This window comes from Rattus rattus, chromosome 11 (assembly GCF_011064425.1).
Source record: "Rattus rattus isolate New Zealand chromosome 11, Rrattus_CSIRO_v1, whole genome shotgun sequence".
Lineage (NCBI taxonomy): Eukaryota > Metazoa > Chordata > Mammalia > Rodentia > Muridae > Rattus > Rattus rattus.
This window is the reverse complement of record NC_046164.1, coordinates 83,224,152-83,296,240: the sequence shown is the minus strand read 5'-3', so window position 1 is coordinate 83,296,240 and position 72,089 is coordinate 83,224,152. Positions and strand designations below refer to the sequence as shown.

The 72,089-nt window shown below is 36.4% G+C and overlaps 1 pseudogene; it reads right to left on the bottom strand.

Annotated features, from left to right (window-relative positions):
* Window positions 1-34,658: 34,658 nt before the first annotated feature.
* Window positions 34,659-42,625, bottom strand: LOC116912043 (annotated as a pseudogene).
* Window positions 42,626-72,089: the final 29,464 nt, after the last annotated feature.

Genomic DNA, 72,089 nt, shown 5'->3' with positions numbered 1-72,089 from the left:
AACAGTTCTCAAAAACAAAGCACAAGTAGTTAAATGTAACCAGTCCAAGGCTAACTCGCCTAGGGCTGGGAGCACCCACAGTGACATAGACCCTTTCAGATAAAATGTTAGTCAAGAAAATGACATGTAGTTATAAAAAGAAAACAATAAAATACACATAATTCTTTAATTGTTTTTCATTTTCAGAAATCTGCCCAGATGACAATGACAATTAGGCATCCTAACAGTTAACACATGTCCATACTAGATTTTATTTAGAAATGTAAAATGTTGTTCACAGAGAGTTCATAAAAATTAAACTGTCTAAGGGAAAAAAGATGCCTAATGTGATCAGGTAGAGTGGGAAAGATACTATTGAGATGGCCACATAAAATAACACACAATATATTTTAGTGTAAAAGTACCCTTTTATAGCATAGAACCATATACCACAAATATATCCAAATGATAATTAAAATAAATAGATAAATGTCATATAGAAAGATAAGATTTGTAAGAGTAAAATTTGCGTGATGAAAATTAGACATGATTTTCAGTGGTTCCTTACCCATCATAGGTCTGAAGTGCAAGGCATTGAGAAATTTCTGTGGAGCCCAGGGTACTTGTGAACCTTTGCAGTTCTGCTCAGGATCACATTCCTGCTTCTGAATATTGCTACATTGCCCCCTGCTTGCTGCTACCATTGTTAGTCAGGGCCTTCTGGTGTGTATGGTCTATTGATCTGGAAGATGTATGTGGTCCATCTTGCTGATAGCCACAAAATGTCAGCCTCCACAAGTGTTTCAAAAACAAATATAGTGTATGACATAGAGTTTTATGTTTTACTTTTTTTCTTATAAATGTTTTTTACTTCATTTTATGAAGGTTTAGATTCATTTTTTTCCCTCCCAAACACATGCAGCTGTTCCACCTCCATTTTCAGTTCATACAATTTTTATGTGTTTAATTGCCTTCACCACTTTTTCAAATGTTGGTTGGACATATTCCCTTGGATCTTTCTCTCAGGTGTCTATTATGTTCAATTTATTAGCTCACCACTGATGTCACTCTGTCTCGATCACCATAGCTATATAGTACCGTGTGGTGTTGTACAATTTCACTCTTCGGATTCAAAAGATTCGAATGGAGGGTCTTATAAATGTTAGAACCTCTCCTTATAAATGTTAGAACCCATTGCTCATTAATCATAAAATAACTTAATGTAATCTTATTGAATCTATAGACAAAATGAGGTAAAACCGTATTTAGCAATATTAAATATCCTACCAATAAACATGAAGAATTCCTTCATTTCTTTACTTCTATTTTCTTTTCTGCTTATATTTTCTTACAGATTTTGCCATGTAAATCTTGAACATGTTTTACTGGGTTCTTTACTAAGTATTTTATGTTTTGTATTAATGTAACTGATTTTGTGTTTTTAATTTCAGTTTCACTTGTTTTTTGCTGCTGTATATAAAAGCAATCAACTTGAGCAGATTATGTTAACTTGTTTTCTGTAACCTTGCTATAATTGCTTATTAGTTCCAGAAGGTGGTTTGTTGATTCATGTTCTGTGCATACACAATTATGCTCTCTACTAACAATGTAGTTTTAGTTCTTTCTTTCCAATTTACACACTTGTGTTTAATTCTCTTTCCTATTGACTTAAGTATAATTTCAATACTAACTAGGAAGTTAGAGACTAGGAAGCTAGCACAGCTTTCTGTTCTTCCTATTCTTAGTTGAAAAGACTAAATTTCTTCTCTTCAAGTATATTTGATGTAGATTTTTCATAGCGCTTTGAACTATTGTGAAGAAATTCTACTTTACTTCAGAATTAATGATACAGCAATCATCTTCTTAAATTTCCTAGTAATGCTGTTCTTGTCTTTTTTTTTGCAGAAAAATGTATATTGTTCTTTTCAGAATGATATAAGCTGTTTGTTTCATAGTAAGTTCTCTTCATCAGATTTAGCTGTTTTTAATGACCTTTTCACTAATAGCTATTCTTTAAGTCACTCGGTTATTGAATATTATGAAAAGTATTTTGCTTCATCAGTAATTTCCATATTTCTCCTCTTAGCTAGTCATTAAATTATGTTAATTTTATTTTAAATATTAAACTACTCTTGAAATTCTGCTTAACTGTTCACTTTTTTTTTACAGTATATTTTCTTTTCTTTTTTTTTTTTTTTTTTTTGGGAGCTGGGGACCCGAACCCAGAACCTTTGCTAGGCAAGCTCTACCACTGAGCTAAATCCCCCAACCTTTACAGTATATTTTATTTATGCATTGTGGCATTCAAATTTTAAGTTTGCAGATTTCTTTCTTTATTGTAATATTCTCACTAGATTTTGCTGTCAAATAAATGGTTGACCAATTAAATGAGTTGCAGAACCTTTTTATTTGTATAAAACTTTTTGTAGTATTTATTATTTACCTTCCAAAGTTTTAGATGATAATATTAAGGAGTTTAGTTTTAGAAGATTTCTAAGGGACTGAGTTTCTAAATTTTATCTCTTTCTTTTATTGTTTAATAAGTTGCTTTTGAAAAAGAAATTCATCAACTACATCCTCTATGTCAATTTATTCAATACAAACTCCTAGTGTTGAATTAGTAGCAGTGTAGCTCTTATAATTGCAGATACTAGAATCACAATGTATTCTCCTTTGATTGATATATAGACTTTAGAGTTTTCTTAAAAGAAACCAAAATTGTACTCCTTGGGATATTTGCTAATACTTGATATTTCAGTTTAGCACTATATTTTAAAGATTTTGTGCTTTAGGATTTCACAAAATAGTCCTGCATTTACATCACTTCCCTAACTATTGTTATCATACCTATACGTACATTTGTAGATATTGTCTGCTGAGATCATTTATGCTCAGATGCAGGTTTTTAGGGTTGACGACTTGAGATTGTGTCATCTAAGACGGAATGTTTTTCTCTGTCTATTAATTGCCTATTGCTCCTCTATTGTTTGAACCTTTTAAGATGACCTACCTCCCTTTTGGGGTGTCAGATCAGTGTTATTCTCTGTTATGGCCCTGTTTAAGCATCCATACATATTAGTCAAATGACTGATTAGTTTTCTGGTTTGTAGAATCTTTCAGCATCATCCTTTCGGTTGTACACTGAGAATTCAATTTAAGGATTCTATGGTAGATATGTAAGCCATTGTTGGGCACTCCACCATCCATTGCCTACATTTTGACCAGTTGTATCTTTCTGTAATAGTCTCCATCTGAAAAAAAAAAAGAAAAAAGAAATCATTTTGATGAAGGGTAAGAGCTACATTTATCTAGGAAAAATATATAGAACATGATTACAAAGTTAGAATGCTTTAGAACAGTTTTAAATGTTTTTGTTTAAAATCTGTGGACTTTTTTTGTTATTCATTGTGCAGATGATACCAATCTGGGTGTTTTATGAAAATAATACTTTGTTTTTCCATTATGATCATCATTTATTTCTAGAAACATAACCAAGAGCACAAGTTAATTTCAAAGAAATGGAATTAACTTCATTAACATGAATATTCAACTTCAAAGGAAATTTAGATTTAAATATAAAGTTACCTTGGAATCAGGAGTAAAACTAAGGTAATATAAATTTTTAAAATGAGGAGATGCCTCATTTTAATTCTCAAAGTACACATATATGACTTTCTCTTGGAAACAATTGAACAAATGATTTGAACTGATAAACGAGCCAGCCTTCAGCACACCTAATCAAACTTATATCCTTAATGACTGCATTTTATAATCTCATTTTAATTCTGCCAGGGTTTTACTTTTCTGGCTTTTATTTGTGTCCTTGTAAGTTCTCTTTTGAACCAAGTGAACCTTATTTTTTTCTTATAATTAGAAAAGTTTCCACTGTGTATAGGTACCATATATTTATTTTCTATTCACCAGTTGATCCATATGTAGGCTGTTTTTGTACCCTGGCTAGTGTCAGTAGAGCAGTAAGGGACATGAATGAACTTGTATCTTTATTGAAAGATGTATTCCTCTGGGTTTATGTCTAGGAGTGGTATGGCTAGGTCATACAGTAGACCTATTTCTAGTTCTTAGAAATGCACAGAGTCTTCACTAATTTTACTCTTCTTGATAGTGTATGAGCATTCTCTTTTCTCAAAACTCAGAGTATCATAACTGATAAGGACATAAAAAGTTCTATTTAAAACATGAGTACAAAACTCTGTATTTAGCATTGAAATGTATCACACAGGACACAAATTCTTCACAAAATGTGTCACTTTATTTCTTAATTTCTGAGACAAATGTTAACATGTTTTATTAAAAGAATACTTTTAGTTTCCAAGTTAATTAAGATTACACATTGAACTTCACTGAAAGTAGTGAAGCTATTAACATTTGTGGAGAATTATTAAACTTATGGCCAACACCTGAGAGGTCTTGAAGCCACCAGCTTTTTTTAAAGTGCAAAATTTTCCAAAGAAGTGTCTGTTGACTTTAAAATTCAGAAAGCTAAGATTATTATGCTTGTACGATTCTTCTGGAGGTCATGAAAGAGGAGAGTCCTTGAGGTTCTAAGGGAAAGAATGTCATAGAAATTCAAAGTAATACAGTTTCATTATGAGCCAAATGCCAACATCATTAATCACTGAAAATGAAATAATCATACTGACAGAATATTTTTTGAATCAAAGATCTTTTATTATCCAAACTACTCCAGTGCTACATTTTAATGAATCCAGAGCTCATAGAAATTATTGTTTATGAAAAGTAGCATATTATATTAACAATGAAAGTAAGTAATCAGCACATTAAAACCTGATTATAGAAAATATATTAACTGCTTATTCTTTTAATTAACTGATTATTTCTACTTACACTGCATGAAGCCATTTCTTTAAAGCATGAGAAGCATAGAACACTGCTCTAACTCATATTTCAATATATTTTGTATTTTAGTTAGTGATGAATAAGAAAGTACTGTTCCTTCTGAGACACTTTCAAATGACATCACAAGTATAGTAATTCATAACTTTAAAAATAATTGTATTTTCCCCTACACTGGGGTATTGAGCTTGCACAGGACAAAGGGCCTCCACTCCCATTGTTCCCAGATAAGGCAATCTTCTGCTACATATTCAGCTGGAGTCATGGATCCCTCCATGTGTGGTGAATTAGTCCTTGAGAGCTCTGAAGGGTCTGATTGGTTGATACTGTTGTTCTCCCTATGGGGTTAAAAACCCCATAAGCTCCCTCAGTAGTTTCCCTAACTCCTGATGGTGGACTGTGAGCTTCCACATTTATATTGGTCAGGCTCTGGAAGAGCCTGCATTATATTTCTCTTCTCAGCAGTGTTCGTGACTCTCCCTATCATTGTTTTCTTTTCACTAATGCTGCTACTCCTTCTTCATTGCTTATCTGCTTCTAATTACTTCCATTTTTTTCCTAATATTTTATGTAAATTATGTATTAGATATATTTCAAAAAACATATTTGTTGTGCTTATTAAAAATATTAGAAAAATTTTGAAATCAAAAGGGATGTAATCACGAAGCAGTGGAAAGTTCTGAATGATGTGCTGTCCCCACCATCATAGCCATAAAAGGAAAACTCTCAGAACATGACCAGCTGATGCCAGGACACCAGCCATACTGAGCCTGATGGAATCACATTTGCCGAATGCCTGCTTCCGGTGTGACCCTGAAATCTCAAATACACTTCTGGGAATACCTCTCTTCAGTCTTCTTTCAGCTACCATTAAAATGTCCATATATTCCTTACCAATTTCTAAATGGCCATGGAGACATGGTGAAATTACCATTTTTATTCACTTGAGCTGTCTTTAAAATATCATTTACTTCATCACAGGAAATATTATACTACTGGTAAAAATCTGTAGGAGCATCTGGGACACAGGGTGCATCTAAGATCTGCAACACTTCACCAAGATTGATTTCCACAGAGTCCAATTACATACACATTTGAAATATGTTAATAATTAAAGAAGAATCAAAACCTTTCTTAACTAATAATTCTGCATTTTTTTTGCTCCTGATATTCTTTCTCATATATGTGCCTTGATGCTTTTAAACACAGAATCTAAATAAAAGCCTTAGAACAATATGCTGTCTTGAATGAGAACCTTTTTCATGCCTCAAAAGTTGCTTGGCTGTTGACCAAAGAAGGAACCATCAAAGAGAAAATTTGGAAATCTGAGACAGAGCTTCTTGAGTTGATTTTTAAAAATTCAATGTAATTTTATTTGATGTGCATGAGTGTTTTGCCTGTAACTACGTTGGAGCATTGCATGTGTGGCTGGTGTCAATAGAGGCCAAAACACTGTATTAGTTTCCATGGAACTGGAGTTATTGATGGTTGTGAACAACATGTGGGCACTGAGATTTGAAAAACAGCCAGTGCTTATATTCACTTAACAATCTCTCCAGTCCTTGAAAACATTTTAAAATAATTTCAATCATGATAATTATCATTTTCAATATAGCCACCATTCTTTCCTGATCTAACTTCTAAGTATCTTCTCATAGTCTTTCTTTTTCTTACTTCTCTTGAGACCATTTTACCATCTAGCTGCACTGACCTGCTTTCTCCCTTCAATGGAACAAGGTGTTGATTTTCTTCAGGTTAAATATTCAACAAATTACTGTCTACTTTTCATATCTACAGCACAGTTCCTTAGTTCTATATCAAGCTACTCTATTACTCTGAATTTACATCTGAACCTACATTTCTTATATACCTTAACCTCCATTGTAACTGTAAGGTGTGCAAACATCTACAAAGGTATTTTTGTGTTTTCTCCTTGCCCTCTCTTCATCCTCTCCTTAGCCAGAAACAATGGACCACTGAGCAACCTTGTTTGCCTTTTTTCTTTCTAAAATGTATCTTCTCTTTTATGTTTTAGAAAGCCATCTTTATAGTACAAATAAAGTGAAAAAGGAAGATAAATACATTGTATTGAAATAGCATTAGGTCATGTGAGGTCTGGGGAGAGGCCTCAATGAATTGGCTTTCACACAAGCGTGACTGAGTGCATATTCACTGTACCCATAGAAAAAACACAATTTTGCACATCTGTAACTCTAGTCCTGTATGGGGAACACATTGGTCAGCCCACATAACTAAACTTATGAGAACCAGGTTCAATGAAACAGTCTGTTTCCAACAATGAGATGACGTTGGATTAAAGAAAATACTTTACATTTACCTATAACTTCCAAGTACCTGCAGATTTGTGCACATTAACATAAAATGTATGTTCACACCCCTCATAATATACAAACCTTAAGATATTTTAAAATCAAAATAAACAAAACATAAATGAACTTTTAAAAAATGAAATAGAATTACATTACTTTGCTATTCCTTTATTCCTCTAATACCTCTAATACCTACCCTACCTTGAATCCCTCACCTGTGTTCCTCCTCATATATTTATAGATTCTTTGACTTAAAACCATGTGCATAACAAAAATTAAACAGACTCAGCATGTGCATGTATGAGCATGTGCAAACTCATAAACATACTGACATAATATATTATAATAATCAATAAATGAGCATTTTATAATTTTTTGCTAATAGCAAAAAAAGCATTGGGAAATCAAGTCTTTCAAAACATAGATAATAATTGTATGACTATTAAAAGTTTTTTTTTCCTTTTTACATGACTCATGAACCTTACTGGTTAAACTCTCATAAGCAACCAGATATTTTAAAGTAAGAATTTATTATCCAGGAAGGAACAATAAGCAAACATTCTTTTTAATTATGCCAACTCTATAGAGAAATTCTTTTATTTCTTTGAGATTGCATTATAAATTCATTATCTTCAATGAAAAATATTCCTAATATTTTGGGTAAAATTGTAGAGTTTAAAAAGTTACTTTCAAAAATGGCTGCTAGGAGCCTGTGAAAAGTCTGATATGCCACCTAAAGAATTCTAAACACTCATTATTCAGGATAAAAACTGTGTATTGTGACATTTAAAGAGAGCTTTGTTATAGTGTGAGAAGAAGAAGCAAAGAAATAGAAATAATTCATGAACTCTAGTAATAATAAAAATATATAGAAGAGATCAGGTAATAAAATGTTCTTTTCTTTTCCATGATTAGGCTCACAGCAGAGATTGACACACATCTACAGATTTATGTGGTCCTAGGTTTAGATGATATGAAAAATTTTAGAGATTTAAAGACATAAGTATATTGTGTATTTTCATGAGAACGTTTAATAAGGACCAGGCTAAAATCCATCCTTATCATGTTCACTGGGCCAGCAATCATGTAACAGCATCTATACCTTCTTATATGAAAGTCAGATCCACGGTCGTGATGACCTTAATTCTTTCTCCTGCACAAGATGTCCTATTCTATTCATAGGTCCTGACACTGGGAAACATGAACATTCTTGAGGAAACTGTGCTCACAGTATTAGACTTAACTGTTCTTAATTTGCCTTATAGGCTAAGAGCATTCTGTGATTATGAAAACTCATTTTTTAAGACAACTCTTCTCATTGTTCTTCAGGCTCCCATTTACAAGGGGAGAATATTAACACTGGAACTGATAAGAATATCTCATGAGTCTCCTTATAAATATCCTTAGGTTTGACTTCCAATGTGAAAAGCAAGAGGCCTGGGATGGCCAGAAGGGAGAAAGCACTTTACAGAACTCTGATTCTCACTCTAACAGCATTCACAGGACTCCTTCTTGTAGAACAGAGGATCTACGAAGCTAACAGCCCAACCCATTCCATTCCTTTAAACTTACACAAGATAATTTGCCATAGCTGTAGAGATGGTGGAAGCTGGGAGGGTGAAGCCAATAAACGAGGAAGACCTAACTGTCGCAAAACAAAACTGTATTTAGGGTCTTCGACAATTTCTCTGAGAGTTAAGATCACGTAAGTTCTCATGAGTTCAAGCAATATACAATCACAAGGACAAGCCACATTACACATATGGCAAAAACATGGTTTTCCCCCCATAGAGGCATGTAAAGAATAGCTTAAACACATAATTGAATAACAACAATTAGCAATAATGAGCTAACTGAAGTAAACTCCTATCTGTTATAACTGGGAGGAGAAGAAACTACATTTCAAGACCAATACCCAATATTAAAGAAACTGAGATCACATGACTCTGATGTTCTCACATACATAGAGAATTCTCCCAGCTTTCTCCCTCAACTGTGTTCTGACAATAAGTAGTGTTTCAGTTTAAATGGAAGTTGTCTGAGGTCCACTTTCTATTCAGGAGATAAAAGAAAGCGAACACATGCAACAGCTCCTGAGCAATGTGCAGTAGGTTCATATGTCTGATACAAGTGCTGGAGAGCATCTGTATTTCTTCAGTTGTTAAAATCCTGTTCCTGAGTGGAGACACATGGTCTGATTCATGACTCACCCTGCTTACTACAGAGAACAAAGTAGAGTACTTGGCATAGGAGCTGGTCTGCCTCCCACTGCACATTCTGCTTCTGGACTTCCTGTCCCTCTCCTGCAGTTATGAGCTGCAGTCTGAGTTCTCATAGTTCATGGGATTTATTTTCCTTGAATCGTAAAGTGTGATCTGGATTAGAGACACTACAATTTCTATCAACTCTCCCAAGGTTTTAGCCAGAAGAGAGTCCTCTTAACAAAAGATATATGAACATGAGCAAATTTAACAACAGGCAAAAGACCTGCCAGCGGGGGACATGTTCTGCTCTCCCATGTAACTCCCTCCAAAGCAGGAACTACAACTCTGTACTTAACAACATGGAAATCAATGTGGAGTGACAGGCCAAGTTCAAGTAGCCCTGGGCCTTGAGGGTGGCAAGCCTGTATAGAGACAGAAAAGTTGGATTCTAGACACTTCTGATATCTGTTGGTGGCATCTCTGAGCTGGCAGTTGTCAAGATTCACATTACTACTGGCTTTAGGTGGAATATACTTCAAATTTCTCTGAACTTCAGGCCAATCAGGGGAAAGGTAGTGAGCCCCTTTCTTGCACCTCTTTTTAGGCAAGCATCCCCCACTAATGCAATGAGTGGTATTTCAGTTCCCTTTGGTCTTCCTTAAACCTTTCCTATGCACGGTCTGCAATTGTGGTTGTAAAAGACTTCTTTACTTCCAAATGCCTCTCTACTACCCAAGATGAAAGTTCCACAAACCATCAGGAGAAGATGGAATGAATTTAGGTCTTTCAAGTTATACATAGACTAGAAACAGTTTATTATGAAGAAATTGGGCTGGTGAGCTAAGGAAAAGGGAACCCAAAGCACTAAATGATTAAGGCCCATTTGCCACCACCAACTTAAATAAAATTGATCTCAGGAGACAAAAGGGAGAATGGGAGAATGGAGATGATCGGGTCCAGTCCCTTTTCTGGAGAAAAGAACCTATTATACTATCTTACAATTAAGTACACATGTGCCCTAGAATTTTAATTTGCTTTATGTTTTAAGTAGCATATATAGAAACAGTATTTCCTAAGACCTTTCCTGTCTTGTTTGCTTTAATTGATTCTTCTCTCCCATTCCTTCCTACTTCCTCTGTCTTATCTCCCTTGTTCCCCACTTTGTTCCTATGTTCTTCTCTCTTTCACATCCATCACCTCTGTTCTGCTCACCTCCTGTAATCATCACTTAGAAGGTTTAATCCACCCACTATCATGGTCCTTTTCCAGCTTCATGATTTTTGCCCACATTCACTTGCATAAATATCAAAGTTATTGAAAAATTAGTACCTAGAATGCACGTATAAGAGAGAAAAAGCATTTGCTTTTTAAGCCCGGGATACATCATGCAATATACTGTTTTCCAGTACAACTCAATTTCTTGCAAATTTTTAAAATTTACATTTATTTCTGGTTGAATGAAATTCTGCTGTGTATATGTTTCCTGTTTAGATAATGATCCATTCACTCATCTGTTCGTGAACATCTATTTTGCTTCCCATTTCCTGGCTTCTGTAAATAAATCACAATAATATGGATGAGCAACTGTCTATGTGGCAAGATGTGGAGTCCTTTGATAAAAACGGTACAGCTGGGTTATATGATACTTTTAGTTTTAATTTTTTGAGAAACCTCCATAAATAGTCTACAGTAACTCTGAATTGTACGTGACCACAGGCACAATGGGGAAAAACTTAGATACAGCCATGGCTTTGTTCCTTCATCAACATCTATTTCTTAATTTTGTTTAAATTCCAGTGAAGCTATGTTGTGAGTTTAATTACTAAGTGGCTGGAACAACAGCTGCCTTTATAAGGTAAGTAAAGAGACACTGGATTGCTCCTGTATTTAGGACCTCTTTTGGGACATATGGATTCTAGTATAGTATTTGTGTCCTCTGACAGAAATGATATGATTGATAGATAGTAAGCTCCTTTTCAAATGGCTAGACCTATAGTGACTAATCACTTTTTGATGTAAACTATAGAAACTTTACATGCCCAGATAAAGCCAGAGATAAGGAAAGAGTCTTGATTTACAACTTAAAGCCAAATAACTGAATTTGTGATAAGAAAGTAAGAAAACAAATATGTTCTTAGTTCGATATGGCTTCCAAACCCCAAGAATCCACACTACCACTGCACCTACCTGCTTTCTTGGCTTCCAGAACAGACATTGCAATTGTTTTTCTTTTTCCCATGAGCATCTTCCAAGCATCTTTGTTGTGGTTTGCCCTGAAGTTATCTGTATTTTGATGCTAATTCCACTGCCCCAAGGACTGCTGCCTAGAACTCAGGTGACTTCACCAGAACAACCTCCCTATTGAAATGTAAAGTAGAGGTGAGGGGCAGGTACAGGATAGAAGGAGGCCTGTCATTGGAGGAGAGGGAAGGATGGGCGGGAGAGAAGTTTGAAGGAAGAGGAGGAGACTAGGAGAGAAAGGTGGAGAGAGGAGACAGAGAGAGGGGAGAAGCCATGGCAGGTGATGTTAAGATTCTTCTCTGTGTATTTACAGGTTGCTATCAATGTTCCTAAGGGATGGATGGTACTGGGCTTTGTATGTTTAAGTGGGCAATTACATCTTATCAATTGGTTCAAAGATTATTGTGTTGTGTGTTCATTTATGTGAGGGTTTGAGTGTAGGAAAGTGTGTAGCAGCAAGAGACACTGGGTCACCTAGGAGTGAGGATGTGTTTCCACCAAGATACCTAGCAGATATCTTGGGCACCGCTGTGAGGACCTAGCAGGATAAAAGACAACTATACACTTTTTTATTTTTATATTTTTATAACAACACATCTGCTTAGTCACCAGGTTTCCTACTTATTGTTTGTTCAAGCTAAAGATAACCTTGAGGTTCCTCCTAAGACCAGTTTTTGTTTTTGTTTTTGTTTTTTAAACTATGGACTCAAGAACCTGCATCCGGATGCTAGTTCTCCTATGAAAACACCTGCATTGGTTTCCATCACAACACATGACCCTTTTGTCTCCCCAGCTCTCTTTACAGGACCAGTGTGTCTACTTTGGGAGAATTTGGGTCTCTGCATTGGCCTCTCTCAGGTTGTCCCTGTGTGTGGTCCTGCCATAGTCATTTAACTTTTTTATTCACCTGCATCTCACACAGGTTTCAGACTTCTGACTTATGAGCACTTCCTGGAAACTTCTGACTACGGGGAAATTCCAGAACTCCCTAATGTTCCCTTTAAGAACATATCCCATAGAAATTAGTCTATGATGCTATTGGTGATGTATCACATTTCTTCTGTGGAGAACAGAGAACACAGACCATTAGACACTGTATTCTTGCAAGATATTTCAGTGAGAAATTCAGGACTGTGATTTCCACAACAAGCTTTGCTTAGTCACCTACCCCAAATAAGCCAAGTAGAGAAATATGTAATATGGGAAAGCAGAGAGGAGATTTATTCAGTGTATATACATTACTTAAAGGAACTGTCAAAAGGAATCCTGTAGTCTTATGTCCATTCAGGGTAATGGACACGAAGTTTAGACTGAAATCTAGAAAGAACTGAAGAAGGGCAAGAGGTATGCACATTCTGTGGTTATTACCTAGTTCACAATATCTAAGCTCTGGTTCTGCAAGGTGATTTGGAGGTGCCCTTAACTGGATGGATGTTATGCCAGTAGTATCATTACTTCTGCTCCAGTGTGCAGTCCTATAGTTCCAGAGATGAGAACTGTTTGTCTGGAAAGGTTTTGCTTTTATGTCTCTGCTTTCAGGAAAAGTAAAAGAGACAGAAAATGAAACAGAGGTGTCTGCCTTCTTCTTCTGTTTACTTATTCTGTAGGCCTAGTGAAGTGTCAGTGCTTTCCAGGGCAGTACCTTTTATTTTTCATTTCCGGTGTGTTGCCTGGATACTTACCTAAAGCCACAGAAATAACTGCAGACATCCAGATAGGTTAACATTCAAAAGGGCTGCTTGAACAAGGAAAACAGGGCTTCAGGTGTGAAAAAGAGCTTCTACAGGAGAAATAACCAGCATGTATCACACAGTGGAGGACCTGAGGAAACAGCCTCTGAATTCCCAGAATTAAGTTGTTTATAACTCATAAGGATTTTTGAAAAGGACAGGAAGTTCCTCATCATGTGACATTCCCTGCCCTACCATATATGAGCCTAAAACTTATATTGGAAAATGTTTCAAAATACCACGTTCTCCAAAGTTCTGTGGTCTCTGTTAAAACTCAGACCTCATCTTCACAACTTCATGAGGCTTCATTTAGAGGCCAGCCCTATCCAACAATATTAGCTTCAGTCAGTTTGTGGAAACACAGTGAAAAAGATACACTTAGTCTTGTATATTTCATCTCTATAACACTTCCACCAACTGCACAATACTTCAAAAGTCTTCGGACAACTTGGAATGGAGCCAGGACCCATTGGCCTTTGTCTGATGACACGAGGAAACACTTTCCTGGGTGGCTGTTTTGAGCAAGAAGCTCCTTCAGAAGCATGCTTAGCTTAGACTCTCTTCTTTCAAACTGACATATTTTTAGAAAATGGAGCATTCATTCTATAGGGTCTTGTGAAACATTTCATGTTGTGGTAATATACAGTAGAAAGTTTCCCTCCACTGACCCTGACCTCTTTAATCAGTAGTGTTTTGTGGTCTGTACCCTTTTCATCTGAATCTCTAAACCTCCACACAACACCTCACCCTGGATTACTTCAAACATTTCTCCGTTAAACCAACTCTAACCACCTGAACTTCATTAGACCTATCACAACAATGGTTCCACCTTTCATTTAGTACTAGGACTAAGCTGTCTACACTGTCAGATAAACAAACACTTCCAGGACTATAGATAGTTTAAAAATTGCAGATCGGATGCATTAATTGAAAATTTTTGGGCTATCTTTACCTCCTAAAGAACTATTTTTTGCCCACATATACATCAGATCTACCATTCATTCTTAGTGCTAAATTGATGTATGCACATGTGTATTTTTAAATGTGGTTGATTATGACCCCAATCTGTTCCTTTACTATAAAAACACCTAGAAACTGTTTTCAAACATGGAAACTGGGTTGTCATAGTTTCATGTTATATGTGCCATGGTTGCTTATACTTGACTTCAGTGTAAATTATCTGTTTCCTTTTTGGTGAGGTATGCATTTTCTTGTGTTTGTTGACAGTTATGTTTTTCTCTTTGTTGCTCTTCCTGCTAGTATGATAAAATACTCTGAAAAAGTACATTAATGAGAGAAAGGGTTGATTTTTCACTCCTAGTTTATGAGTCTAGTTCATCTTGATAGTGATGTCCGGATAGTGATGACAGGAGCTTAAAGGAGCTCATACAGCAGCAGCCAGGGACCATACAGCCATTACTGCTGACACTCAGGCTACTTTCTGCTTTGTGTTCGACCTAGTAACCCAGCCCATGTAACAGTAACACTTACTGTTAAGGTGGGTCTTCCCTCTCAGTTAACCCAATCTAGACAATTTCTCATGAATATGCCCTGAGGTTTTTCTACTAGGTGCTTCTAGATCCTGCCAAGAGGACACACTGACATAGCAGGATTCTTTGACATTTGACAGTTTTGCTAAGACTGGGTGTTATATGCAGTATACATGTCACCTGAATGAAAGTCCAATAGCCTAAAAAGCACTTGATCAAACAAAAACATTGTGTTAGTCATTGAACTTGAAAAAGTTTCAAGTTATAATACTTTCAAGTTACAAAGTCTTGTCAGATTTTTAGCGGTTTGCTGGAAAAGGGAGAGATGAATGGAGCAAAGAATCTGTCAAACTACTAATGATCTTGTAATTCCATTTTCCATTACCATTTTAAAAAGTCAGAAAATAAATAAGCCATTTCTTTTACAGTCTCCTCACTTCTGCTTTAAAAGCTTTCTGGTTTTAAGAGTTCTGCATTCATTGAACATCACTCACGTTCTGGCTGGGAGTTACATATTCATAACATGTGGCTTATCTCTGATCACCACAAGAGGCTTTAGTTCGCATAAGAAAACTGCAACAGCCTTCCTGCAGTGCAGAATAATAGCTGATTAAAATACCAAAAGGCACAAATAAAAGAGAGGAAACGAAAACATTCCATGAAGTATATTGAAGACAAAAGCTTAGACCCAACAAAGCTTTACACTGAATTACAGCATCATCCTGACAGGATCAAAGGGCAACTCTTAGAAAAGTAAATAGCAGAGAAAATCTATTTCACATTCAATAAAAGAAAATGAAATTATAATCCTAGAGTTGAGAGGGATATTTTGGTTACTGAAATAATCAATCATCTTACATTTCCATTAAAGGATCTCATGTCCAAAATTGCCCTCACCTCTGAAATAATCCGCTTTGACTTATGAACTCATAATAAATTCTCTCCTTTGTATTTTGTGTGAAGTGTTGATTCAAATCAAACTCACTAAAACAGTAGTGGGTTCTAAAAATAGTAGGCATGTAAAATCTTCCCCCACTTTCATCTGCATTGCCTGACAACAAGCGATTTAGGCGAGAAAGTATTTAATTTAGCTGATAATTCCAGAATACCATCCATTATTGTGGAGAAGTCACGATGGCAGGACAGCTGGCCATATCACATCTACAGTCCAGAGCAAAGAAAATGAACGACATGCTGACTTCTGCTCAGTTCCCTCTCTTCCTTTGTAGACAAATATCCCTGACTTGGAAACCGTGTAGTGCGTAGACATTTGTGTCTCCCCACATCAATTAATGACTGATAAAGATTATCCCCCTAAACATATCCACAAGTCAATCTGATCAAAACAATTTCTCATTGACACGCTCATCACAGGTGAGTCTAGGTTGAGTCAATTTCATAATAAAACTAATGATCACATATCTCATATATTATTTGAGGACCTACATGCCTGGGTACATCACAACTGTTCCTTGGAAGGATTGTGGGTTGAATGTGACTGTCTGAAGGCTTGATAGGGTAAGAATACAGCTTCTGGTAGCTCTGAAGGTCACGTGGCTTACAGAAGGTCATAATAGTCACTCTTCATAAAGACCATATCACTGGCTTACTTCAGGGTGAGTTATCCAAAAAAGAGTAAAATAAACTTTGTATCTGGTCTTAAGAGTTGTACATAATCATTTCCATAATATTCTTTGGTGATACACATCCTCCCTATCCATATTGGAAAGAGGCATGTGCACCGCCAGATTCAAATCAAGGGACTCACAGTCTGAGTCATGTCCAGCTATTTTTTTTTCCTTCCGTGATATGTCTCTTTTTTTTCCTCATACCTTCCTTGTCCATTGTAACTTTCTCAAACTGCAGATCTCCCTGCCACACATTCTGCTGTGATAAATCAGCAATTTAGGGAATTAATAAAGGAAACAACCTGAAATGGTATTACTGAAAATATCCACATTATCACTGTGTGTCTCAGGAAAAATCAGTCAAGTGCTGAGGAACCTGTCAATTACTCCAAGGTTAAATGTGAGCCCATGGCCGAGAAGCTTTTAGCAGGCCCTGAACTAAGAGGAGAACTTACAGTATTCATGTTGTTACCTGTACCTTAATCTTTAGCACACATACTGTACTTAGGACCACAAAGAGAAAGTTTTCCATGACTACAGTTAAACCTTTTCTACAGAAGGTAGATCTCTTACATCAAAAATGAGATTATTTTGACCCAGGAAAAGTGACCATGACCCAGAAACACAGATTCAGACTTTGGGTATCTCAAATTCCATACTCCCCTGTAGCAGCAGTTACAATGAAGTTCAAAGTAGCAAAGTGTAAAATGGGGTAAATCAAGGCACTTGTCAAATATATTAGAAGAAACATCAGTTGAGTTGCCACAAGCGAGGAAAATATCCATTACAGTTTCAGATGCTACCCAAAGGCAATCTTTATCTTTGTGTTAGTAGAAACCAATGATCTGCTAAACAATCATTTCAAATTTAACAAAACAAACAAAAAGAAAAGAGTCCAATAGAAGGAATAATATTCAGACCCCTTTGAGCACTCAAGAGATTCATGAAAATACTATACAAGCATCCATATGTGCACAAAATACATGGGGGAGACCCATGTAGGCTCTATTCATGTAGCTTCAGTTTCTGTAAGTTCATGTGAACTTGGTTCATGGTAATTCTTGTTTTCTCCATGTCCTTCATCTGTTCGGGCTGTTACTGTTTCTTGCTCATTTTCCTTGTGTTCCCTGATCCATGAGGGGAAGGATTTAATGGAGACATCACACTGAGGGTTGAGTATTCTGAGTACATTCACTCTCAATACTGTCTGGTCTATCCATGTATTTGCATCTCCATCAGGAGGAAGCTTCTCTGATGATGGCCGAACAAGGTAGTGATTTATAAATATAGCAGAATATCATTAGGAATCATTTTATTGCTACATTTTTTAAAAGAACACTAGGAATTTGGTTTCCCATAAGTTCCTGAGCTATTTATTCTCAAGCTTTTATATATTCAAGTAGTGTTAGGTATGAGTACCATCTAATGGATTAGGCCTTAAGTCAAATCACGTTTTGATTGGTTACTTCCACCAGTGTTGTACAATTACTTTTCAAGCATACTTGCAGACAGGACACCATTGTGGATCAGAGAGTTTGTGGCTTGGTGTGTGTTTACATTTCCCTTTTAGTACTATGCAGACTACCTTCCTATACCAAATATTGTTAGAATGTAGATGCAAAAGCTGTATGTAGGTACCAGCTCAACTGTTCCATGTTTAATGAGTTATGTAGGTCTTGCTCTCATCAATAGTACATTGCTCTCAGTTTTTTAAAAGCAACCAATTATCTTGACAGAATGGATTGGTTAGGATTCCCATGGCATGTAACCTAATCTTTTTGTTGGAAGCTTCTTTGGTGATAAGAAATAACTAGTTGCCACCCCACCACCTTCCCTCATTATTTGGCAACCTCATTTAGATTGGCTTCATATATGTATCTATTTTAGGAAGCTTCTAATGTATCGGATGTATTTTCATACTACCCCTCAAATAACTTTTAAATTTAGCCATCTCTACCCTTCCCACCTTCTTCATCCTTCTTCTCCCTACCTCTTCCCATTTGTTCTTTCCACTTGAGTCACCTTGACCATCCATAATTTTCTATTCTCTTTCCCTTTCCTAAGAAAACACACCTACCCCATATGCTTATTCTATGCTTAACTTTTGTGGTTCTGTGGATTCTACCTTGGTTATCATTGTATTAACAGCTAATAACCGCATATAAGTAACCATCTACTCTATTTGTTTTTTGAGGTCTGGGATACCTCACTCAGGATGATTTATTTTTAGTTACCTATAAAATTCTTGATTTCATTTTATTTTGTTGTTGTTGACCAATGTTTTATTTTCTAAATATACTATCTTTTCTTTATTGACTCTTCTGCTGAGAGATGTCTAGGTTATTTCTAGTTTCTTTTTTTTTTTTCCTTTTCTTTTTTTCAGAGCTGGGGACTGAACCCAGGGCCTTGCGCTTGCTAGGCAAGTGCTCTACCACTGAGCCAAATCCCCAACCCCTATTTTTAGTTTCTGACAGTTATGAATAGAGCACTAATGGATTTGGTTGAGTGCATATTCCTGGGGAAGGATGAAGCATCTTTTGGGGTTATAATTAATAATGGTATAGCTCAATCTTGAAGTAAATCTATTCCTAGCATTCTGATTTCCTTAGTGGCAATATATGTTTGCACTCCCACCAGCAATGGACAAATTTTTCCTTTATTCCACATTCTCATCAGCACAAGCTGTCACTTGATTTTAGCCTTTCTGATAGCTGTAAGATAAAACTTCAAAGTTGTTTGATTTGCATTTCCCTGATAGCTAAAGATGCTAAATATTTGTCTAAATGGTTCTCAGACATTTGAGATTCCTCTGTTGAGAATTCTTAGTTTAAAATGTAAGTACTTTTTAATTAAGTTATTACTTTTCTTAATATCAAGGTTTTTTTTGAGTTCCTAATACATTTTGGATATTTTCTCTGTATCATATGTGTAGTTGGTAAACAGTTCTCTCCAATCTGTAGGCTGCCACTGCCTCTAAATGACAGAATCCTTTGTCATTTAACCATTTTGGCATTTTATGAGGTCTCATTTATTCATTTTAAGCTTAGTGACAATACTAATTTCAATTCAGTTCAGAGTCTTTTCCAGTCCGAATGAATTCAAGGTTACTCTTCATTTTTTCTTCTACAGGTTCTTTGTATTTGATTTTATGTTGATTTTCTTAATGCATTGGATTTAAAAACTTTGTGCGTGGTGATAAGTATGGATCTATTTGCATTTATTTATTTATTTTTGTGGAGATATCAAGTTTGACCAGCACCATTTGTTGAAAAAGCAGGGATCCATAAGTATGTATATTTATGTCTAGTTCTTCACTTCTATTTAATTGATCAACATGTCTGTTTTGGAGCCAATGCCATGTTGGTTTTATTATATCAAATAGAGTATATAACTTGAAATCAGATGTGATACCTCCAGCAAGTTCTTTATTATTCTGACTCATTTTAGCTATCCTGAGTATTTGTGTTTCCATAGGAAGCTGAAAAATGTCCTTTAAAAATGTGAAAAATTTTAATTGGAATTGCATTGAATCTGTAGATTGCTTTTGATAGGATGGCTATATGTACTATACTATTCCTACGAATCCATGAACACAGGGGATCTTTCCATTTTCTGATATCTTTTTCAGTTTCTTTCCTTTAAAACTTGAAGTTCTTCATCATATAAATCATCCCCTTGCTTTGTTAGAGTTACCCCAAGACAGCTTACATTTTTTCGATGATATGGCGAGGTATGTGTTTCCCTAATTTCTTGCTCTGTCCACTTGTCATTGATATGTAAGGTGACAAGAAATTGGTAAGTTAATTTTGTATACAGCTACTTTGATTCAAGTATTTATTAACTGTAAGAATTTCCAGATTGAATTTTAGTCATTTATTTCTGTCCATTTGTATTGAAGTTTGCCATGGGTTTACTGTAACCTGCCTGAATTTTTATATAGGGTTAATTTTATTTATTAATCTCTGTATGTTGGACTATTCCTGCATCTCTGGGTGAAGCCTATTTAATCATGGTGAGTGAGGTTTTTTATTATTATTATATTTTAATGTGTTCTGTTGTTCAGTTGGCAAGTATTTATTGAAAGGTTTTATAATCTATGTTCATAATTAGATTGGTCTAATTCTTTTCTTTGTTTGGTCTTATTGTGATTTGAATATCAGGGTACCTGAGGACTCAAAAACAGGCTGGGTTCATTCTGCTTTTGTTTTATAAAAGAATTTGAAAAATAATACCAATAACTCTTCTTTTAAAGTTACATAGAATTCTATGCTAAAATCATCTGGCCTTGGTCTATTTTGGGTTGAGAAACTTTTAATTAGTGTTTCTATTGGGGTTATAGGCCTGTTTAAATTGCTTATCTAATCTTGATTTGAGTTTGGTAAGTGGTATATAACAAGGAAATATACTTTTTAAAGACTTTCCAGTTTGGGTGGAATAGGATTTCAAATTTTGACCTTATAATAACTTTGGGTTTCCCGGATGTCCAATGTTGTATCCTCTTTTCATTATCTAATTTTGCTGATTTGGGTATTTTCTTCTTTTAATAGTTTAGTAAATTTAGATAAAGAGTTGTCAATCATTCTGATTTTTACCCACTCTATTTTATTGATTCTTTGTTTGTTTGTTTCTATTTTGTTGATTTCACCCCTGAGTTTGAATATTCTTGCCATCTGTGCCTTTTGACTGTGATTTCTTCTTTTTGTTTTAGAACTTTTAGGTATGCTGTGAAGTTATTAGCATGAGATTTTTAGAATTTTATGTAGGTACTTAGTGCTGTGAACTTGCCTCATAGAACTACTTACACTGTGTCCAAGGAGTTTCAGTTTCTTTGTGTATTCATTTTTATTCAATTGTAGGAAGTTTTTATTTCATTCTTAATTTCTGTCTAGTTCTGTTTTTCATTCAGTAGTGAGTTGTTCAATTTGTCCCTGTTGTTGATATCCAGCTTTATTCCATGGTAGTCAGATAGAATCCTGATTGTATCTGTTGATACTGACATTTTGTCCAATTATGTGGTTAATTTAAAGCCCACTATTCATGGGCCAAGGTCGTTTCCCAGTTCTCCTGCTACAATCCATTTTTTTCGCCTGATTTTATTTGTTTCAATCTATTATGTTTCAGAAATTGAAACATTTTTTAAACTAGCTTAAAAAGAATGTGCTTTCCTTGTGAAATTTTTCAAGCAAAGAAGTTACTTTTCTGTTTCTATATCACATGTGCCATTCTTGTTCTGACTGAGTCTTATTTTCCTCTCATGGTCTCCAGTCGAGTTTAATTATACATATCCACTCACATGCTTGCTTACTTATACACATACAAGCATTTACTAAATTTCTGTCAATTTTCTGGGAATAGTGAAGAGTTGAATTTCATACAATAATGGTTGAAAATACTAGGGCCATATGTAAAGTTTTCTGTTTGACATGGAGAAACCTACTGGTTATCTGATCAGTGTTCTACCCAAGTCCCTGCTTAGTATGATTGACAGAAATGTAATATAAATAGATTGTCTTGATACATTTATCTGCTATGAATTACAGCCATTTCCTAAATGTATGAAGAGATATATTTACGTCTGATTTTGGCAAGATCAATTTTTAGAAATCTTTATATGGAAATGAATTAGCTGCCACCTATAAAACAAGTAGAACATCTGTTATATAAGTTTTAGTGTTTAAACATATGGTGCTTCCCTCATGGAGAAAATACTGCAATAGCAAGGTAGAATTGTACTTAGGATTGCAAGACAAAAATCAAAATGTCACATACGAACTTTAAGTCAGGATTTAAACAGCAAAACACAGTCATAATGTTCACACTGTTAAGAATTATGTACTGGAAGTAAAACAAACACGGAATTACGGCTTAGAAGATGGTTGTTATTGTAATTGGCATGAGACTGAAAAGATCTGTACTGTGTTTTGACCATTTCCCGTATGCATAAGAAGGAAACAACAATCCCATGATATTTTCTGAGGTGGGATTCAAGCTGACTGTCTGATAAAAGTATGCCTTAGGAGAAATTGATTATATGAAAGCAGACTAGAGTGTTTCTGCTCAACAGAATCCAAGAATAAAATGAATTAGGAAATAAAATGATTGATTTTTGATTTCAAATTATCTGTCATGATTTGAATCTGAAAAGTCCTGCCACAGCCTCATGTACTTTGTTTGAACTCTTGCTTTGTTGAATTTCTGAGGGAAGTTAAAGTGACAGTAGGCAGAAAAATACCAGTGTGGACTCAGCCAATGGTTCTACTTATTACAAATGGGGAGGGTCAAACACAGCAGGAAAGGGGTATCTGCAAAAAGAAAGGGGATATTTGTGGCTTATATAGGGGAGTTATCAAAGGGAAATGTAATATATTTTCTGGGGCTCTGCACAAACTTGCAGTTTCTCCTTTCTTTACTTATTTGTCCAGGCAAGACTGTTCTATCCTTAGAAACTGCCTTTTTCTGGCTATTAAGGCGGGGTGATAATGGACAACTGAAAATGGCAAGGATGGTGATAGGGAAGAGGCTAGATTTCCAATATGGAGTCTTCATCACCATCTGGACGAATTTGTTCAAGATTTATTCTAACAAGCTTGTGATCCTATTTTGAGAGGCTATGTACATTTTAGGATATGGAGTCAAGCTAGAGGAAGTAATTCACCCAGCTCTTTGGGGTTACGCTATATCTGATGTGCTCCTGTCTTATTTAACTTCCCGAATAGATGTGAACTGAAGCACTCCCCTTTAGCACCTATTCCTTTTATTGTGGCCTTCAACTCAAGTATGTAGGATCAGGTAGCTATGGATTAAACCATCTGATATAATGAGGCAACAGAAAGTTCTTCCTTTGAAGTTGTTCTAGTATGTATTTTGTCACAGTGATTTGGAATGTAAGAGAGTGGAAAGAGTCTAAGAGCCAAATGCAATGAATATCTTCTATGGAACAGAATTTGGAAACATTATAGGTTGTTGTACTTATGATCTCACACCAGTGTGGATGAATGAGTATCTCATAAATTTCCGCCATTACATGAGGAGTTAGTGGCAATTGATAGATGGGAAGGGAAAATTAGTTTTCTTCAGAAATTCCACTCCTGGGAGAATACCCATGCTCCAACCAATTACTCTACAAGTATGTACATTAGGTAGCCTTCGTAGGTTTGGGAACAACAAACAATCTAGTAAGGCTCCTGAAGTTGAAAGGGAGGTATTTATGCTAATACTGAAGAAATTGAAAAGGGGAAAGAATTTAGTTGATGAATATGGAGTGTAGACATATATCAAATTCTCAAACTAAAATGTCACTTACTACAGTTGTATGTTAGTAAAAATATAAAACAAAAATATAGGAAATTGGTGGATCTTAGTTTAAGTTTACTAAAAGAAATAACTTAAACAAAATTCAAGCATCACATCATATCAGACTTTCTATGTCATTCTTTTTAATGAGTGACCCTGGTCTTTGGAGGACATAGTTCCTTGATAGCAGAGACTAGTAGATTTTACAAACAAAGGCCAAAAGCGTAATCTCTCTTGCAGTCTCTAATCTTGATATTTTCCTCAAAATGCAGCATAACATGGAAACAAATATAATATGTTCACAGCTATCATTATAAGCTTTATTCTTATGGAATTTCATTTACAAAAGTGTGTTAGATTTGCCAGTGGGCAAGTTTGTTGGTTTACAATTTGTGAGAAGACATTTTAGGGTATTGAATTGATAATGGAATTAAATTGAATCCAAACATTAATAAGCAGATTAACACTTATATTGAGTTTTGTATTCATTTTCAAAAGCTGCAACATTCCACAGTATTTTACAAGATGATGAACTGAGTTTTAAGTGAAATTCATAGAGTAATTGGTATAATTATCCCTGTGTGCCCTTCAGTTCCTTGTCATTTCCTCTGGATCTCCAGGGAGATAATCCTATTAGCTAACTGAATTATATTTTAATATCCTCCACCCACAGGTTCACAGTGTGTTGTTTAAATTGATCTCTTTGTATTAACAAGAATGTTCAGGTAGAATTCTTCTAGTGTGCTAAATAAACATTTAGTTTTATAATTTATGTTAAAATGTAAAATTATCTAAAATCCATATCTGAATGTAGTTGTTACTCTTAATTGGCTTCTCTTATTTTCTTTATTTTTAACTAACTCACTAGCTAACTAACTAAATCATTGACTCTTTTCTTTGAGACACAGTATAGCTCTGTAGCCCCATTTTTTCCTGGAACTCTCTATGTACCACATTAAAGTTACCTCTTCCTCCTGGGATCTGGTTCTAGATCCGGTCAACTCTGGAGTATTGAATTTTGTCACACACCTTTCCATATCTATGAAAAAGAAAATAGGGGGTTGGGAATTTAGCTCAGCGGTAGAGCGCTTGCCTAGTGAGCACAAGGCCCTGGGTTCGGTCCCCACCTCCGAAAAAAAGAAAAAATAAAAAAAGAAAAAGAAAATAATTTTATATTTCTTCTTTAACTTATTAGCAAAAATATTGACATAACTTTGTTGAGACGTTAGGCAAGACCAGGCATTATATTTTCCAAATAGCTGTTAAATATTATTTAATATTTATATTATATTATTCATTAGGAAACCTATCTTTTTGATCTTGTGGATGATTATTGTATGTTGTGGAAGATAAGTTAGCATCTTTTTTGTTTATATTAAGATCCTTTTCTCTTATTCCTTGAAAGAGTTTAATTGATCTGCACAAATAGCATATATTTTGATAATATAGGTTGATCACTATAGGTCAGATGTGAACATTTATAAATATTAACAGCCTATAACAGTTGCTGTTCCACAGCCCAATGGAGAATATGATGATAGCCTAACCATCCGTGTATTTAATTCTATTTTAAAGGAGGTATGTTGTGAAAAAAATTGACATACGAGTATAATTATGATTATGAGTTCACAGAAGTTGTATCAGTATATAGAAGGTTACATAGAAATTGGAGAACTTAATTGATACTGGGAGAAATATACAAATACTGAAGAGGAATTACCAAAGATGAATAGGTCTACATTGACCCTGACAGTTAGCATATACACTAAAAGTAGGGCTTCATAGACATGAAGACATTATAGATATTAAATTTCTTTTTTTCTCTTGATAACTCATTAATATCATAAAGGTTTTGTACATCTTTCATGTAGTTGGTTATATTTGTATGAATATAGTATATCCACACATATATATGTAACATTTGCTTATATATGTGTATACATTTGTGTGAGAGTGTGTGTGTGTGTGTATGTGTGTGTGTGTATGTGTGTGTGTGTGTGTGTGTGTGTGTGTGTGTGTGTGTGTGTGTATGTGCATGTGCATTTAATTTGTGAGCTGTAGGAATTTTCTGGTAGATTCTTTAGGGTCTTTTATACTTAGAATAGTGTAATTTACAAACATGAATACTTTGAACTTATCTTTTCCTGTTTGTTTTGCATTTCTTTTCTTTACCATTTTTAGTGCTCTAGCTAAAACTTCAAGTACAGTATTGAAAAGAATGGGAGAGAGAGAACATCCTTATCATGTCTTGATTTTAGTGAAAATATTTTTTGTTTATTCATTTGTTTTGTTTTGTTTTCCATTTAACATGATGTTTTGTGTAGGATTGTTGAATAAATTCTTGTATTATTTTAATGTATTTCTACCTTGCCCATAGATTCTTCAATACTTTTATTACAAGGATACAGTTTTCTGTCAAATGCTTTTTTTTTCATCTAATGAGAGGATCATGTGATTTTGTCCTTTGGTCTGTGTATATGGTAGATTTTATCTATTGATTTACTTATGTAAAACCAACTATGCATCTTTGGAGTGAAACTTACTAGGCCATAGTGTGCAAAATCATTTTTAAGTGTTCATAAGTTGTTTGCTAGTATTTTATTGAGAATATTTGCATCTATATACATCAGAGATATTTGCTCTGAAGTTTATTTGTTGAATCCTTGTTTGATTTTTATATTAAAGTAATATTACTTATTCCATCCTTTTCCACTTTATAAAATATCCTGAGAAATTTTAGTATTATACTCTTCTTGGAAGTCTTCATGGAAGAGTGGCAGAAACTATGTAAAATCCCCAGGTAGTAGATAAGTTCTTGGAAACAGTGTTTTATGGACACAACAAAGTATCTAAACATATGAATTCAGAAACTGTCACAATATGAATAATACTTAATATCAAGATAGACAGCATAACAGCATGGGGGAATACCATGCACTCCTTTGGCTAGTTGAGAATCTATGGTACTTAATAGCCTCTAGGACAAGGAGATCCGATTTTCTCTAAGGATTCTGATAGGTAAGCCACACACTAGCCATACATCTGTGAGTATATATGGACAGCAGAAACCATTAAAGGATACAGATCTGAATAGGTAAGGACGAAAAAGTAACCTAGATTGAATTGAAGGGTGAATGTGATCAAAAGGAGTTAATTGGCCTGCGCCAGGCTGATTCCATTATAGGTTACAAACTAGCAATTCAAGAGACCAGGCCTGAGATGCTACTTTCCATATCTGAGCAAGGCAGTTATTAGAACAACTGCAGGCATAGGCCAAGAGGTAGAGCTACTTGTCCTTGGCACATAGCTAGAATAGTCTGAATCACAATATCACTCTGACCCCAGAGATAGAACCCATCAATCAAGGTATAGATCACCTAACATTTCCTCAAGTTACTCCTTTTGGCTTTAAAACTAAATCTGCATATTCAGGTGGGGTCCTTCTATCCTGATAAATTTGGGCCCCTGCATGCAGGAATAAATGCTCTTTGCTTTTATATGCTATTTGAGTTTGAGATATCATTCTTCATAGATTCACGGACCCTAAGCGTGATAAAAAAAACAAACTAAAATGTATCTCAGGACTCATCAAAATAAAATTTACAAAAAGACAAAAAGCAAATTTGCATACTAAGAATTTATGCTGCATAGTTCTTGGTTGCTAATGACTAAAACAGTAACACAGAATCCGAACATAAGAGCTGGTCATTGTATTTGTGGTTGCCAAAAGTTAATTTAAATCGTGGGAGTGTGAAGAATTAGTTGAAAGATCAAACCACACAAAGATCTGTGGGAACAATAAAAGGCACCAAGGAAAACTGTGAGCGATTTAAATAGTAGCCAAGAAACAGAACTTTTTCCCTCATCACTGCTCAATATCTCTGCCACAGTTACTCAGTGTGCCCATACTGATAAGTAATGATTGCTGATGGGTACTTAATAAATTGACCCATCTATCATTTACTCTTGCTCAATTCAGAACGTGTTCCTAGGCTGTCAAATGCAATGGATGTTTTATAAACCTCGCCCCTACTGAAATATCTGCCATGACCAAGAACTCTATTTTTGGCTTTGCTTTGTTACTGTTTTTCCTTGTTAGTTTTGAGATAGTGACTTATTCTGTAACACAGGATGCTTTTGTGATCCTAGTTTTCTCACCATAGCTGCCACAGCACTGGGGTTACAGTGTGCCATACATATCCACTTGAAGACTTTCTTCATTTAAATTTGACTTAAAATTCATTTAGACCCTTGTAATTTATTTTATGATCATGCTTGTTATGAATACAATAATTTTCCTTTAACCTTGAGGTTATTATCACACGTATCTACAATGACACATTGTAAGGTGTCTGGGCAAACATCAACTAGTGTAAAGGAATTTCAATCAAGCAACATGACTGCTCTGGAAAGGTGTCACATCCAAAATATGGTCCAACATGAATGCAGTCAAACCATAAACCTTTATTTTCTCTGGCTGAAATCCAAACCTTTGTTCCATCTGACTGGAATACAGACACATCTTTAGTACATACCTTTAATCTCAAACATGCTATCTATATGAGCAACAGGTAGAGTGATGAATCAGAGAAATATTTGACAGAATTACTCAAAGATAAGATGTGCTCAACTCTCACAAAGACAGGAAGGAGAGGGAGAGAGTAGAAGTTGTTCAGATTTCAGTTCAGTTTGGAATGGTTGAGTTTGGAGCAGCTCAGTTCAGTTCAGAGTTTAGTTAGGTTGAAGCAGTTCCATTCTGTGCTGTTCAGTTCAGAGAAGAGCAGTTGAATTTGAAGAAGTTCAGTTCATGGAGTTCAGTGGTAGTCTCTCCCAACAGAGCAAGTAAGTCAGAAGCTGAGAAAAGCCTATTTGAATCAGGCTGTTTGGAGATGACTTTGAATCAGAACAGTTGAGTTGAACCAGTGAGTCAGAATTCAGAAAGAGCTAGAAAGTGTGAGTTTATTCAGTAGTAAATCTTGGAGGCTAAAACATTCTAGCCCCAGCTTAGCAGAAGAAAGCTGGAAGCTGAGTCCTCAAAGGTCCAGGCTTGCAGATTAGACTGTAGGGAGCTATAAGATTCTAGGCCTAGGCTTAGACCTAGGGATCATTAGATAGAAATGCTAAGTCTAGGGCTGGAGAGATGGCTCAGTGGTTAAGAGCACCCGACTGCTCTTCCAGAGGTCATGAGTTCAATTCCCAGCAACCACATGGTGGCTCACAACCATCTGTAAAGAGATCCCATGCCCTCTTCTGGTGTATCTGAAGACAGCTACAGTATATATAATAAATAAATAAATCTTTAAAAAAAAAAAAAGAAAAAAAGAAATGCTATGTCTAGCCTAAGCTATACATTTGGAAAGCTTTGGTACAACGCTCATATGTGTGTCTGTGTGTGTTTGTGTATGCATATATATGTATAATATAGATATATATAGAGATATGCACATAAGTAAACATTTGAGGAAGTTTTTGTATATTTCTTGATTATTCTTTCCTCTCCCTTTCAAATCCTACCATTTTCTATATACATACCTATATCATTGCTTCTCCATATACTTATTGTCAACTGCACACGTCTTCTCTTTTTTTGGACTAACTCTAATCTCCTTAACAATGTCACAGGAGCCAGAAGAAACATCACAACATAAGTTCACTTGCAACATTTCTCTATTCAGAAAATCATTTGAAATAATAATTATAAAATAACTGTCACTTCCTCCCTTTCAGTTATCTGTGTACATAAGCATTTCCCAGACAAACTTTTTGAGTCAAGAAACTAGCTCATTATCTATACCCCACTTCTACCTTGACATGTTTTGTCTTCAGAGTTAGCAGAATATTTTTACTTCAAAGTTCTTATCACTAACTGACAGCCTATGTATTTTATTTATTTTCTTGCTTATTGCCTGTCAACTTCAAACAGATGATAAACTCTGTGAACAGAGATTTTAATTCTTTTTATTTGCAGTGTAACTACTTCTCTATCACTGACCATCTCTCCTACATGAAGACACAGTTAACCTAACTGCAATGCTCACAGACCAAAAGTACATGATTTAAACTTCACATAAATGAGGATTCATTAAATGCATACACCGTGGAATCTGACTCCATTTGTATAAAATTATTTGGTGAAATGTTTTCAGGCTGCTGTATATAACTGAGCTCTTTGTCAGTTCTGCATGCTGTTCAAATATAATTGTATCACATTTCACATATCTTTCTCTTCCTTTGGTGACAGTCTAGGGGTTGATTCTGCTTTTTGATTGTATCAGTTATTGTGTGATAATTATTTTCCATATACTATATTTCTCTGAACAGTGTATATAAAGAGATATTCTAAGGATATTTAAACATGATTGTGGCATGCTCATTCTACTTTTTCTCAATAATGTCTACATCTGTGCTTGTGAAAAGAGTGACCTGAAATTTTCTCCCTAAAACACATTCGTGAAGTACAAGTACCAAATTCAAGTAATGCTCATAAAAGAAGTTGAAGAAAAACTTTTCATTTTCTGAAAACTTTAATGTTCTGTGACATTTTATACTTAAATATTTTCACTATTACAATTAAAGCAGTATAGCCATAAATGATAATTAAGTAGAAAATTTTGGTAGTGTTAGACATATCTTCCTAATAAGTTCTCCTTTTCTCTTGTGATCCAACATCATTGCTGGTCTTGGGAAATCATGTACACACAGAGGATTAATATCTCCTTAACACCATCACAGAGAACAAAGAATGGTAGTAGGTGTCAGAGTATGCTGAGTTGCTAGATATTGAACACTGTGAAAGCTGAATGGAATTCTGGCAGTGACTGATGAGGTTCACAGAATAGTGTCTCAATCAGGGATTACATTTTAAGAGCTAGGGGCCTTCATCCCCCCACTTCTAACAAACATCATCTTTCCTCATAACCTTATACATGGTGCTTCATTTTAATCTTCTCTTTTCATATGGAGCTCATCCTATTAGTTACTGACCATCATGATACAGGTATCTCTCTTTAACAAGTACATGGGAAGTCAGGGTCCTGAGCAGAGAGCAGCAAGTGGATTTACTTTTCTATCTTGAAAGGATAAAGTACATTAGCCTTATCTACATGTACTAGACTTCCAAAAAGAAAGAAGAGTAGGTTAAAGCTAATTGAATAAAAAAAAAAAAGCCAGTGAACATTGAAATCTGCAATTCTTACCAAAGGAGGCACAGTTCTCCAGGTTAAATGGATTTTCCTAATTACCTGCATGGACATCATTTATGCTATTATTGGAAAGGAAAGTAGTCTTAAACATGATGACCTCTTCTCTCTTTCCTAATGCTATTGATTTGTGATAGATTTTCACAGGAGAGAGAAGACAGGAGAAAAATACAGAAGAGTTAAATTCTGAATCCTGGAGATGGGAAAATAAGAGATATGAAAATAAAATGGATAAAAGCTGTCTTCTAATTATGATTCCCTCATATCTTTGTCATATGCAAATTGATATCCCGTGATGATAAAGATATGTTAGAAATAAGAATTGTTCCAAGAGTCTTGTCCAGTAACAGGGACATGTACTGTTGACAGTGTAGGTCTACTGTCAGGTACCCACAACAAGAAGCTAATAATTAGTAGGTGATCTTCCTGAGATGGGTCTGTCTTGGATTAAAATCTAAATTGTATTTGTTCCAGTGGACAAGCCCAGCAGAAATCCTCTTTAGGCAAGATTCCTGCTATTAATATGCTTTTCCTGTTATTATTAAATATATATATAATAATCACTAAGTATTGGCCTACTCTTTTGAATAGTACTCTGCAGACAACAAAGATGTACATTCTTATAGTTATGCTATGCAATGTAGACAAATAGATTATTTCTTACATTTAATGATGATTCTATAAAATTCCTAATATTACAATAATGACTAAACTCTTTTAAAATACACTGCTATTAAATCATTTCTGATAGACAAACCTTCAGTGAGAATCCTGCCAGTCTTTAGTGTCATGAATTAATTGCCTCTGAGAAAGCAAGCAGGCATTTTCAATCCAGAGCACATTCCAAGAGGTTGTAAAACCATTACCCAAAGGTTGTAAATAAGGAACTATCAACTTACCATAGGTGCTAGGACAAAAGATAGAATATTAACTGGGTTTATTTACATTAAAACTCATTGATGGTCACAAAAAGTTATGATTTTTAACCCTCCATGAGCCCATAAAGCTGTAACAGATAATGAGTTTTTAGATAGATAATCACTCCTAATGGATATGTAGGTAAACATTCCGCTTTGTAAAATTCTTATTTAATTTATGATTCAAACTTATGTGTAAACTTGTGATGAACATTTTACCATATGATCATGCATTCTGAAAGATGTATAAGTGCTGAAGTCAGAGAAGAGGGCATTCTGCTTATCCCCCATCCCCCCCCTGCCTTTTTCTTACACCCCTGATTCCATTTTCTTACAAGTCCTTTTCCCTGTTTTTCTTAGAGAGCTTTCATAAGAAACCATTTGGAACTTGGAAGAAATTGTTAAAGTCACTTTTCAAAATGTTCCTTTCTCTTCCTGTGACTTCAACTTGCATGCTGGAAAGTAAGAACCACACAGGCAGTTCCTACAGAAATAGAAGAAAGGCTACTTTACTTAATCACCTGCCCTTTTAGGATGAGGTGGTAAACAGTTTCTCACCTCAAAGCAACTCAGACGGCAGGTCAGCTACTAAAGCAAAGTGACTTAGACTTAAGACAGGTGAAGATTTTGTTTGTATATGACAACTCTAACTATCTCATAAGACCAAGTCTTATCTGCATAGATGCTCTTCCCCTCTGCTGCCTGAAAAAGAACCAAGAACAAGAAAGAAGATCCACTGAGGCTGGCCGCCGAAGTCTAGTTTGAGAGGGGAAGGAAGCAAAGATAAAGGATTCCATGAGGTAAATTTTAGGAATTATACAAAGGAGGGGAAAAATATCCAGAACAGTCTCAATTTGTGCATTTAAAGATGTAGGTTAATGGCAACTGAAGAGATGCCTCAGCTATAAGAGTTGCTGCTCTTGTAGAGAACTGATGATTAATTCTCAGCAGTTGCATGACAGTACATAACCTCTGTAATTCCAGTTTCAGCGGGTCTGACGCACACTCCTGGCTTATAGGAATAATGATTACATGTTGCCCATATATATGCAAGAATAGATTCATATATGTAAAAGAAAAAAAAAGAATCTTTGATGTACAAGAAGATTTGGCTTAAGGTTTTTCTTCTACACATGGCATAGCCTGTCAATGTACATTTAACTAATACATAAGAGATGGTAATTATTCCTGCTCTTGAGATAATAAAGAAAATAAGCCACTTAAATATTTTCATGTATTCTCAAGTTCAGGTTAGGTGAGGAAAACATTTGGAAACTGGTAATATTTGGAAAAACTGGAAAATATTTGGGATGGATTGATGAATAATAAATCCAGGGAGTTGAAGCAGGGAATAGGCAAATGGGGAAATGTATATAAACAAAGACAGGATTTTTGTTTGGGATTTGTAATTTCACAAAGGTACTAGGTAAGAGATTAGACCCAACCTAAAAAAGATTACATTTTATTAGTTTCCTTACGTGTTGGTGTGTAGTATATCATGTGTGTATGTGGTCATGTAGGTGAGCTCACTTTCCCATCTTACTCTTCTTTTTAGTCTGTAGAGGGTACTGTTCTAATTATTATCTAAAAAGTAAAGCCACACAACTTTCTCAAGGTAATTAGATAAATGGCTACTGGAAAATTAGCTTGACTAAATAGAGGCAAGGAGATTTTGAAAAATCCACTGAAACAGAACAATAAAACGACTCATAATGATTTGAACTGGAGCAGAGTTCCGTCAGTCCTGGAACCATCTGCGCCTCAGATGCTGATTCTTGTCCCGTTGTCCCAGGCATCATAAAGGAGCATTCTCATAGAATTAAATGATCATTCCTATTTGGATAGGATTAAAAATCTTATTCTGGTAGCTATAAGGTGTTATTGTAAAAATCAAAAAAAGAATGTTCTTGAGTGCGGGATCCTCTTGCTTTGGCTGCTACCCTGCCATGTGGTACATAAGCCGCCCTCTCCTGGCTGTCTCCTTTTTTAGCTACGAGGTCCCCTAGAAAGTAGTTACCATGCCTGGTACACACACACACACACAGACACACACACACACACACACACACACACACACACACACACACACACACACACACACACACGTTGGTAGCCACTCGTACCGCGCCCAAAGATGGTGCCGATTTCCTGTGAGTGAGTCAACAGGGCACCCGGAAGGACGCAGTGCGCATGAGCCAAGCATGTCACAGTCCGCTCTTAGGGCATGCAAATTGGGCATTGGGATTTGCACCAATCGGGTAGCGACACGAGTCTCCTAAGCGTATATAAGCAGTGCCTTTTTCTCTCTGGGGTCCCCTGTCCCTGTTCAAGAGAGCAGTACAATAAAGGCTTGTTCGCAGAAGAATCCTGTTGCTGCGCGTCGTTCTTGCTGGTGAGACACTGGGCGCGCGACACACGCATCCCTTGTTCTTCAGGCCCTTGCACATTCTCTGTGTGGGCAGCAGAACCAGATCCACATGCCCCAACTGCCTCTCAGCCATTTCTTTAACATGCTGTTTCCTTTAGCCTGGTAAATTAAAGTTCCAGAAACTAGTAATTTAGCAACTAGATTTACATGTAAAATTCTCAATTCATAATTCATCCACTCAATAAATTCACTGGCAATTGATAAAGATCTAAACCACCCACCTATACAAGATAAAATCGATCTAGTTCACCTAATTCTGAACCATCCTCCTCTGTGGACTCCATCTTCATCTCTTTCCTTCCTCCTCTCTTGCACCTTACAAAACTTTGTCCCCGCCTTACTCTCTACTGCCCAATTATGTATCGCCTTGACATCAAGCTACAATAAGGATCTTGAACAAATGCCAGACTTTTCATTTTACCATCCATGGGTTTCTTCATACATGTGACTACCAGTTCTTCATATATCTTACAAGCACCATAGGCATCATGAACAGCAATCCCAATGTGACCGAACCCCTGAGGGTCTGAGTAGCCACTGTGGTAACTCTGAGTCTCATCATCCTCAGAGCTCCGGTTGTGTGTCAACTCAAGTGTAGCTTTTCTGTAGAATATCCATGCTATCCTTTCATTCTTATCTTTGGGGATGTCATTCTTATATTGATAAATTAAGAAATAAGAGTAAAAACTTCACAGTAGGAAAATCAAACTTCTGGAGTCAAGTCAGTCCCAGAATCCTCCTATGAAAACTCAGGGGCTCCAGATCATTGACTCTTGCCATCGTTTGTTGCAGTAGAAAATCCTTGGTGTTGGAGACCCAATCAGAGCAGCAACTGAGGGTCTCTTCATCTGTGAGGCTGCTGGATGAAAGTTGTGGCTCTGTGTTGGCAGCCCTTTAGGATCACAGATCAGCTCTGCTAGCAAAGAGAGCCACACCTGCATCTTACTTTGTAAGACAGAATCTCTTCACCGAACGTGGGTATGCTCTTTCCACTCTAGTGGCTGGCCAAGGAGCCACTAGGACTCTCTTGTCTCTCCCCATTTGCAGACCATCACAGTCATTACAGACATGGATGACACTGTCTGACTTCTACAAGTGTCTGGGGATCTTAAATAAAATCCTCAAGTTTGAAAAAGAAACACTATAGTCACTAAACCATCTCATCAGCCTCACCCTACTTATTCATTTTATTTATTTATTCATTTATTTTTGTACAATTGTTTTAAAGTTTAGAGTCATGGCTGAGGTCACAAAGGGATGAAAGAAAGAGACTGAGGCCAAAGAGAGATGAGAAAGAGGAAAAAATTGAAGAAATGAAGGAATGCATACCAAATATGAGGTGTATTGGCTAGTTTTGTGTGTCAACTTGACACAAGCTGAAGTTATCACAGAGAAAGGAGCCTCCCTTGAGGGAATGCCTGCATGAGATCTCAATTAGTGACCAAATGTGGGAGGGCCCATTGTGAGTGGTGCCATCCTTGGGCTGTTAATCTTAGGTTCCATAAAAAAGCAAAGCTGAGCAAGTCAGTGGGAGCAAGCCAGTAAGTAACATCTCTCCATCAGCCCCTGCTTCCTGACCTGCTTGAGTTCCAGTCATGACTTCCTTTGGTGATAAACAGTAATGTGGAAGTGTAAGCTGAATAAACCCTTACCTTGCCAACTTGCTTCTTGGTCATGATGTTTGTGCAGGAGTAGAAACCCTGACTAATACAGCTGGATAAAACCAAATTATTTGAAGTTCAAGAGCTTTGCAATTTGCATACAAGTGCAAAGTCAACCTTGAAGGCAAGTGGATATTAATAATTCAGCATTGTGAAGAATTATTAAAGATAAAGGTAACTCACTAATGCTTAGTAGAATGCTAGCCATTGAGGAGAATATGTGTGTCTACACAACATTGCTTAATTCATACTCTTAGAATCAAAGTCCAATAAAATGAAAATTATGTCCTCGTGTATATATTTGGAAACTTTAAACATTGTTACCAAAAACACCCAAAAGAATAAACAAAACCAAACAAAACCAAAAACAAACATCAACGAAAACAGAGTTTCAAATGAAATGAGCTAAATAAAAAATAAACATGGATTTTCATGTCATTTTCCTTTGTTCTATTCATCATGTCATTTTCCTTTGTTCTTTTTGTTCTTTTCATTATAAGACATTGAAAAGTAATGTAAGAACTCACGGAAATTCCATAATTACATGAGTCTTTCTATACCCAACTTTGTTCTCTCAAACCACAAAACTCTGAGAAAGCAAATGATGTGACACTGGCCATCTCACTTCACATAAAATTATTTATCCAAAAAGAGGAATAGATTTTTTTACCCAGCTCTTAGGCAAGCATTCCTGAGGGAACTGAGTTTGGCTCCCTATTGATGAGCCTAGACACCTCTGGCACTGTCACTCATACTGATATAAGTAGATACCATTATTTTCTTTTCTTCTATAGAGTCAATATATAAAGGAAAGAGAAACAAATTAAACAAGAAGATTCATGCATCAGTTCAGGATGCATGAATTAAGTTGAAAACATAACTCCTTTAATACCCCATTGGTTAAGGCTAAAGCTGGGGGAGGGGCTGCCAGGTCTCATGGCTAATAGCCTATGTCTAAATGTCAAACACGGAAGATATTTAGAATACTAATTGGATAATTTCCACACAGTATAGAGGCAAAGTATACAAGAAGAAATAAAATCTGGGAAGAAATGTCTACATCACGTGTAGATTGCTTCATCTGGTCCTCGTTCATGTACTGATATCATTCTTCACATAATTCAATGTGTTCCAAACATCAGACATTACTATTTCCGTGTGACTATTGGTATACAATTATTTTGGTACTCCATTAGTCCTTTATACCTATAAATACACTTTTTAGTCTTCTGACATTTTCCTCTGAACATTTTTGTCAAAGGCCCTGTTGCCTTGATATTTAACTGGACATAGATGATACTCTATTTTTAATCCACCAAACACAAGCACATATCTATGTACACATATATTAAACAAAGCTGACTCTATAACACAAAGCAGTTGTGGGCTTACTTCCCAGGATGTCAAGAAGTTAAAAACAATGTATACATATATGTAATATATATTGGATTTCTCACAATAAAGTGCTTTAAATGTAACAACTAAGTCATTTCCTACTTCTTTTTCTTCTTGCTCATATATCCTTTGGATTCTGAAGTTTTTTGATTACTCACTTGCCATGCAGTTACTTAGAGCTAATTATAAATACTATGTAAAGTGATTATAAATCTTCCTCCTATTTCAAGCTTTCTTTCTAATCTCATTCAAATGTATCCTCATGGGTCAATTAAGATAAATTGTTTATTTGTACAGTGATAAAGTACATTTAGTTTATCAAGTAGTGGGGGGAGGGGAAATGGAAAAGCTCAGCTGATAGAAATGGTTTCTGTGTACAATAAGTTAAATATTATGGAAATAGTGCTGATGATTTGTAATGATGTAACCGTAATCAATACCACTGAATTGCCTATTGCAAAAAGAAAACATATTTATTTATATTTTTGTTTATATAGCCTATAAATTAGTAAGTTCCATGAAAGGAAAAGTACAGAAAATTCCTCTGCTTAGGTTTGTGTGAGGTTGATAGACATAAAGATTCATCCCATGTAACTGTGCCCCAGGATTATGTTATAGGATGAAAATTTTTTCCCTCCTCCTCCAAATAGTGTTAAGGTCTCCCACCTTTTCTTTCTCTAGGAGCACAGTGCCCTTTGTCTCTAAAACACCCTCTAGGTATCCACATCCATGTCTCCTAGATGGACAATGAGAGAGAGAGAGAGAGAGAGAGAGAGAGAGAGAGAGAGAGAGAGAGAGAGAGAGAGAGAGAGAGACTTTGCTTTAGAATGAAAGCTCAGGCTTCATGTAACCTCTGTGAGTGACATAAGGACAACCCGAACAGCTCTGGGACCTGTGTAGAATCTGATTCAGTAAACATTACGTCTGCATATATGTCCATGGGTTTCTCTACATAAATATGGGGTTCAATCTGGGTGTCCTCTAAAATAACACGTAAACTATATCCTTTTCTAGACACGGTTCTACATTTTCAAGTGATGTTTATAGGAAACATGGAGTGACTTAGTTACCAATTAACAGTATCCAAATTAAAAAGAGTAACCTGTAATGATAAAATTGAGGAAGGATTAAAATCTAATTCACCCATAGGTGTGTGGGAGCCAAAACCATCAAATGGAAAAAAGATAGCATTTTCAGCAAATGGTGCTGGTTCAACTGTAGGTCAACATGTAGAAGAATGCAGATCTATCCATGCTTATCACCCTGTACAAAGCTTAAGTCCAAGTGGATCAAGGACCTCCTCATCAAACCAGATACACTCAAACTAATAGAAGAAAAACTAGGGAAGCATCTGGAACACATGGCACTGGAGAAAATTTCCTGAACAAAACACCAATGGCTTATGCACTAAGATCAAGAATCGACAAATGGGATCTCATAAAACTGCAAAGCTTCTGTAAGGCAAAGGACACTGTGGTTAGGACAAAATGGCAACCAACAGATTGGGAAAAGATCTTTACCAATCCTACAACAGATAGAGGCCTTATATCCAAAATATACAAAAAAACTCAAGAAGTTAGACCAGGGGAGACAAATAACCCTATTAAAAATGGGGTTCAGAGCTAAACAAAGAATTCACAGCTGAGGAATGCCGAATGGCTGAGAAACACCTAAAGAAATGTTCAACATCTTTAGTCATAAGGAAATGCAAATCAAAACAACCCTGAGATTTCACCTCACACCAGTGAGAATGGCTAAGATCAAAAACTCAGGTGACAGCAAATGCTGGCGAGGATGCAGAGAAAGAGGAACACTCCTCCATTGTTGGTGGGATTGCAGACTGGTGCAACCATTCTAGAAATCAGTCTGGAGATTCCTCAGAAAATTGGACATTGAACTGCCCAAGGATCCAGCTATACCTCTCTTGGGCATATACCCAAAAGATGCCCCAACATATAAAAAAGACACGTGCTCCACTATGTTCATAGCAGCCTTATTTATAATAGCTAGAACCTGGAAAGAACCCAGATGCCCTTCAACAGAGGAATGGATACAGAAAATGTGGTACATCTACACAATGGAATATTACTCAGCTATCAAAAACAATGACTTTATGAAATTCGTAGGCAAATGGTTGGAACTAGAAAATATCATCCTGAGTAAGGTAACCCAATCACAGAAAAACACACATGGCATGCACTCATTGATAAGTGGCTATTAGCCCAAATGCTTGAATTACCCTAGATGCCTAGAACAAATGAAACTCAAGATGGATGATCAAAATGTGAATGCTTCACTCCTTCTTTAAAAGGGGAACAAGAATACCCTTGGCAGGGAATAGAGAGGCAAAGATTAAAACAGACACAGAAGGAGCACCCATTCAGAGCCTGCCCCACATGTGGCCCATACATATACAGCCATCCAATTAGACAAGATGGATGAAGCAAAGAAGTGCAGGCCGACAGGAGCCGGATGTAGATCGCTCCTGAGAGACACAGCCAGAATACAGCAAATACAGAGGCGAATGCCAGCAGCAAACCACTGAACTGAGAATAGGACCCCGTTGAAGGAATCAGAGAAAGAACTGGGAGAGCTTGAAGGGGCTTGAGACCCCATATGTGCAACAATGCCAAGCAACCAGAGCTTCCAGGGACTAAGCCACTACCTAAAGACTATACATGGACTGACCCTGGACTCTGACCTCATAGGTAGCAATGAATATTCTAGTAAGATCACCAGTGGAAGGGAAGCCCTTGGTCCTGCTAAGACTGAACCCCAGTGAATGTGATTGTTGGGGGAGGGCTGCAATGTGGGGAGGATGGGGAGGATTAGGGGATGTTTACCCGAAACCGGGGAAAGGGAATAACACTCGAAATGTAAATAAGAAATACTCAAGTTAATATAATAATAAAAAAAAAAAAAAAAAAAAAAAACTAAGTCACCCGCCCATGAGAAGAGACTGGATTTTCTGGTTACTGACATTTCTTTAAAATTTTCTATCAGCATGATTCCAAATTGGATTCCAAAATATCCGTGCAAAGAAACTTGAAGGAGATATGATGGCACATTCTCTCTTAAAGTGTATGTTTCTATTTGATATTTTATTTTTATCTTCTGTTGTGCTACAAAGAAAAACCTAGGTTTCAGATAAAGAAATACACAAAGTGAAAGTAATTCAGCAAGCCAATTCTGGTTTTGTAAATTTTGAGCCAAGACCAAAACTTGTCTAGCACGCACTCTTGACCAATATAGTAGTCATCTTTTCTTACTGTTCTAGATGGGGACTGAGTTTCATCTTTTGATGGGCATTTGTCTTCAAACCCTGATGCTATATAACTTGGGTTATGTATCAATATATAACTTGGGTCAGTATATAACTTGTGTCAGATCAGGAAATAGGAGTTCTTGCTGGCCTTTCCACCTTAGAAGAAAAAAATTTAGGTACCTTTGATAGGAAAACAAACAACAAACAAGCAAAATTTCTCTGTGTGAAACAGTTAGTGAGATTAGATTCTATTTATATCAAATCAAATAGAGCAAACGTAAAAAACAATTTACCATTTATAATAAATTGATCTTTGCTGTTTTTAAGAAAATATTTTAGGAGGAAACCTATTATACATTTTAGGTCACAAGTGCCTTCTAATGGGAATTCACTCTCAGTATTATTAATGTTTGGCATTTAGGGAAAATGAAGTTAAAGTATTAGAAACACAAACAGCAACTCTTGTGAGATGAGATGAAAATCAAGCCCATTCTCTCTCCAATCAGAACATGGAGTGACTTAATTAGAAATTGATAGTATTCAATCTACATTAAGTTACTGTGAAGTGGATTAACCTGTAATGATAAAATGGAGGCAACGATTAAAAGTCTAAATGATGTGGTAGAACTCACTGAATAACATATGCATCTTTCACATAGGAGTTTAATAAAAAGGTCACTGAGAGAGCCAAGAATTTTTCTAATTCTCTACCTTTACAGAAATTAAGGATTCTGCATTTTGAGCTTTAATTTCTTTCTTTCTCTCTTTCTTTCTTTCTTTCTTTCTTTCTTTCTTTCTTTCTTTCTTTCTTTCTTTCTTTCTTTCTTTCTTTTTCTTCCTTCCTTCCTTTCTTTCTTTCTTTCTTTCTTTCTTTCTTTCTTTCTTTCTTTCTTTCTCCCTTTCTTCCTTCATTTATTTCGTTCTTTTTAAATAAAAAGAAATACTTCACAGTTGTAGAGATTGTAGAAACTATGTTCTTCACAAACCAGCATACAAACACTGTGTGAAGACACCATTCTGCTGTTCCGTGACATGTCACATGAGATTAAATGTGCCATTTTCCACTTATGATGTCTTATTGGTGAGGGGATAGGAGGAGATTCCTTGACAGAAGCCAGACAGCCAGACAGAATGGCCATTATTGGTTAATAAAGATGGTAAGCTTCCAAGTTTGCGGGCTCATTTCTTCCCTCTGGACAAAAGCCTGGCATCTTAAGACAAGTGCCTTGTGGTCTGTCCTCCCAACAGACCTCGTGGTGATGGATTGGCTCAATAATTCAAGGCCATTTCAGTAAATGTTTATTAAACAGTTGTGGGGCAATCATCCATCCTGTCTTTCTTCAAACTGACCTTCCCTATATAAGGGAAGTAAGTCCATTCAACCCTCAAGAGGAGAATAGAGTTTTGCTTCCCAATTGCCCCCTCTGTCTTTGCAGAGGGTCTTTTTTACCTTGTATCTGTAGCAAGTCTTTGTTTCCTCACCCTAATACATTCCTGTTTTCAACTGCTGATTCTGCCTGGTCCTATTAGTAGTGTTCAAAAATTCTCTCCTGATTCTCTAGTACAAGATTTTTTTTCCCGCTTTTAGCTTTTCAACTGTCAGAGAAAACAAACCTTATCAGACACCTAGTTAATATTGGCAGGTAGAAAGTCGGATATTTGAAGCCTTTCTGACTTCATGTATTTCAATAATTCAGTCTGAAGTTCTAATACACACCTTCCTAAGTAAACTTCGTGGCTTATGTCCTTTATAGTCCTCTCATATCCATATTGCATGCTACCTTCCCACTCTAAAAAAAAATTGATTGTTTTTGATATCTAATTTTTAGGTGGTCTTTTCACTTTTGTGTGATTTCTTTTAGTGGTGCTAATGGTCTAAGCCTTAACGTTATACCATCTAGAAAATGCCCTAACAGTGAGTTGCGTCTCCAGCCCTTAGGTGATGGTTGTAGTTTGTAGTATCTTACCTTCGGTTGGTTCTTCTGTCCATTTCTGTGTTTCCTTCCTACACTGTTCATTTGTTTTCTGTTTTGTTATTTCTTTCATGCTATTTAAAACCCAATATCCAAATGCATTGACACCTTTCTTCTTCTGTCCGCTGTGCTTGTTCCTGTTCTACCTTGAGGAAGCTGACCCATGACATCTATCTTTTTTTTCTGTGCTTATCTCACGTCCTCTCCTCTTCAAGATCCTTGTAATTACCAAAGTACTTCCTTTGGAAGACCACCTTCTGCAAGCTAAAAATTCACCAATGGATAGCATAAACCAGGAAGTCGTTGCTGATCATTTCAGGAAAACAGATGGCTGCCAGGAAATAGCACAGCTGCTCCTCAGTAGAAAGAAAACAATTAAAAAAAAAAAAAGTTTTTTTACTTTGCAATTCACAGTCCATGGATGCCCCAAAGGCATAGACTCTTAGACACTAGTGGCACTGGGTCACCGAAAGTTGGCTTTGTTTGAAATGTTACTTTAGTGAGCTGTTTCTTCTGAGAAAAGGCCAGTTCCTTCAGTCTTAGATTTCCTTTTATAAATAATTCATGAGCTTTTTTTGAAGAGCGTCCGCCTTCCTCCAATTTCCCCTGTTCTCAATATGCTGTGTTAGTTTGCTGTGTTTGCTACAGTTGAAGTTTTAGATTTTCATGTCAACCTGTCTTTGACTCAGTGGGTCTATGAGCAGCAGTTTACAAGTTTGAGTGGCCAGTACTTATTTTGGAGGTTGAGGCTGTCCCAAAATCTAAAGGTAACGGTACACAGAACTGTGCCAAGTAACTAATGACTGCTTCTGATTTCTCCTGATCTCATCCATCTCATACCCTTTCCACCATCGGCCTCCTGGAGCCATTTTCATTTTAACTGCCACTTATTCCGGATGGTTCAGTAATTGCCTGGGAATAGCTGTCGTTACATTGGTTTATATCTTTGAATCTGAACCTTCTTGTATGCCTCCTTTCTTTGCTTTTTTAACTCCCAAGTAGTGAAAACACTGGCTTGTGCATAGGTAACAGCAGAGGCAAACAAAGGCTATGCTTGGCTAATATTTAATAGAGCTACCTTTTCATGTCCATTTTTAAGTCAAAGTGTACAAGTAAATAGTTAGCACTCTTATGCATTAGACAAAGTTAGCTTTGAAAGCTAGCAAGTCACTTATTCCCTGTATCAGACAAAGCTCAACTGGATATGGTAAACTTTTATAGACATGTCCATGCCAGGAAAGGTTGATCATTTCCTCCTCCTTTGAGCAGTGTCATCAAGTCTCTGGCTGCATTTGGCTTGCTGTCAACAGCAATAGAGATGCTACAGATAAACATAAATAGTACCTTACACACAAGGAATCATTATGGGAAGCTGCCCCAGTTTCTTGCTTATTGTTTTCATGGCTTTACAGAAACTCCTGGTTTTATAGTCCTTGTTTCTGACCAGTGACGATAGTTTAAATCCTAGGGACACAGCAGCTCAGAAGGCTCTTAAAGCTCTTGCTCCAAGCAAGCAGCAATTGATGCCAGAACTGACACCTTTCAAGATGGAATGAAGAGGCTCCGGGGCTTATGTGGAGAGAACAATGTTTACTAGGATCCTGAAGGATTCACTGGAACCATGAAACAAAGAAGCTTGAGACAGAAAAAAAAAAAGAACTGGTGCAAACAGAAAGGAATGTCATTTAATACTTACCTAAATGAATCGGAAAAAAATTTGAAGGAAAAATGAAGGTATGACTGCAATAAATAGACTCACTGCAAAGCATGACAGCGATACAACCATTCATTCCATACTGATACATTGTGTCCATCGCCTGTAGAATGATGATATTGAGGAGAGCTGCACATGCTGGAGATTAAGCACATATATGAAATTGCTATAGTTTCTACTCTTTAAACAAAGGCATTTCTTAAATTAGGTGTTCAATGTACTTTTTAGCATATAGGGTTTCCTTTCCTTTCTCATTTTTTGGGTTCTACCAACATTCTCCCTTAACTCCCTGCCTCTCAGTTTTGCTGCTGTACTCTTTAACCCAAGTATTCTCTCTTCTACTTTGTTCTTGTTTCCCAGACCACCCACTCCCTTGAAGCTTTTTCCACGAACCATAAGGGCCACTTTTCCCCCCTGATCTTTGCCAACATTTACTCCCTATGCGTTCATATTTAAAGATGGGGGGGGTGGATTAACATTGGAACTTTCTTTAAAAGAAAACACAATAATTGTTTTCTCCAGTCTATGATACATTCATTAAAATAATCTTTTCTGCCTCCTGTGCCCAAATTAGATTAATCACATTAAACATTATTATATATTACTTTTTTTTTTTTGGATAACTTAGATTTCTGGATAGTCTGAGAATCCCCATAGATGGCTGCTGACTTTCCTACCCTCCAGCCCTATACTCATAGGAATCTAATAAGAGAGACAAAGTTTTGTAAGCTATAGGACTCATTTGTTTAGGGTAGGTGTTTGTTCTGTGTTAGTGGAAGAACGAAAATGACTCTGTAGTGGTGGAGGTAGAATTGAAGTTAATACAGAGTGAAGCATAATCAGAAACTCATGGAGGGTAATTTACATCCAGGAGTTCCTTCCGCATTAATCTTCCTAAGTTACATTGAAACAGACAATTGAAGATGATAGATTAAGCATAATATAACAGAACCTAACTCTTGTCTCTCTCAAGCAATCCTTTTTAAATTACTGGGTAATTGTAATTTTACAGTGTGAGATTTCATGAATTTATTTTAAGAGTAACTGCTAATGAAACTTAAGAAAATTAGATTCACAAGTTAGAGTTAATACTTAAACTTGCAGGATTATACCCTGCTGGGTTAAAAATGATTTGGTTAAGGCTGGTGAGAAAACATTTTATCTTATCTGTCTTTCCACATAAAGTTAGGAGTTCTAACAAATACAAATACTTTTTTTTAAACTTATTTTTGTTCTTAAATGTATTTTCATATAAATATCAATGTGGTGATGAATAATTTTGAATGACTCAGATTATACAACATTCAGAGAGATGATATTTAAGACTATTGTTTTAAAAATGAGACCATTTAAGAAAACAGACACTTCTTTATAAACCAGCATCGACTTGAAACCTTGGACTGTCGGTCCCCAGCTAAAAAAAAAAAAAAAAAAAAAAAAAAAAAAAAGAACCAGAAACCTTGGACTGCATGCAGCAAGATTTGGATATGTAGGAAGTTCCTTGATGATTTCCTTGTTAAAAAAGTAAAATCACAGAGCATGATTGTATGTCCATTCTTCTGTGCATAGAAACTATAAAGCGTTTTTATGTACTCCTATTATCAGAAAAATATCAATTTGAACAATTTTTTCTGATATAGACACAGCTCAAACACATCACCACTTCAAAAGGCAGTGTACTGGAGAATGTTCCTTTGTGTGGAAATGCTGAGCATAAAAATAACTCAACTACTACATAGTTTCAAATGATAAAATATTAATGTCTAGTAAACAAATGGAGAAAAATTTCAATCTCATTCACCAACAAAAACATCCAAGTGAAAACTACATCGAGATTTCATCTCCTTATCTTCCTTCAGAATTGTAATCATTGAGAAAACAAAACAAATGCTGCTGAGGGCAAGGATGGAGAAGGAGACCTCCTACACTGTGCATTGGGGAGTAAACTATTCCAGCTACTGTGGAAGCTAAGATTTCCATAAAAAAAATGATATCTACCGCTTGACCTGACTCCTGGATTTCACTGACTGTACATCGCAGACACCTGCTCGTCAGTAAACACTGAATCACTGCAGCACGATTATTCACAATAGCTAGGTTATAGAACCAACATAGGTGTCTAATGGCAAAGGAACAGATAGGGAAATGTGATGACAAAGGAACAGATAGGGAAAATATGATATATAAAATGGGGTATATAGTCACAATAGAATGCTTTCCTTTTACCCATAAAATAAAATTGTATCATTTATAGGAAAATGAATGCTGCTCAAAATAAAAGTATTAGTTAAATTAAGATGTCCAATATCACATATGACTATATGGCATAAAGGATTAGGTGGAAGATTTAAGTAGAACTAACTGGAATGAGAGGTCAAGAAAGGGAACAGGAAGGTTTCCAGGAGGCACATTTTCAATATAATGTGTAGACTTATGTGATGGTGTCCGCATGCAATATACTACTATTGTGCACAATAACTAGGTACAAAGAAAAATTTCAATTTCATACTTGCTTCCAGTAATGTAAAAAACCAGGTGAGCGACCACAGGTTGTTTCTTTAATTCCTAATTCAAGGATCCTCAGGTGAAATTTCTAATCCCTTTCAATAAGTTAAGCACAAAAAAACTTCCATAATGACTCAGAATATTGGAAAGATCTGGGCAGGTGGGAGCAACAGTCCCATTTTCTGCTTTAGTAAATGGGTTCTTTTCTCTGTGCTTAGACCCAGCAATGAAACCTGGAAATGACAATGAGTTCACACTGTGTCTAATGTTTCTGGTAGTAGTAGAATTTTATATGTCCAAAACATCTCCCTCTAATAATCATATCTGCTTGCAAAAAAGAATCAATGGATTTTCAGAGTGAGGAACTTCATTGTAAGTGGATATTGGATGAACAAACACGAATCTTGTGTGCTAAGAAAAGAGCTACAACTTCCGCCCTTAAATGAAGCTCAGAGGAGATCCCATGTTCTTTGTGGAGTAAAGGACTTATTTTGGCTACATGTGGTTTGGCTAAAGTGGTAATAAATAAGAAAGAATGCCAGAATTTTGATATAAAATATCTCCAAATGTCTGATATATTTAAAGCTTGGTCTTTTTTCCATGGGAAGCAGTAACCCACATGAAGATGGAACCTAGATGAAGTACGTTTGCTTACTGGGGTCGCACCTGGAAGAGGTTTCTGGAAACCCACCCCTTCCTTTCAGTCATCGTTTCCGGGCTGACATAAAATGAACAGGCCCATCCACAGCACACCCCTCTCATGACGTTTGTGTTGCCATAGATTAAAAGGAATAGGCTAATGACCATAGACTGAAACCATGATACCAAGTCACATTAAGTTTCTATGTCTCTGTCTCTGTCTCTCTCTGTCTCTGTGTCTCTGTGTCTTTCTTTCTTTGTCTTTCTTTCTCTGTCTCTCTCTCTCTGTCTGTCTCTGTCTGTCTGTCTGTCTGTCTGTCTGTCTCTCTCTCTCTCTCTCTCTCTCTCTCTCTGAATCTCAGTTAGAAACATACAAATGTGGACCATAAATGCAGACTTACATGTCCAATAAATGCAGACTTACATGTCCAATAAAGAGAGATGGATTACTACAATGCATAGAGGCCAATGAAGGCTATGTGGAAACTCATATGCATACATACTTCTCTTCCCATTCTTTTGCTTAATGCTTTCACTTAAATCCTGTGAAGATTTGTTTTTGATACTAGTCCCTTTATTATTTCTCCAAATGTAATTCTAAAGGACCAGCTAATCAGTGTTTATTTCTCCTGTTCTTTATTTCCCTTTAGATCTTATTCTTTCTCCTTCCCTCTCTCTATACATACCTCTTCTATCTCAGCTAACAGTTTCATAGGCATGTTGTAAATCAATCATTTCAAGCTCAACTTGTACCGTTCATATCTGGAAGGCTGACATTTAGTACTTGCTCTGGACCCAAACATCAAATTGGGTGCTTCATATTAAAATTACTAACTTATCAACAAATCTTGAATATTTTCAAGAAACTTGTCTGCAATAGGAGAACCATGCATATAGAGACTGGGCTAGACCCTGACCCCAAGTTCCCATCAAAGTTAGAAGACACTTAATAACATTGACAATCAGGAACACCTTCTTGCTGTACAGTGGTGTTCCCCTGGCTTCAAATCCTCAGCAGCATGGGCTAAGGTTAATCTTTCAGTCTTAACCATTCTGATGGGTGTAAGATAGAACCTCAGAGTTGTTTGGATTTGCATTTCCCTCATGAGCAAGGGCTTTGAACCTTTATTTAACTGCTTATTGGGAATTCAAGATTGTTCTGCTGAGAATTCTCTGTTTAGATTTGTACCTCAGGTTTTAACTGGGCTATTTGGGTTGTGGGTGTTTAACTTCTTGAATTCTTTGTGAATTTTGGATAGTAGCCCTCTGTCAGACATGGGGTTGGGGAAGATCCTTTCCCAATCTGTGGGCTAAATCTTGACAAAATAATCTTAAACTAAAACGCACATGGCAGAGGCCACAGAGAAGCAGGAAAGAAACCTATTTATATGTTTATGCACATGTAAACAAAAGTGAAAATTTAATGACTCTCCACACATGAAGAATGTGTCTCTGCACATGTGGAAATGTGAGCAGATTCCTGAAAAAAAAAAAAAGTTGTGTCTGCAAAGAGTGATTCAGTATTTAGGGCTTCAGTACCTTGGAGAGATTGGGAGGTTACAGGTCCAGATGTTTATGTTGCCTTGGGCTAGGTTTAGTTCCCAGACAGATATTACTTGCCCAATTCTCTGTTAGAACAATCTGTGTGATTAAAAGGTAAACACATGGGGGGACCCACGACTCCAGCCACATGTGTAGTGGAGGACATCATTGTCCAGCACCAACAGGAGGAAAAGCCCTTGGTTCTGTGAAGGCTTGTTTCCCCAATGCAGGGTAATGCCAGGGTGTTGAGGTTGGAGTCGGTGGGTGGGAGTGGCCGCGTCCACGTAAAGGAAAGGGAAGGGAGTATGGGAGAGGAGGAGAAAGGGGATGACATTTGAAATGTAAATAAATAAAATAAAATATCCAAGTAAAATTTAAAAATTTGTAAATACATTGAAATCTATTACCTATGTAGACCACTAGCTTCCACCAATTCAAATGCTGTGAATGCCATCAAATAGCACCATGAACCTGAACAAAGCTTTCCTTATTCTGCTATAACGTCTTTCCTAATTTACACTTCAATGTATCTTGGACATTCCTTGAATTAAGACTTTGTTCTGTAACAATAACACTTCATGAACCTGTTCACATTAGGACATGGAATTTGAGATATCTAAAACTCTCTTTGGCCAGTCAAAAGGGCTCCAAAATGATTTCTTAGTCCCTATAAAAGAAGAGGATTATTTGCTTCAATCAATGTATCCACGAAATGCATAAAATTTCATTCTCACAAGCGATATGCCCCTTTCTCCTTTCTCAAAATTGAAATGAGTAACAATTCTAGAATAGTAGGAAGTGCCAATGAGGCCAACGTGAGCATCTCTGAATTCACTGGTGTTTATGGCTACTATTTGCTGGTCAACGCTTCTCAGCTGCAGTTCAAATCAAAGCTCAATTCTAAGCACAACACCATGAAAGCCAGGTGGAAGGTTCAAAGCCATCCTGAGCTCTCTTAGTACCAAGCCTGTGAGTCCTAAATCATCCTGTTCATGCCAATACCTATACAAATGCCCAACTTCAAGCATGCTTTTGCTTCTCTTGACTTCAATCATAGCTGTGAGTTCTATTGTGGTGTGAAGATGTTAGCGGGAAGCTACTAGAAACAACCACTTCATAAGTTTTAAACTGCATGCTGTTCTGACTACCGTCAGGGGTCTGGCACCAGTCTCCCCAAACCAGTCTGGCAGGTGATCTTTCCTCTGTCCATCTGCCTAGGATATATAACTCACTACTTGGGTAGTCTGTCCAGAGTCACCTACAGTCATCAGATTTGCTCTTTTGATATTAGAGTGCCTCTATCCCCCCCCCGAAAAAAAAAGAAAAAGGAAAAAAAACAAAAAGAAAAGAAAAATAAACCCCTCATTTTACTTAAAGTAAGATCATTGCCCCACTATCAGGAAGAGTGATATTGTCAATTATGTAAGATAGAGAAGTTGTAAAAGGCTTCCCTTTAAAAAAGGTGGAAATTCTCCACTCAATAAGGAAGAAAATAGATCTGAGACAATGCAATATTGTATTAGAAACTATATTCAAATAATTTTGATTGCCATGCTTCACTTCAATTATTTTGTTATTATTTATTATAGTGTAGCCCTCACTATGCTAAATTTCAAAGCTAAAATTTATTACAGAAAATGGTATATGTAGACTTCAGTGCATCAATAGCTTCAGATATGCCCTAGAGTTCTACAATTCTTCTGTAGCAAATAACAGGGACTTCCTGTATTTGAAGAAGCAACAAATACTTTAGGAAGCCAGCTGTCACACATGGCTAGACCTAAGAATATCACTTGGCTCAGACCCTGAGGTAAGCCTCCTCCTTCTCTTAAGTAAACTTTGAGAATTTCATCCCTCTTTATTACTCTTAACAGTAAATAAGGTTTTTAATTAAATAGGCCCAAGGCCAAGTACACTGTACTATATCTGCCCAATGTATTAAAAAATATAAAATCATCTCATACATGATAAAACACAGTTTCCTACCCTGTAAAGAGTCTGTACTATAGAAGATGTCTGGGAGCTCAGAACAGCAGATCCTTTTAGAAAACATCAACCCATGGGCCAGGAAAGAGGAGAAACTGTGCAAGGCACATGTAATAAGAACAGGAGTCAAGTGGTTAAGTTCCGTGGGAAAGAACATGGCCATAACCCCACAGAGCACTCTGATAGCTATGCTTCAGCTCCTGCAGTCTCACTCTCTAAGCTCAAAAGCACATGGATGGTGCACTGCTTTTAGAAACTGTGCTTCATTTACCCCTCCCATGATTTTTCTCTGACCAGCCCATCGTGGTTGCAGAAGGGGAACAGGGTAGTCCATAGAGCACGGCAACATGGCCTTCTGTTTACGATCGCATAGGTCTGCTCTTCTTGCTTAGTCTTAGGCATGTTGAAGAATAAGCATTTTCCTTTCCTGAATGAATCTAGGGCTGGCGCTTGACTGTGACCCTTCTCTTGGATGGTGGCAACTTAAGCAGCATCTTTCTCCTTTCTCCCAGTGGATGTGTTCCTCTGGCTAGATGGCTACAAGGCTTCCTCCATTACATTGACTTCAGAACCCCATAGCAAGGTTTTCTTTCCTCTCCATCGTCTGTTTGATGGAACAAGATGTGATGTTACCTTCCTCACTGGTTTCGAGGCACAACCTGGGACCAAGAGAGTAAGTACATACATAAAAATGTCTAGTTCTGTTGAATAGAAAGTGTTTTGAGGAACTAGGATAAAGCCTAGTGGAAGACAACTGTCATAGCATGCACCAGGATCAGGTGTCTGTATTCCTTCCTACATAGGACAGGGTCTCACATGTTCACGCAAACACAAAGAGATGGCGCGCACACACACACACACACACACACACACACACACACACACACAGAGAGAGAGAGAGAGAGAGATACAGAGAGACAGAGAGACAGAGAGAGACAGAGACAAAGGCAGACAGAGACAGAGACAGAGACACAGAGACAGAGACACAGAGACATATATAGAGAGACACAGAGACACAGAGACAGAGACAGACAGAGACAGAGATAGACAGAGACGGAGACAGAGACAGACAGAGACAGACACAGAGACACAGAGACAGAGACAGAGAGACAGAGAGAGGTTGTTTAGCATCAATTTTAAAGGCAGAGTTAGATTCCTGCAAAGATTTTCACCACATTAACTAGTTTCATATTATACTTCTTAGCTTAAACATATCTCAGTCTATTTGTATTGTTGATTCATTAACATAGAATTCAAAGCTTGTTATACTGCAACACGTTTCATCACATTTTATTTAATACATATGGGACTCCCATAAAGCACATGGCAACCTCGCTATACCTGAGTCAATAGACAGCCTGCCAGAAATTTTCTCAGAAGGAAGGTTAAATGGTGAAGTCACGAACAAAAGTATGTCAGTTTACAGTACGTCAGTTTGTAAGCTATTACTCTAAACAGATTGAAAAGGTTGCTTTTTAGAGTAAAATAGAAACAAGAAGACAGAGAATAATAGTCTTTCACCATCTCAGAGAAGAATCTTTATGTTTGACAAGCAAAATTTTCACTCTCTGGAAAGTCAGTGGATGACTGTAAAAATGCCACAGTTGACCTGGGAGTTAAAGAAAAATTTAGCAAAAAAAGTTCACTTTGCAAATAATGATATATGTTTAAAGATGGTCAACAGTGTGTTAGTAACGTCTCCACAATACTGTACTGCATGTCTCAATCATGTCACAACTTAGCTAAAATAGGCCAAAGAAAGATCTGATGTTCTTCTAGTGTTTAATTTGAAAAACTTAGAAATCTCTGGAAGATCTAAAGAAATGCACATTATAGTCTTCACAAAAATTCATTGGGGTTTCACACATTGGCACACTTAAAATTGTCTCATCAACCTGTATTTATGTTCCTACACTTCAGTCCTTTGCAATTCAGCATCTTCTAAAAATGAGAAAAATTCTTATAGATTAAATCACCCTGCTCACTAAAACTGACCATGTCTGGGTTCCAATGTGCTATCTGAAAGCAAAGTTATGCTTTAATTTTAAAAGACACACACACACACACACACACACACACACACACACACACACACACACACAGAGAGAGAGAGAGAGAGAGAGAGAGAGAGAGAGCCAGGCATGTTGGCACATAACTTTAATCCCAGCAATTGTGAGTCTGAGTCCAGCCTGCTCTACAAAGCAAGTTCCAGGACAGCCAGGGCAATACAGAGAAATCATGTCTTGATTAAATAAAAAAATATTAAAGAACAAAACAAAACACAAACATCATATAATTTCTCTCTAGGTGGAGTTTGGGATGCTAAAGGGAGGCTGTTGGTGAGCAAGAAGATCAATGGGAGAGGTGAGAGTAGACAAGAAAGGTCGTGAGGGTTTTAATATGAGTAACATACAATGAATAATGCATATGAACATGACATAGTGAAATCCGTTTTTGTACAAAAACTCAAATACATAATTTGCTCACTGTAGAACTAGGTTACAGAGTGCCTGGCTTCATTCAGGCTCCTTAATCTTTTCTGGAAAACAGTCTTTTAGCATGTATGTTTCTTATTCGGCATGGACTGAAGTTATGTTCTTCATGCCATTGTCTATTACGGAGCTTTGAGACCATCTGACTAGAGGATTGCCCCACTTTCTGTCATTTCTCAGTGCTTTATTTAGGATTACTTTTAAGTTAAGCCACTATAGCAAGAATGCTTCCAAGTGACACTGAGCATTTCTCACCGGGTGATATCAAAGGCAGGCAATGCCAGGTCTTCCTGCCCTGGATGATCCTCACCTCAATCATTTAGCTAAGATGGTGACAGTGAAATAGAGAGAGATTTATTGTTTAGCCTCCTAAAGCCTTACTATTCTGAGCTTCCCTGATTCCGCACAGAGCTCTGACCGCTCAAATTGCCTGCTTGTCAGTGTCCAGACCAGACTCTTGATTCCTTGCTCTGTTGGATGCATAGAAATGTTTAAATATTTTAAGCTCATAAGCAACAATAGGGGCTCTGGCATGTCACATCCTCTCCCATTCCTTTTAAAGACAATGTACTTTTGACATATCCTCAATACTAACATTTAAGTGCTCGATAAATTGATATAATCTGGATTTTTCTTCCTTCTTCTATACTTCCCTGTAAGCTTCAAAAAATTATGATGAATAGAAACCACTTCTGGTTCATTTCATTAATTCCATTGCAACAATTATAGCTTCTAATGTCCCTATACTTTTAAAGTTCTGTTCCCCTTTTATTGTTATATAGCTTCATCATTGTATATTTCCATCCACCTCTTTAATTTTGTTCAATGTGTATTTTAGAATTTTTCTGTTGTTTCCCCTTAAATAGTGGTTATATTCACGTTTTAATTCCTAATTTTAATTCAGAGAATATATGTATATTTCCCTCGCTCTCTATCTTTCATTAACATGTGAGTTATAAAGAGTTTTTCATGAATACATGGCTTTTTTTCCTGTGCCAGGCTCCACTAGGCTGTATTTATTTATACTTCTTGCTGACATAACGTTACATTATTTGGTGCATTATTTCTCATGCGTATTTTCCATTCTCTGAGTCTGTCTTTAATTTTAAAATAGAATGTTGTATTTCATGTAATGTCTACTAAGTAACAGACACAAAGTAGATTTAGGACAACTCCTGAGAGTTCTCTCACTCCAGGCTGCTTACAATGAGTGCATGTCAATGGATGATGCAGAGTTCAGTAAGAAAGGTAGAGTGACTATAGACAAAGATATGGTTGTCCAAATGGCTTTCTAGGAACATAAGCAAGTATAAAATTGTTGTGTTTTTGATATTCTAATTATGCATGCATGTATGTTAGTGTGTGCATGTGCTTTTGTGTGTGTGTGTGTGTGTGTGTGTGAGTTTCTGTGTGTGTGCTTTTGTGTGTGTGTGTGTGTGTGTGTGTGTGTATGTTTATACCTATTTTAAATGCTGGGGGAAGAAGTGTTTGAGATGTAAAATATTAAGGTGTTTGGATAAGTACAATTATATTTTTTAAGGATAAAATGCAAATTTGATTTTAAAATTCATTCATTATTCAGATAACACAAACATGACAATTTATATAATGCTTTTAGTGTATTTATATTTGAGCCAAATGCAAGTTTTTAATTTCAGCCTTGTTTTAATATTAAAAAAGTATTCGGCTTAAGAATATTTCGTAATTTAGATTTTAGAGTTATTTATGTTTAATGAGAGTATATGGTTTGTATATATATATATGTATATCTATGTTTATATGGATTTAATAGCTATATCTAATTTATATCTGTGTGTGGGTGTATACACAGAGAAAAGTGAAATCTTGTACAACTCAAAAGTTAGTTAAGTATTGGTTCTAATACTGCCATAGGAATATTTCATAATGGGCATGATGCCGCACAAATAAGCATAAAGTATAAACGTAACTATTTAAAGTAAGGGACAGAAAGAATTACCTGGAACTCACAAATAAGTACTAGGCTTAAACATATACACTGACTCACGTAAGTTGATGTTTCTCTGGACACATGTATAGGTTTCTCCTAGAACCCACAGCCTTTCACTAAACACAGACAATAGTCACAGGGGTCGTAGGAATTTAAGGCTATTATAGACCTGAATGCTGCTCTGTTATTTGCACTCACAATTTTGACTTAAATATGGGTGTGACTATTTAAAATGGGAGAGAGAAGTAACTCTCTGGTGCTTAAAAACAAACGTCGGATGAGTTTACTGTTCCAAACTAATGAGTAGTAGACAGGAAAATCAGTCCTGAAATGAGTGTAATTCTCTCTTTCCATACCAGCCCCATAATCAATTAAATGCAGTATGATTTCTTCTTACAAATGAATGTAAAAGAAAAGTAATCTAGTTTTAAGGCATTAATTAATGCTCTAAAAGGGAAAAACATTAATGTTTTCCACATCATGAGAAGAGTTGTAAAATATTCTATTTTGTATATATTTGCTTTCACTGAACATGTGAGTGAAATGTGATGAAGTAAATATTGAATTTTATTGGTGCAAAGTTTTTACTATATTTAAAATAAATGCTAAAAGTCTCTACCACTGTTTAATATGTCTGTTTATTAACTAGTATCTGCCCTTCATATATCCTCATCTGTTTTCAACATTTTAATTGTTTAAACAATTGTTGTTTGACAATTTTGTACATATAGCCAATGAATTCTGATTTCTCTCTCTCTTGTTCCTCTTATGTTCCCTCTCATCACTATCAACACCACCCAATTTCTTGCCAAAAGCATTCCCAAGTTCATGACTTTGAGTTTGGTTTTGTTGCCAATTTAGTTTAACAAGGGCCATCTGTGTGACCATTGGATTGGAATTATCCACAGGAGCCTTGAAGAATCATCCATGGGTACAAAAACCAAAACAATGATTCTTCCTTAGCTGCATTAATCAACCATTAGCAAAATAGTCAGAAGTGAAGTATAGGAATGTCCTGGTCCCTCCCAGTAGTAAAATGTTGGACCATCCTGGTCCTGCTAATATCTGTGACTGGCTGTTAACACTCATTTTCATGCAGGCACAGTGCAGACATCTTCAGCTATTGTGAAGTGATGGCTGCAGTGGCTTTACCTCACCCAGGAGATAGAATTCTCAGCCCTTCTTCTAATCTTCTCACGCTTATGATTGTACCCACTTCTGCAGTATTTCCTGAGACTTAGAATGAATGACATTTCGTCTTATTTAGAGTTGAGCACACATTTGTTCCATATTCTCAGCAAGCAGTCATGAGTGCCAACATTCACCGTTGTTCATATGACATAGAAAATTTTCTGATTAAGACTGAGAGTAGCATGTAGCTATGGGTTTTAAGAAAAAAATGTCTAGAATGCATTCTAATGCTATATTTTTCTCAACAATGTTATTTAGACCCTCACCAAACACAACGGTATCTCCTCTCTTGGTTCATTGACCAGGTTTACAATTCTAAGCATGGATTCCCTTTTGTTGTGTTATCTAACCCCAAAACAGTAGCAGCACAATTGCACAAATGAGTTCATAATGATTATAGTGGATAAATATCCTGTTAGGGAAATATTCACTTCTTAAAGTAGGGAAAGAAAATCACATCCAGAAAATTTAAATATATGAGATTTAGGGAGATAAAATGTAAAACAATACATACACATGCTTTGTATAAAAGCTACTACTTGTTTTTGCCTTGTGGGAAATTAAATATAATACATCAAGGTAAACATTACAGTTATCTAAATTAAAGCTCAAGTATTCAATATCATAGCCAAGACTCTGTTACTTATTATTATTGAGAGTCATTTTTATTATTTTAAATTTGTATCAATTATTTTCATTCTTGTATCACTTTACATTCCTCTTTACTTAATAACCACACTTTTTGCAAGCTAAATGAATGTCAAACATATTGTTTTGCACATAATAAAAATAATATTATTACTGCCAAATATGTTGACAGGTACTTGAAATATGCAACTCAATTAAACTTTATATTACCATAATAAGCAGTCATCATCATATTCAATTTACATGTAGAGTTTAAATATCAAAGATAGTTAATCATTAAAATAGGGTTAAACATTTGTCCGTTTAAATCCAAGACCACTGCACTAAGAATCTCACAGTTCAATTAAAAATATTTCAAGTAAATATAAATTTTCATTGTTTAAATATCCAGTTGATATATTTACAGCATTCAGTGAAAGAGTGACTGAGGCTGTAGATACAACTAGTACGTATTATAGATTAGCTAGTTCTTATCAAGACACAAATAAAATGGCCAATTCCAGAACAAAAAATATGTTTAGATAAAAAGGAGTCCTACATCGCACACCAGTCCTACCCAGAGATAGTATGTCTTTTGAGAATGCTGACACAGCAAAGATCAAAAATGAGACACCACTGCTGCTTAAGTACCAGGCCCAATGTAACCTTCCCAGAGCACTCAGGACCAGGAACAGCAAGGGACAGAATATTTCTGGTTTCCTCCTGCACCCAGGGGTCACCCCGGGCCATAGCTATGCATACCCCAGTCCCACAATGCAGTCAAGTCCTGGGCAGAGAGAACAGGTCTAACATGAGTGCTGACACATGAAAGGTCATATGAGTGATGACACACCTAAGACCACAGACTTACAAGCTCACAGGAGGAACAAATCCCTGTCAGAGACAGCAAAACCAGCTAACACCAGAAATTACCAGATGGCAAGAGGAAAGCTTTTGAACATAGGAAACAGAAACCAAGGCTACTTAGTATCATCATAACCCAGTTATGCTACTATACCAAGCCCTGAATACCCCAACACAACAGAAAAGGAAGACTCAGATTTAAAATTATATCACATCTCATGATGATGAGTAAGGACACAAATAACACCCTTAGGGAAATATAGGAAAACACAGATAAACAGATCGAAGCATTTAAAGAGGAAACACAAAAATCCCTCAAAGAATTACAGGAAAAACACAACCAAACAGGTAAAGGAATTGAACAAAAGCACTCCAGATATAAAAATGAAAATAGAAACAATAAAGAAATCACAAAGGCAGACAACCCTGGAGATAGAAAACATAGGAAAGAGATCACGAAAAATAGAAACAAGCATTACTAACAGAATACAAGAGATAGAAGAGAGAATCTCAGGGCCAGAAGATAACACAGAAAACATTGACCCAATTCTCAAAGAAAATATAAAACACAAAAAACTCCTAACTCAAAACATCCAGGAAATCCAGGACACAATGAGAAGATCAAACATAAGGATAATAGGTATAGAAGAGAGTAAAGACTCTCAACTTAAAGGGCCAGTAAATATCGTCAAAAAATTTATAGAAGAAAACTTCCCTAACCTAAAGAAAGAGATGCCCATAAACACACAAGAAGCCTACAGTACTCCAAATAAATTGGACCAGAAAAGAAATTCCTCCAGTCACATAATAGTCAAAACACCAAACACACAAAACAAAGAAAGAATATTTTTAAAATAATAAGGGAAAAAGGTCAAGTAACAAATAAAGGCAGCCCTCTCAGAATTACACCAGACTTCTCACCAGAGACTATAAAAGTCAGAAGATCCTGGGCAGATGTCATACAGACACTAAGAAAACACAATATATACTTGGAGAAACCAAGATATTCTATGAAAAAACCAAATTCAAACAATATCTTCACACAAATCCAGCCATACAAAGGATAATAAATGGAAAACTCCAACAGAAGGAGGGAAACTATATCCTAGAAAAACCAAGAAAATAATCTCCTTGCAAAGAAACCACAACTTATGGGATACAATGCAGGCAGTGCTAGTAGGAAAATTCATAGCTCTGAGTGACTCCAAAAAGAAACTGAAGACCTTCTACACAAGCAGCTTGACAAAACACCTGTTAGCTCTAGAATAAAAAGAAGCAAATTCACCCAAGAAGAGTAGACAGCAGGAAATAGTCAAACTCAGGGATGAAATTAACCAAGTAGAAACAAAAAGAACAATATAAAGAATCAACAAAACCAGGAGCTGGCTTTTTTGAGAAAATTAACAAGATACATAAACCCTTAGCCAGACTAACCAGAGGGCACAGAGACAGTATTCTAATTAACAAAATAAGATATGAAAAGGGAGACATAACAACAGAAACTGAGGAAATTCTAAAAAATCATCAGATCCTAGTACAAAGGCCTATACTCAACAGAACTGGAAAATCTGAGTGAAGTGCACAATTTCCTAAACAGATACAAGGTTAAAACAGGATCAGATAAACAGTCCCATATCCCCTAAAGAATTAGAAGCAGCCATTTAAACTTGCCTAAATGAAAAAAAAAAGAATCCCAGGACCAGATGGATTTAGTGCAGAATTGCAGAATTCTGTAAGACCATCAAACTATTGCACAGAATAGAAACAGAAGGAACAAATACCCAATTCCTTCTATGAATCCACAATTATGCTTATACATAAAACACACAAAGACTAAACAAAGAAAGAGAACTTAAGACAAATTTCACTTATGAATATCGATGCCACTATACTAAATAAAATTTTTGCAAACCGAATCCAAGAACACATCAAAACAATCATCCATCATGATCAAGTAGGATTCATCCCAGGGATTTAGGGATGGTTAACTATATGGAGATTCATCAATGTAATCCACTATGTAAACAAACTCAAAGGAAAAAAAGTACCACATGATCATCTCATTAGATATTGAGAAAGCATTTGACAAAATTCAACACCACTTAATGTTAAAAATCTTAGAAAGATCAGGAATTCAAGGCCCATAACTAAACAGTGTAAAAGTAATATATGACAGATCAGTAACCAACATCAAACTAAATATAGAAAAATTTGAAGCAATCCCACTAAAACAGGTCTTAGACAAGGTTGTCCATCTCTCTCTCTCTCTCTCTCTCTCTCTCTCTCTCTCTCTCTCTCTCTCTCTCTCTCTCTCTCTCTCTACTTATTCAGTATAGCCAAAGGAGTTAGACAACAAAATTGGGTCAAGGGATACAAATTGGAAAGGAAGAAGTCAAAATATCACTGTTGCAGATGTTTTCATAGTATACTTAAGTAACACTAAAATTCCACCAGAGAATATCTAAACATAATTAACAACTTCAGCAAAGTGGCTGGATATATGATTACCTTAAATAAATAAGGAGTCTTCTACTACTCAAAAGATAAACAGACTGAAAAAGAAATTAGGGACATGACACCCTTTACAATAGTCCCAAGTAATATAAAATAACTTGGTGTGATTCTAACCAAGTTAAAAGTCTTTATGACAAGAACTGGAAATCTCTGAAGAAAGAAATAAAAGATCTCAGAAGGTAGAAAGACCTCCCATGCTCATTGTTTGGCAGGATTATACAGTAAAATCAGCCTTCTTGCCAAAAACCATCTACATATTCAATGCATTCCACATAAAAGTTCCAATTCAATTCTTCATAGAGGTAGAAAGAGTGATTTGCAAAATAATTTGGAAAAACAAAAAACTCAGGATAGTGAAAGCAATTCTCAACAATAAAAGAACTTCTGGGGCACTCATCATCCCTAACCTCAAGCTGTATTACAAAGCAATAGTGATCAAAATTGTATAGTACTGGTACACAGACAAGCAGATAGATCAATAGAATACAATTGAAAACCTAGAAATGAACCCACACACCTATGGTCACTTGATCTTTGACAAAAGAGCTAAAACCATTCAGTGGATAAAACATTAAAAGAACATAGCTGATATGTACTCACTGATAAGTGGATATTAGCCCAAAAGTTAGGAATGTCCAAGATGTGATTCACAGACCATGTGAAGGTCAAGGAGAAGTAAAACGAACATGTGGATGCTTCAGCACTTCTTAGAAGTAGTAACAAAATACACACAGGAGGAAATATGGAGACAAAGTGTGGAGCAGAGACTGAAGGAAAGGCCATCCAGAAAGTGCCCCATCTAAGTATCCAATCCATATCAGACACCAAACCAAGCCACTCTATCAATGTCAAGATGTACATGCTGACAGAAGACCGATATAACTTCTCCTGAGAGGCTTTGAGAGAGTCTGACAATTACAGAGGTGGATGCTCTGAATCAACCATTGGACTGAGCATGGTGTTCCCAATGAAGTTATTGTAGAAAGAACTGAGGTGGCTGAAAGAGTTTGCAATCCACCATGAAGAATTACAATATCAACCAGTGAAGCACTCCAGAGCTCCTTGGGACTAAATGACAAACCAACGAGTATACATGAATGTCCCATGGCTCCAGCTCCATATATAGCAGAGGATGGACTTGTTGGGCATCAATGATAGGAGAGACCCTTGGTCCTATGATGGCAAGATGCCCCATTGTAGGGGAATGCCAGGACAAGGATATGGGAGGGAGTGGGTTGGTGTGTGGAGGAGCACCCACATGGAGGTAGGTGGTAGAGGAATCAGACAGGGGGATTCTAGAGGAGAAACTGGGAAAGTGGATAACGTTTGAAATATAGGTAAAGAAGATATACAATATAAAAAAAAGAAGTAGAAGTATACAAAATGACATAAATACGTCTCCTAAAGTCGTATAGGAGAACACAGGTAGAAGTTCTTAAACAGGTTAAGATGTAAGTCCCTAAAGAAATTCAGGGAAACACAACCAAACAGGTGAAGGGATTGGACAACCCCATCCTAGATATAAAAGTAGAAATAGAAACCATAAAGGAATCACAAAGGGAGACTACCCTGGAGATAGAAAACCTAGGAAAGATATCAGGAGTCATAGATGTAAGCATCACCAACAGAATACATGAGATTTAAGAGAGAATCTCAGGGGAAGAATATAACAAAGAAAACATTGACATAGTAGTCAAAGAAAATGCAAAATGTAAAAAGCTCATTCTCCAAAATATCCAGGAAATCCAGGACACAATGAAAAGGCCAAACATAAGGATAATAGGCAAAGAAGAGGGTGAGGAATCCAAACTCAAAGAGGGCTAATAAATGTCTTCAACAAAACTTTTGAAGAAATCTTCCCTAATCTAAAGAAAAAGATAACCATAACAGTACTTTATGTTGACTTGAAAAGAAATTCCTCCTGTCACATAATAATCAAAACACCAAATGCACAAAAAAAGCAAGAACATTAAAAGCAATAAGGGAAAAATGTCAAGTGACATATAAAGACCTATCAGGATTACACCACATTCTCACCAGAGACTCTAAAACCCAGAAGATTCTGAGCAGATGTTATCCAGATCCTAACAGAACTCAAATGCCAACCCAGGCTCCTGTACCCAGCAAAACTGTCAATTACCACAGAATGTAAAAGGAAGATATTCCATGACAAAAAAAGAAATTTACACCATATATTCCCAAAAATCTAGCACTATATAAGATAATAGATGGAAAATTTCAATACAAAGAGGGAAGCTACTCACCAAAAAAAAGTGAGAAATTATTCTTTCAACACACCCAAAATAAGATAACCACACAAACTTTTAATAACAGAAACTGAGGAAGTTCAAAAAAGTTATCAGATCCTAGTATAAAAGCATATGCTCAACAAAACTGGAAAATCTGGATAATTTTCTAGACAGATACCAGGAACCAAAGTAAATCAGATAAACCATTTAAACTGTCCCATAACTCCTAAAGAAATAGAAGCTGTCATTAAAATCTTCCAATCAAGGTGGAGAAAAAAAGTTTACAAAAAAAAAAAAAAAGACAAGGAAAGATGGGTTTAGTGCAGAATTCTATCAGACCTATCAGACCTACATAGATAATCTAATACCAATACTGTCCAAACTATCCAATAAAGTAGAAACAGAAGGAACACTATCCAATTCCTTTCATGAAGCCACAATGACGCTGATAATTACACCATACAAAGCCCCAACAAAGAGAGAGAATATCAGAACTATTTTGCTTATGCATATTGATGCAAAAATACTCAAAATATTCTTCCAAATGAAATCCAAGAACACATCAAAACAATCATTCACTATGATCAAATAGGCTTCATCCAAGGCATGCAATATATAGTAACCCACTGTATAAAAAAACTTAAAGAGATAAACCACATAATCATAGATGCTGAAAAAACATTTGATAAAATTTAATACTACCTCAGGTAAAACGTCTCATAAAGAAGAGAAATTTAAGGTCCATATCTAATCATAAAAAAGCAATATACAGTAAAGCAGTAGCCAACATCAAACTAGATGGGGAAAAGTTTGAAGCAATCCCATTAAAATCAGGGACTCGACAAGGCTGCCCATTCTCTCTCTATCTATTTTGTATAGTACTTGAAGTTCAATTCAGAGCATTTAGACAACAAAAGGAGGTCAAAGTGATACAAATCTGGAGGAAAGAAGTGAAAGCATCACTATTTGCAAATGATATGATAGAATAATTAAGTGACCCCAAAAATTCCAGCACAGAACTCCTTCAGCTGATAAACAACTTCAGCAAAGTGGATGGATATAAAATTTACTCAAACAAATAGTAAACTTCCTCTACTCAAAGGACAAACAGGCTGAAAAGAAATTTAGGAAAATAAAACCCTGAAAATAGTCACAAATAATATAAAATATCCTGGTTTGACTCTAACTAAGTGAAAGATCTGTACAGCAAGAACTTCAAGACTCTGAGAAAGAATTTGAAGAAAATCTCAGAGGATGGAAAGATCTCTCATCTTTATGGACCTTCAGCATTAACATAGTAAATCTGTCCATCTTACCAAAAGCAATCTACAGATTCAATGCAATCCCGATCAAAATTCTCACTCAAATCTTCATAGAGTTAGAAAACGGATTCTTAAATTCATTTGGAACAACAACAAACCCAGGATATTGAAAACTAATCTCAACAATAAGAGAACTTCTATGGGAATATATCCCTGACCTTAAGCTCTACTACAGAGCATTAGTGATAAAAACTGCATGATACAGGTACAGAGATAGTTCTGTAGATTACATGGATAGAATTGATGACTCAGAAATGAACCCATACACCTATCGCCACTTGATGTTTAACAAAGGAGCTAAAATCATCTAGTAGAAAAAAGACAGCATATTCAACAAATGATGCTGGTTGAACTGGTGGGCAACAAGTAGAAGATGCAAATTGATCCATTCTTATCTCCTTGTACAAAGATCAAGTCCAAGTGAATCAAAGACCCCCACATAAAATGAGATACCCCAAAAAGATTTTTATACATCGTATATTTGATAGATGCCTATACTCAATATATACAAAAAACTCACGAAGTTAGAATCCAGGCAATCAAATAATACTATTAAATATGGAGAACTGAGTATAGCCAACATAATGTTCTAAACACCCGGAAACCAAGAGGCCCCCCAAGACCCAATGGGGATAACATAAGCTGAATACTCAACAAAGGGAGGAGAACCTGTAGAGACCACAATCCTTGCTTAAGGAATGGGGCCACACAGCCTTCTCAAAATTTTAACCTAGATTTCCTCCTGTTTAAAGGAAATACAGCAACTTAGAGTGTAATAGAGACTGAAGAAATGCCATCAAGGGACTGCCCCACCTGGGCATCCATCCCATACAAAGCCATCAAGCCCAGTCACTATTGCTGATGCCAGGAAGTACTTGCTGACAGGAACTTGAAATGGATGTCTCCTGAGAGGTTTGGCCATAGCCTTACTGATACAGATGCTGATTCTTGCAGCCAACCATCAGACTGAGCAGGGGGACCCCAATGGGGAAGTTAGAGGAAGAACTGAAGTATCTGAAGGGGTTTGTAACCCCATAGGAAGAACAACAATATCAACCAAACAGACCCCCCAGAGCTCCCAGGGACTAAATCACCAACAAAAGAACACACATGGAGGGACACATGTTAGAATGCAGTCTTCCAACTCAACCATTTTGAAGGTTTTATCGCCTTTTACTGTTACCCTCACGAACATCATGCTGTGGTCAGAAGAAAGACAATGCCCACTCCCATATACCCACTCCGTATGTAGAACATCTTGCTATGGTCACAGACACTTATCAGCTTAGTGGCCTTCTCTGTTCGAGTATAATCTTACTGTTTACATTGCTTTGGCAACCTGTTGACAGGCAATTGAAATGGTTTATTCAGTTACTACTGTTGAAAATCTTGCAATTCTTTAGTTCAAGGCAACCTATCATGATCCCATTCAAGAACTTCCTTATAATTACCTTAATATTTATGGAAACACATACTTTTCATTTTGTTGTAAGTTAGGAGGCTTTTAAAGTTTGGCCTTGTGAATACATACTTACTGTTCTATTAACACAACCATATTAAAATTGTAACATTAATCAAAAACTTGTCAAGTCAGTTCTATATATTTGTATTGTGGAGAGATGGCTTAGTGATTAAAAATACTCACTGTGGAAGCCATAGAAAACTGAATTTGATCTCCAGAACCCCCCCCCACACACACACACATGGAGAGGGGGGAAGAGATGTAGAGGCAGTGGCATTGAAAGTGTAATCCAGATATTCTTACGGTAACATGTGAGGAAGAACAGAATTGTCTTGAGGCTCATATGCTAGCTAGCCTGGAGCGAGCGCTTTGTCAGAAACAAAAAGAAATCCTGTCCCTATTAGGTAGAATATGAGAATGAACTCAGGAAATTTTCCTTTGACCTCCATATATGCCCTTGTGCAAGGGAGTTCCCTGCCCCAACACACTAATCAATATTACCACCACCACCACCACCACATAATCATCATCATCATCATCACCACCACCACTAGCATTATTTCCACCATTATTATCACCATTATCACTACCACCACCACCTCATCATCATCATCATCATCACCACCACCACCACCACCACTAGTATTAATTCCACCATTATCACTACCACCACCATCATCATTTCCATCACCAGGATCATCATGAACACCATCAGTATCATTCCCAACATCATCATTTCAAAACTTCTATCCATTTGTAAAATAATAAACTCAATAGCAAATACGTGTTTAAGTGTTTTGTTTTTCTTATATGTTTGCATATATCGGGTCTATTACTTTGCTTAGTCTTTGACCTTAGGATGTAGTGAATTTATAATTACCAACAAAGTTTTAAAAACACTTGAAAAATGAAATACACTAAGTTACATCCTTTAAAATATGTACTAGTAGATATATCACTTTGGTGCACATTAATGTATTACAGTTTTTTTAAAACTAAGCTCTGTTTCTCTGATGAGATTGATGATAATATTGTGGGGATGGTATGGCTAAGAACTCACCTATTTTGAAAAGATTACTTTGACGCAATTGAAATACTTATGTTTGGTTTTTAGACTCAGGGCTATATAAAGTCAGAATATAAATGAACAATGACTAACACTTTCAAAAAGCTCTTCAGATTTTAAACTCATAACTGTGTTGAGTGATAGATATTTTTAATATAGATTTAATAACTGACTTAAACTAGAGCATGGTTTTATTTCTTTTATTCATTATTTGAATTTAAGAATAATTTTAAACTAGCACACAGTATATTGACTATATATGGATTTATTGAACCAAGTAGGACATACTGACTTTTGACCCCCTTATCTTCTCCACTCGTTTTTACCCCTGGCTGACCCTCTATTCTTCTTTCTTCCTAGTCTATTTTCTCCATTCATGCCCACGGGCCCTAGTGTCATTTGCCTACCTTCCATTCCTCCATGTCACCTATGTTAGCACATCTTGACCTCCTTTTGTTTTTTATTACCTTAAAATACTCATGTGCCTACAGGTACCCCTAAAAGAATGTTGAAATCCATTTTTGTTATAATATATGAATTCTGAACAAGACAGCACTAATTCTATGCATTATGAGAAGAGAATCAAATTCTAAATACAGACGTTTAGCTCATCATCAGAGATTTATAAGTCCTATATGAGCTTGTGATTTGACTTTGGTATTACACATTTTTCTTCTGAAGAAATTCAGGCATAATCATTTTGCGACCTTTTTGCTATGTATCATTTTCTTCTCAACTGAAACAGTTTTTTGGAGGGAAGATGGTGAGGCTCATGAGACTGTGGAAGCCAAAAAGTTTCACAAATTCTGCGAAATAGAAACTTAGAGATTTTAAGATCCTTCACCAAGCTTAGATGAATACTGAACAACTGCTGGACAGAAGAGACTACCAGGCTATGCTGCCTTTAGTAGAGACGGCAAAGCGCAGAGCGACTTGCGAGTCATACAGGGAGCTTTAACAATGTGCACATAATGAGAATCCAGAATGCAGTGAGATTCTCAGTGATACATCTGCCTTGGCCTTATCCATGCCCCTCTAAGTAATTTCTCAGCCATAGCCATACAAGTAACCCCAATACATTTATCATTTATAAGTGACCCACTTTGGGTATTTTGTAGCAGTAGCTGGGAAAGACTATAAGTTCTCAGAAGCAAAACGGAGTCACATTTGATAAGCCATAATTTAAAATTAATTAATAAAGCCGTGAAGGTATGAAGGAGGAAATTGAATATTTGTGTTCTTGAAAGCCACATTGACTGAAAATGCTGACACAACGATATAGAAAGATAACCGCAAGCTCATACAAGTGCTCCATGGGTAAATCCCCAAGATCTATCACTTCAGTTTCAGACTGTTGACACATTATTATTACCTCTTAGGAGTAAGGATTGTATTTTTAAAGTCACTTTTGAAATCTCCACTTTTGTTTTACAATATCTCCTTAGCCTCTTTGTGTGTGTTCACAATGTGACTTGTACAAAATTGGTATTCCTATTGCAATGCCATTCAACTCTGAAAGAAGTTTGATTGATATTTAGGAAATCTACATGTCTGGTTGTTGTTTAGGGTAGTTAGATTAATGTAATATGACACAAATTCCTTCCTAGGACTAAAGTTCATGGAGTATCATCTAGTAAGCTGAGAATCGTCTGGAGATATGAGGTTTAAAAGCTGTTAAGCATGCTCCCATTTCACATTTCAGCAATAGAAAAGATCATAAGGCCATGCTCTGCAGTTTCTATTCACAATTTCTTATGGCGTTCCCATTTGTTGTTCCAAATATATTTGTAAAATAATTAAAATCTAACCTACCAAATATGTAGGTGAAGAGACAGACATTCCTGTTATTCCTTTACCTTCTGAGTTTCTGAAGCCATACTCTAAATTTTAGAGAAAATCAATCAGTCTACAATCCACTAAAGAACTGAACATTGCCTTGCACTCCTCTGTAAAAGCAAGGGCAAGGGGTTCACCACAATCGTAGGTTCCTAAACTGGATTCTGAACCAATAATGCAGAATGGTAGGAGACAGTGACAGCAAAATGTGTATGTCTGTAGGCAGAGTCATTTCAACAAATGGAAAATACAGGCTGTCCATGGGAGTCACACCAGCAATGGCAGCTAGCAGAGAGGTCCATACACCTATTTTATAGGTAGAGGACAGGAGTAGTGATAGTTGTTGAGGTCTCCTGATGGATTCCACCTCTTACTAGACACTGTATTCACTGAGGATGAAAGAGTATATTTTTCCGGTAAATCACCATGAGTGTCGTCCATAAGATTAAGGATGTGACAATTCATGTTCTTCTCAGAGCTTGTGAATTGTTAGCTCTGATAATGGCCCAAGCAGCCTGCAGTTTAACTTCTCCATAAGAATGTGTCATGGCCTCAAGACTGAGATTCATATTCCACAGCCAAACTGTGAAACAAAGGAAAATTTCAGTCAAATCCTGTTTTACGAAGTATGTTTTGTGTTTGGATGTGTTATCTTTTGAACAAACCACCATCTCTCTACCATGATGTATCTTGGTATGACTCTAACCAAGTAAGTGAAAGACCTGTACAACAAGAATTTCAAGGCTCTGAAGAAAGAAAAGAAAGAAGACCTCAGAATATGGAAAAATCTCCCATGCTCATGAATATGCAGAATTAACATAGTGAAAATAGCCATCATACCTAAAGCAATCTACATATTCATTACAATCCTCATCCAAATGTCCACTTAATTCTTCACAGAGGTAGAAGGAGCAATTGTCAAATTCATATCGAATACCAAAAAGTGCAAAATAGGGAAAACTATTCTCTACAATAAAATAACTTCTGGGGAATCACCATCCTTGATGTCAAGCTATACTAAAGAGTAATAGTGATAAAAACTGCATGGCATTTGTAAGAGACAGACAGGTAGATAATGGAATAGATTGTAGACCCAAAAATAAATCCACATATCTATGGTCACTTGATATTTGACAAAGAATTCAAAGACATACAGTGGAAAAATGAAAACATTATCAACATATGGTGGTGGTTTACCTGGTGATCTGCATTGTAAACAAATGCAAATTGATCCATTTTAATTTCATTGAACAAAGCCTAAATCCAAGTAGATCAAGGACCTCCACAAGAAACCAGATATTCTATACCTAATAGAAGAGAAAGTGGGAAATAGCTTCAAACACATTAGCACAGGAGAAAATTTCCTTAACAGAACACCAGTGGCTCAATCACTCAGATCAACAATTGAAAAATGGGACCCCTTGAAACTGAAAAGCTTCTATAAAGCAAAGGACTTAGTCAATAGGACAAAAAGGCAACCTACATATTGGGAAAAGATCTTTATCAAACCTACATCTGATAGAGGACTAATATCCAAAATAGACAAAGAACTTAGGAATTTAGACACCACAAAACCAAATAACCCTATTAAAATTGTGGTACAGAGCTAAACAATGAATTCTCAACTGAGCAATCCTGAATGTCCACGAAGCATCTAAAGAAATGTTCAGCATCCTTAATCATCATAGAAATGCAAGTCAAATTCCATCTCACACCAGTCAGAATGGCTAAGATCAAAATCTCAGGTGACAGCAGGTGCTGCCAAGGATGTGGAGAAATGGGAACACTCCTCCATTGTTGGTGGGGTTGCAAGCTGGTACAACTACTCTGGAAATCAGTCTGGTGGTTCCTCAGAAAATTTGAAATATTTCTACCTGAAGATCTAGCTATACCAATCCTGGGCATATACCCAAAAAGATGCTCTACCATATCACAATGACTTGTACTCCATTATGTTGATAGCAGCCATATTTATAATAGCTACAAGCTGAAAACAACCCATATTTCCTTCAATAGAAAAATGGTTACAAAAAATGTGGTACAATTACACTGTGAATTACTTCTCAGCTATTAAAAGCTATGACATCATGAATTTGTAGGCAAATGGATAGAACCAGAAAATATCATCCTGAGTGAGGTAATCCAGACACAAAAGGACATACATGGTACATACTCACTGATAAGTGGATATTAGCCCTAAACCCCAGCATACCCATGATACAACTGAGAGATCAAATGAACCTTGACAAGAAAATAGGCCAAAATGGTGGTGCTTCTTACTGGAAGGAAGAATGAAATAATCAATGAAAACAGAGTATGGGAGGAACTTAAGGTGGGGGAGGGGATTAAGGGGAGAGGACAGGAACAGGTATGTGAGGAGACAGGGTAAAAGGCCAGTGGGCCAGGAGAATGAAAAGTAATATGTAGCATTGGGGTGCAGGGAGTGAGGGAACCACTAGAAAGTCTCAGACATCAGGGATGCAAGGGGCTCCAAGGACTCAGTGGAAATGACATCAGCCAAAATGCCTTACACCAGGGAGATCGAACCTGTATAGACTACCTCCAGTAGACAGATATGGCCCCCAGTGAAGAGAGAGGACCACCAACTCATCTCGAAATTTTTAACCCAGAGTTGTTCTTGCATAAATAAATGCAGGACCAAAAATGAAGCAGAGACTGAAGGAAAGCAGAAACTGCCCCACTTTGGGATCCATCCCATCTGCAGACACCAAACACAGACACTATTGTGGATATCAAGATGTGCTTGCAGACAGGAACCTAATATGGCTGACCTCTGAGAGGTTCTGCCAGCAGCTGAGTAAGACAGATGCAGATACTCACAGCCAACCACTGGACTGTGCCTGGGGACTCCAATGAAAGAGTTTAGGGAAGGGATGAAGGAGCTTAAGGGAATTAAAGACACATGGGAAGAACAATAATATCAACTAACCAGACCCCTCAGAGCTTCAAGGGACTAAGCCACCAACCAAAGGGTATATGGTCTTGTTCATTGCTCCTGCTACATAAGTAGCAATGGACTGTTTTATCTGGCTTCGGTGAAAGGGGAAAAGCTTGATCCCATAAGGTTTAATGCCCCGAAAAAGCAGGGTGCTAGAGGAGTGAGGCATTAATGAGTGGGTCTGATGGGGAACACCTGCTTAGAGGCAAATGTGAAGGGAGTGGGGAAGGGGTTCCAATGAGTGAGGACAGGGAAGGGGAGCATCATTTGAAATGTAAACAAATAAAATAACAAAAAAAATTTCAATCAAATCAGCTAAAAAAAAAAGAAGGTTCATAATTTGAATTTTTGTACATTTGCATTTTTAAAGTCAACAGCAGGCACTGGCACTGGGACAAATGAAAGAACAATCTGCTCCTTGCAATTGATAGAAGTCACATTAACTAGAGAAGCATGGAGGGGTGACAATTCACCACAGAGAATTGTCCCAGGGGAACAATTACGTCCCCAATGCTGTCTATGTCAGAGTTCTGGTATTATTTTA